Genomic DNA, 71397 nt, shown 5'->3' on the forward strand with positions numbered 1-71397 from the left:
TGCCTGCAGAGATGCACCCACCTGCCTCCCCAAAGCAGGGTTCTCCCAGGGAGTGGCTGTTCCACATGCCCCCAGCCCCTAGAGACAAAACCACACTATCAGGAGATAGACACTGGACTCCACTCTGGTTTCTGCATAGATGAACATGGATGCCCAACCTGACTTTCCCTGTTCCCTCCCTTTCTTTTCCTCTTTCCCCAGATCCTTAATTGGCAGAAGGAGGGGACATAATGAAACATGCCAGATTTTACTTTTTGTCTACCCTAATTTACAGCTGTTTTCTCTGATGGAGTCTTTGGAATGAGGGACAGAAGAGAAAGAAACTAAGGCAGCAGAGAAGAATGTAGCAAACGAGGGTTAAGATAACAGTCAGTTAGTTATGCTCTGAAAGAACTCGAGCCAGCCGCATGCTGGCTCACTTGCTCAGTCTCATTTGCTCCTGAGAGGCGACCCTGGGAGGAAGACCAGGCCCCGGATGTGACTCTGAACACACCGTAGTAGCAGATGAAGGGCTTCCGGGCAGTGCACCAGGCGGCCCCCAGGCTGGGGAGAAAGGTTATTGAATACAGGGTGGCACAGAGGCCCTCCATGAAGGTGGACAGCGAGCCCCACGCCGACGCGCTGAAGGAAGAGCCGCCAGACCATCTCAGGCCACCAAGGCGCACATCGAAGAAGAGGCCGATCCAGGCCTCATGGCTGCTGGTGAGAGAGTAGAGGGCCTTGATGCTGCTCCAGCTGCTCATGCTGTGCAGGTCGGCCAGGTCCGTGTGGTGCCGCCGGCAGTACTCCAGGGCCTCGGACCAGCTCAGCTCCTCCGCCACCCGCCAGAAGGTCTTGCCTTCGCTGGTTAGCTGCAGGGCTGGGGCGGGAGAGTTGTCACCTCAGCACTGGCCCTCCCCTACCCGCGAATCCAGCCGCACCACCGGCGGTCTCCCGGCCTCTCCTTTCCCTTTGCGGCCCCCGCCTCCCGCCCTCCACTCGGCCGCCAGGGCCTTCACACAAGCCTCTCTATTGGCCTGAAAGACTAGCCACCTCCTCATTCCCCCCAACCTGTTCCCTCAATGCCCCCCACCTCCTTGCATTTCTTGTCTTCCACTTCCCACTGCCCCGTCCTGGTAGGCTCCCTTCGCATAAGCAGCCCTGAACATTTGTTAGCACTTAAGAACAGTCGAGAGTGTTCCCCAAGCTCTCACCATGTGCCATTAGCTCACTGAATCCTTTCCAAGAACTCCCTAGGTTAAACATCACTACGACTGTTTCCCAAATTGAAAAACCAAGTCACTGAGAGTTAAGTGACTTAGCCAAGGCCACCCAATGGGAAAAGAGCCAGGGCCCAAGGACCGTGGGTGGGGCTCCCAGGGCAAGGCCCTTTGTCAGAGAGTGGTTTTGCCCTGATGTAGGAGTCACGGGCTTATCATTGGGCTGCACATTAGAATCACCTGGGGAGCTTTTCAAATACACTGATGCCCAGGCCACTGACAGCAAAGATCTGAATGTCTCGCTGGGACCAGCATCAGAATTTCTTTAAAGCCCGTACAGAAAAGGACCTTTTGGCTTGTCTGTCTCCACCAGACAAGGCAACTTGGAAGGGAAGAACCAGCCTTATTCATCATTATGTTCCCAGGGTTACCCAGCACACCAGAGGGACGGGATGTATTGAAAATGAATGAGGAACAAATGAGCACATGGGACATCTCACAGGAACCAAGAACCCCATGTTCCCTTCCTTCCTTCCTGACTTCATCCCCTTGAGGAGGTGCCCGCAAAGGAGGACTGGTTAAGAACTACTCTGCCCAGGGCCTTGGGGTGGGAGACGGGGTGTCCTGGTCCTTGAGGAAACCAGCCACAAGCCAGAGCCCTAAGGGGAGGAAAGTAAGACCGCAAAACCGGGCATACAGAAGGGCAAGGATATATATGCATTTGGGGAGGACACAGGAAAGGCCTGACGAGGCACATGCCGAAAACAGTGACGTCTCTCACACCCACCAGAGGCCAAGAAGATGCTGCCTGTCGCCGAGAGAAGCTGGATGACCCCTGGATGGAGAAAAGGGAATATTAAAAAATCGTTCTTATGAAAGGTGAGTGATTTTGATATTTTTTGTCCTATTCTGTTTAATTTTTTAATTAAATCACTGGCTGTGGCCTATTAAATTGACTTTAGGATCTAAGGGGTCCCAACCCACAGTTTGAAAAACGCTGCTGCCCCAGCTGACCTCCTGGCTTGAAACACATAAGCTGACAACTCCACCCCTGAGATGGGTGTACACGTCCGAATGTCTGTTTCCCACATGCACACAGGTTCACCCCGCTGATCTGGCCTGTCTGGGTTCTCCCAGCCCATCCGTCATGCGGCACCCCTCACCCCAGCACCTCAAGCCCCTCTCAGGAGTTGCTGTCGATGCCTCTCTGTCGCTGACTAGGCAAATCCCATCAGTCCTACAGCCAGCTGGGACCTTCTTGAAATTTCCACTTCTTTCCATGCCCACTGCCACCCTGGCTCAAGCCACCTTCCCCTCCCTGGGACTGCCAGCACAGCGCCCGCCCCGAAGCTTCTGTCCCCAGCACTCACAGCTTGCTCCCCACTCTGCGACCAGAAGGGTCTTTCTGATTGTTTACCTGGTCATTCCCACAGGTTACTGGGGAAGGGGGGGTCGCTCCTTACCGCAGCCCCCAGGCCTGTGGGTCCTGGGCTGCCGTCATAGGAAGGCTCCTCCGGCTCCCCAGCTTGCTCCCGCACCCAGCCAGCTCGTCCACAAGGCTCAGCCCCGCGCCTCAGGGCCTTTCTCTGGCTTTGCTCTTCAAGGTTCCTTCATTCCGCCCTTAGGCTCAGCCCAAACCCCGCTTCCTCAGAGAGATCTTCCCACCCCTAGACTGAAAACTCCCGCACAAGCTTCTCTGCGTGACAGTTGCTCGTCACCCTGATCATCTCCTTTGTTGCTTTAGTTGCATTCAGTGATGATCTTGTTTCCTGACTTTTGGCCCAATGTCTAACCCCCACTGGGCAAGGGCTCCATGAAGTCGGGGCAGTTCCTGACTGGCACCTACTAGCCTGTATGTGTCGATTAGATGCGTAAATGAAGAAATAAATGAGTGAAACTCTACACAGAACCGCAAACTCCAGGCTCTGACCCCTGGACAGTGGGGGTGGGCAGGGGGCGGCTGTGGGGGGTGGGAAGGCTGAGAGGAGACGCAGGCAGGGGAGGGCGAGTTGAGGGGGCTCTCATCATCAAGCTGACTTGCAAATCCAGTCACTTCTTCCCACTTGTCTCACTGCCACCTCTGAGGGAGAGCCACTTTTCCTGCAGGTCCTCACTCTGGATGTGCCTGGGGCCCGGTGCCCTCCTGCCTGGGCGGCGGCCTTACCTGCTGTGCAGAGGGACAGTCGCAGCCCCATGACCGGCATGACTACGATGCAGGACAGGACCGCAGGTGGAAAGGCTCCCCTGCTCTGGAAGAGGTTATGCCTGGTCTGCGGGTCGTTTATTTCTTGATCCCCACTCTCCTCCTCTTTCCTACGCACATGGACAGGTTTGACTGAACAAACACTTACCCGGTGCCTCCCGCAGGCCAGCCACTGTGTGAGGTGCTAGGACGCAGAAGAGCAGAAAAGACGGCTGTGCTCCTGTAAGTGACGGGAGGTGGGTTACCGGGATGAGCAACAGGCGCAGGCTGGGGAGGGGCGAGCCCGCCAGGCTGGCTGCTGGGGGGGGCGAGGAGGAGGATGGCCTGAGAGGTGAGAGCCCTGGGGTCCCCCAGGGCTGAGGGACACGCGGCCCAGCGGAGGGAGGGAAAAGGGAGGCCTGAGGAGGGAAAGCGAGCTGGCATGTGTGGGCCAGGCTCGCTGTGCTCTCTTCCCTGCCCTCCCTCCAACAACCACAGCGCCAGGGAGAGCCTGTCACGATCCTAAAGGTGAGAAAGTTGTGGCTCCCAGAAGGAAATTACTTGCTCAAAACTCCAAGTAGGAAGTAGGGCAGTGATTCAAGCTCGGGTCACTGCAAAGCATGAAGCGGGGAGGTGTGGACTCCCGCATCTAGTCCTACTTCAGTGAGGCCAGAAGTGCCCCCCATCCAGGCTAGGCTCTGGCCCCCCAAGTAAGCACAGGACAGATGCCAAGACACTTTCTCTGGGGGAACCAAGAACAGCTCTCTCTCTCTTTTCCTTCCTCCCTCCCTCCCAACATCCTGTTTATGCCCACAACTCTCTCCATTGCCCTAAGAGCTAAGCTTTTGGAAACGAAAGCCTGGAAGACTTTTTTTTTCTGCCCTCCACCCCTTCACACCCTTCCTGGAGGGAAGGGCAAACAGCCCCTCTGATTGGAAGGGAAAAGGGAAAAGGAAAAAATTGTTCATGCTTCAACAATAATGTCCTGCACAATATTCTCTTGTGCAGCGATGGCCTCAGCTGACTTCTTCCCAGTGGCAGAACGCGTGTGTGCCAGGGCCACTCTCTGGGGATGGAAGAGATCGCGACACTCCTGGCCCAGGAAACACCACCCCCACCAGAACCCTCTCACCCGGCCATTCGCTTAGGTATCCTCGGTCTCATGATGTAAAGGACCTGCTAGGCTTCCCGGGGAGGGGAGAACCCCTGGGGCAGTGCAGTGAGTGTGGGGTCAGGCACAGCCTCCATTCCCCCACCCCCACCCCCCAGGGCCGCTCCTGGCACTGTGGGTTGAAATTCCACATGCATTTCTCTTCTCTCCCAAGACTCCAAGAGCTCCTTGACAGCCAGGACTGCGCCATAGTCACAAAGCCCTCATCCCGTAATGCTGTTGCAGTTTAGTTACTCAGTGTCTGATTTTTTTGTGACCCTATGGACTGTAGCCCACCAGTCTCCTCTGTCCATGGGATTTCCCAGGCAAGAATACTGGAGTGGGTTTCCATTTCCTTCTCCAAGGGATCTTTCTGACCCAGGGAATGAACACACCTCTCCTGCATTGGCAGGCGAATTCTTTACTGCTGAGCCACCAGGGAAGCTCCATCCCATAATAAGTGCAGCAAACCATAGAGGGGGCACTATGGTTTGTATGAGGGAGCGTTGCTATTATTCTTCTCTCAGGAGTCCCTCCTACCTCAGGTTCTGTCTGACCCATGGAGATCTTGAGAACATGAATGAATGAGGAGACTTACACTGGACACAGAGGGCCAGTGATAAGGGGAGAGAGGACAGCTCTGGTTACCTGAGTTGTGTTAGGAACCCCCAGCTGGATAAAAGGGACAGAGAGAAGGAAGCAGCAGGCCTCCCAAGTGACCAGGAACAAACACTTGGTTTGCATGAGCCCTGGGAAGCAAAAGGTTCATGGAAACTTCCTGTAGCGCCTCTTCCATTTGCCAGGTTAGGAATGCATTTCCACCCGGACACGGTACACCCTTAGGGTCTACAGTTGTCACTTTCCCACGGTCGCCATGTATCTCTTCTCCCAGACCAATTAGATCTGTAGCCCGGTAGCATTTTTCCCATACTTCCTTTATTACTTGCACAGGCTCCCTGAGAGCAGACAGGTTTTCTTCTGCAAAGTGAGCTGCTAATGACCGTCTGTCCATGCTCTCTGTTAGAGATATTCACTGTGGCCACAGTACCCAGCCAGTGCAACTCGAGAGGTTTTCTCTGAGCCTTGATTCCTGTGAGATAATAGAAAAATATACATATTGGTCTGTGCCACCCAGTACCTGGTTCATATGTGCTAAGTCACTCAGTCATGTCCAGTTCTTTGAGACCCCGTGGACTATAGTCCAGCAGGCTCCTCTGTCCATGGGATTCTCCAGGCTCTTGCCTGGAGTGGATTGCCATGCCCTTCTCCAGGGGATCTTCCTGACTCAGGGATTGAACCCACGTCTCTCACGTCTCCTGCATTGGCAGGCGGATTCTTTACCTCCAGCGCCACCTGGCACAGAGCTCCTAAAGCCCTGGTTATTTCCTGAGTGACAAAAATGTCTTTATTTTTTCTGATGAAGTGACTCTGGGTGGGCTCCTGGATGGCAACTGGTACCTAGAAAGACTAAGCCATGGTAAGAAGCTTGGAATTTTCAGCCCCAACCCCCTGTCCTTCAGAGTTAGCTCAGGGCTAAGTGATGGAGCCTTCACAGGGACTTCACAGGGACTTCCCTGGCGGTCCAGTGGTTAAGATTCCACACTTCTGCTGCAGGGGGCATGAGTTCGATCCCTGGTGAGGGAACTAAGATTCCACAAGCCATGCAGTATGGCCAAAAAATAGGGAGAAAAAAAAGCCTCCACAGAAATCCCAAAAGTGTGGGGTTCAGGGAGCTTCTAGGTTGGTGAACGCATGGAGGTTTGGGGAGAGTCCTTACCATGCCCCAGGCCTCTCTCCCATCTGGCTGTTCCTGAGTTAAATCCATTGGTGATAAACTGTTAATCTGGTGAGTAAGATGTTTCTTGGAGATCTGAGAGCCGCTCTAGCAAATTAGTTGTACCTGAGCAGAGGGTCGTGGGAACTTTCATCTGCAGTGACTTGGTCCAAAGCAGCTGGACTAGGGACTGGTGGTTGAAGTGGGTGTAGGGGGTGGAGAGCCTTGTAGGACTCAGTCCTGAACCGATGGGATCTGTCTCTAGCTCCAGGTAGTGTCAGACTGAGTTAAATTACAGGACACAGAGAATTGCTTCTTGTGGGTGAAAATTGTCATATGTCTGGGATCAGAAGTTGCGAGGATGGTATGATATGATGTGAGAGTAAAAGAGAAACACAGGAGCAAAGACTGGGGGGGAGGGGTTTCCTAAACAATTCTTATCTGCAAAATGAGGGCCATAATAGCTATTTTTCAATGACATTATGAGGATTAAATGAAATACTCTTTGTAGTAGATATGATACGCTGCACAAATTCCAGTGTGGAAGAAGCATTGCATCATAAAACTTTTAAGCCAACTTAAAAGTTTTAAGGTGCACTTATTTTTTGATTTTATTGTGTGCACGGAATAAGATGCACCTATATGTTTTGTAATGCACCTATTTAAAGTACACAATCTGATCAATTTTGCAGAAGGCATGTACCAGTGGAACCGCCACAGTCAAGTCATAGAACATTTCCAACACCCTAAAATGTTCCCTCCTGCCCTCTTCAGCAGTCCCTCCCCTACTCCAGCTTCAGGCAGCCACTGATTTACTCTCTGTCACTGTAGATTCATTTTCCAGCATCTTGTTTGAATGGAATTTCACACAGTAAAATGTCTTTAAGTTTCACCCATCTTGTCATATGTACAGGAGCTTACTCCTTTTCATCATTAAGGGGTAGTCCCTTGTAGGGAAACGCTACAGCTTGTTTATTCTATTCTCCTGCTGGCGGGTTTGGTGTTGTTTTCCAGTTTGAGGCCATTATGAATGAAGCTGCTATGAACATTCATGAACAAGTCTTTGTGTGGGCATATGTTCTTATTTCTTTTGGGTAAATGCCTAGGGGTGGGATTGTTGGGTCATGTGCTAAGCGTATGCTTATAAGAAATTGCTAACTCTCTTCCAGAGTGGCTTTATCGTTTTCCACTCCCACCAGCAATGTATGATGAGTCTGTGTGGATGTGAACTGTTGGACGATTGTGCCCCATGGGGCTGTTCCTGCTTGAGGGAAAAGTTCTGTTACAGATAGCGTCTCAAAATGCCCACCCAGTTGGGAGACAGTGGGGCTCCTGGAACAGGTCACTGGAGCCTTCCTTTGACACTTTCTTTGATCCCTTGGGGAGAGCCACCCGGGTCCTTTGCTCTTGGGCGCTACCTAGTGGTGGGTAGCACACAGTACTGGGCAGCCAGCCCTGCTTCCTTCATCCTGAAGACAGGTGTTTTAACTTGTACCTCAGGAGGAATGAGAACCCTTGGACTCCACTGTGGCTCAAAATTTGCACTTATGTTCCACCTCTAAGTGCTGTTTTAATAACTGATTTTTAAAAAAATTCTATTCCTTTAAAAGTAAACGTGTTGGCCAGTAAGAATATTAAAAGACATGCAACATCACTAGTTATCGCATGCATGTGCGCTGTCGTGTCTGACTCTCTGCAACCCCATGGACTGTAGCCCGCCAGGCTCCTCTGTCCATGGGATTCTCCAGTCAAGCATACTGGCGTAGGTTGCTGTTTCCTACTCCAGGGGATCTTCCTGACTCGGGGGAAGTGCAAAACCAAACTACAATGAGATGCCACCTCACACCCATTAGGATGGCTGCCATCAAAACAACAGAAAATGACAAGTGTTGGTGAGGACACAGAGATGCGGGAACGCTTGTTAGGGGGAACGTCAAAGTCAGTGCAGCCACTGTGGAAAACCATGTGGAGGTTCCTTAAAAAATTAAAAAAGAATTATCATATGATCCAGAAATTCCACTTCTGGGTATATGCCCCCAAAAATTGAAAACAGGGACTCAAAGAGATATTGGTAAACTCATGTTCATAGCAGCATTATTCACAATAGCTAAAACATGGAAGCATCCCAAGTGTCCATTGAGGATGAAAGGATAAACAAAACATGGTTCGATGGAATATTACTCAGCTTCAAAAAGAAGGAAATTCTGACACATACTGCAATATGAATGAAACTTGAGGATGTTATGCTGAGAAAAATAAGCCAGTCACAAAAGGACAAATATCGTATGATTCCACTTATATGTGTTACTCAGTCAAATTCACAGAAAGAGAAAGTTGAATGTGGTTGCCAGGGGCTAGGGAAGGAGGGAATGGACTGTTGTTCAATATAAAACTGACCAGAACCTTGCATTGCCCTCCCAAGGAAATAAGTCTTTCTGTGTCCCCCATTTCTTGTTTGTAAAAAAAAAAAAAAAAAAAAAAGGCTTTCTTCTCCTAGGCCTTCCCTGAGTTCCAAAGAGTAGACACATTCAGTTACTAACTAGGGAAGTGAGGGAATGCAGAAACAAAGGAAAAGCAGTCAAGCAAGAAGAAGAATATAACAGCTTAAGTAACAGTTTAACCATAAAGCAGAGTCACAGGACCCAAGTGCCTCCTGAAGGGGTATAGATAATAATCGGACACTTATCTTTGAGTTCTGCAAAAACTAAGACCCCTTCCCACCCCTGCCAGATGGGGGATGACAACTGCATGCTGACTGTTAGCACGTGGACCCCAGGTGGGTTGGAACCAGAAGATGATGATTAGAATTCCTGAAACATCACCGTGTCACCACCAACCAATCAGAAGTCCATAAGCTGATTGTATTCCCTGCAGCCCTCACCCCTAAAGTTGCCTTTGAAAACCCATTTTTGGAAGTCATCAGCGTTCAGGTCTTTTCAACATGAGCTGACTATTCTTGCTTGCTCCCCTGCAATAACACTGTACTTTCCTTCACCATAATCCGGTATCAGTTGATTGGCTTTGCTATGTGGGGCGAGCAGACCCCGGTTTCACTTGGTGACAAATGGGTGCAGAGTTTTCATTTTACAAGGTGAGAATAGTTGTGGGGATGGATGGTGATGACGGCTGACAGCACAGTGAATACATTTAGCACCGCTGACCCGCACATTTAAAAATGGTTGCAGGGACTTCCCTGGCAGTCCAGTGGTAATGACTCTGCCCTTTCAATGCAGGGGGCACAGGTTCGATCCCTAGTTGGGGAACTAAGATCCCACATGCTGCACAGCATGGTGAGAAAAAAGATAAAATAGTAAACTTTATGTGTATTTTATTACAATTAAAATTTGGAGAAAAGTAAATGTTTCCTGAGTTGATACTATTTACCTAATTTGACTATTTTTCTTTTCATTAACTTATGTGCATTATCTCCAATTTATAATTTCTTTCCCAAGTTACTGAATTCTTTTTGTTTCATATAACTCTGTGTGTGTGTGTATATATGTGAACTTCTTGGTTTGTTCTATTTTACATAATTTTCTTCAGCAATTATTTCATCCTTTTAGTACTTTCAATAACTTAATAGATTCATTATTAATTTCCTTTTAATATCTTTTAAGTATTTCCTTTTAACTATGCTGTTGGGGGGGTTGCATTTCCAAGGGGAAGGAGTTAGTGGAGTGCATACCACACGTTGTTGAATCCTCAGTCGTGTCCGACTCTTTGCGACCCCATGAACTGTAGCCCCCCAGGCTCCTCTGTCCATGGGATTTCCCAGGCAAGAATACTGGAGTGGGTTGCCATTCCCTTCTCCAGGGGATCTTTCTGACCCGGGGATCGAACCTGCATCTCCTGCATTGGCAGGCGGGTTCTTTCCCACTGAGGTGGCCTGGGAAGGAGGATAAACCTGCTGGCTGTGTAGCCAGGCTGCCTGGCTTCATTTCACAGCTCTTCCACCCAGCTCTGCAACTGCTTCCTCATCTGAAAAATGGAAAGAACAATGGTGCCTGCCTCTTAGGCTCATTGTGTGGATTAAATAAACACATTCAAAATGCTTGGTTAAGACACTAGCTATTTTATTCCTGTGATTTCCCATATCCCTGTAGGTGAGCCTTTGACTCTAGTTTAACCTGTAAGGAAAGAAGGCTGGCAGGATCACTAGGAAATCGCTGAACCAGAGAATCCAGGCCCACTAGCCCAAAGACCCTCTTAAGGGAAACCAAAAGTCCTTCCTTAGCAATGGGCCAGCCAGGGACTTTATACCTGCGTTATCCCTCTAGCAAACCATGCCTACAGTCCCACTAATCTGCGCACCTGTTTGGCATTAATGAAGTAGAGGAACAGGCTGAGAGATTCCGGAGCCTGGAGAGGCTGGGGCAGGGGCTTGGAGCAGAGAATGAGCTCAGAAGTGGGCTGAGACAGTCAAGGGCTGCTCAAGGGAATCTGAAAAATAGAGCGTTCCCTCCTGGAAGAACAGGGGACCAGGAGGGTATGGACAAGTACCCTCCTACCAGATGGGTGTCAGGGGACAAAACACCCTGAGTGAGCAGAGAAGGAGGTGTGGGCCCCCTACCCTTGCCCCACCCTTCTGCATTGTCTGATTCATACAGCTGAGAAGAGAGAGAAAGAAACATCTTCCTGGAAGACCACTCCCTTAAACTGCCAGCCACAGCAGTGGGGTGGGAGGAAGCTCTCCAACAAGGACAAAGGAGGAAGGAGGGATCTGGTACCAAGGAGCCAGGGGCCAAGGCCCCAGTGGGCAGGGCCTGAGACCAAGCCAGAGGTCAGTTATTACCACGAGATCAGGCCACATCTGACACGACTCAAGGAATGGAGCTGTGCTCCAGAAGATGAGGAGATGGGTCAAGAAGACTGCAGAGACAGGTAATATGATGTTTACTCTTATGTCAACTTGGCTAGGTCACAGGGTGCTCACGGACCGTTGACACCTCTTTAAAAAAAAATTTCTTTTTGGTTGTATTGGGCCTTGACTGCTGCTCATGGCTTTCTCTAGTTGTGGTGAGCAGGGGCTAACCTCTAGGTGTGGTGTTGGGCTTCTTGTGTTGGCTTCCCTTGCTGGAGGGCACAGGCTCTAGGAACAGGGCCTTCAGTCGTTACAGCACCCGGGCTTGGTAGTCATGGCACTTGGGCTCTAGTGGAATCTTTCCGGACCAGGGATCGAACCCATGTCCCCTGCATTGGCAAGAGGATTCTTATCCAGTACACCACCAGGGAAGTCCTATAGTTGACCCTTGAACAATGTGGGGGATAGGGGAGCCAACCCGCTGGACAGTCAAAAACCTGTGTATTGCTTTCTAGTCAGCCCTGTTATATACAGTTCTGCACCTGGAGATTCAGCCAACTTCAGACCGCATAACACTGCAGTATTGACTACTGAAAAACATCCTCATGTACGTGGACCCGTGTAGTTCAAGCCCATGTTCAAGGGCCGGCTGAATTCGGTTAAGCATTATTCTGGGTGTGTGTGTGAGGGTGTTTTGGGTGGGTTAACACTTGGATCGGTAGACTGAGTAAAGCATACCGCCCTCCCTAATGCGGGGGGCCCTATCCAATCTGTGGGAGGCCCAGGCAGAACAAAAGACTGAGTAAGGAATAGCCCTTCCTCAGCCTGTTTTATAGCCAGGACCTCAGTCTCCTGTACTCAGAAGGGAACTTCCCCCATTGGCTCTCCTGGGTCTCCAGATGGCAGATCATGGGGCTTCTCAGCCTCTGTAATTACGTGAGCCAATTCCTTAAGATAAATGTCTCGATAGATAGATGACAGATAGATATATAAATAGATGTCCTATTGATTCTGTTTCTCTGGAGAACCCTGACTAATCCAAGTAACCAAGTGGAAGGCATATTAGAAGGCCCGCAGAACATCGGGGGTTGGGGGCGGGGGCCTGGCAGGGAGCAGCAGGTCGGAGGCCAGGTGAGGTTCCTGAGTGAGGTCAGCAAGACGAATCTTGACACCAGGTCGGCCCTGCAAAGTCCCCTTTGTGTGGACGTGGGGCTTGCGGTTTTCCAGTTCTCTGAGAGCTGAGGGAGTCCAGGCACAAAACCAGAAGGTTGCTCCATTTGTGAACATCCCATTATTTCCCGAGGCAGGCGCCCACAGGACCCGAGAATGGGCATGTGTTATGACACTGGGACGTGGTGAAGCACCAGCCTGACACACAGGCAGCTCAGAGGACACCTTCTTGCTCTGTGTTGTTAGAGGATGTGTAGATTTAACTCCAGTTCCAGCTGCTGTGCTGAGTGACAAGGCCAGGTAAAGGTGAACGTGGGCCGGATGGAGCAGAGAAGGCTGGTACGGTACCCAGCACACCTGCTGGGACAGGCTAGCACCTCTTTCTGCCAGAAGGAAGACCCATTCGCCCTTCTGGAGACACTAAACACTCGCCATACAGGGCCCAGCATGGAGGAGACAGCCCCACTTAGCTGGGGGAGTGTCACCTTCAGAGATCAAGAAGGGTATTGGCGACGGGGGAGTCTGGTATGTAGGAGGTAACGTGGCTCTCCGCACCTCCCACCCCAGGTTTAGAGAAGAAATTCTCTATAAAGTCAAGGGCAGTGGGACGCTCACTAGGCCAGGAATGGGATCCAGAAGAACGTGAGAGAGAGCCAGCTCTGAGAACTGGGCCAAGGCTCTCCCGGGCTCTCAGCACCCTGACCTTACTCACTATATTGCAAGTGTGATTCTAATGATGCCCTGTCAGCCCATCAGTGATGAGGCCCTAGACGCCAGGGCCGCGTCCGGTATCCTTGTGCTCCTAGTGCCTAGCAGAGAGCTCGGCACACAGGCGGGGTCAGTGTTGAATGAGCAGGGCGGGGCGCTTGCTGTGGAGGCCCCTACCTAGTGACCCAGAGCTCCTTGCTGAGGCCCAGGCCTGGCCCTGAGCCTGGATAAAGGCGGCCTGCCAGTGAGGTGTGTGGCTGAGACAGGCAGGGCCCCGCGATTCACAGTTCTCTGCGTGGGTCGCCATTGTCACAGGTGTCAGAGAGGTGGGGGCACAAGAAGAGGGCTTTGTTTTAATCAAGAATCAGATAGAAAGAAATTAATGCTTATGTTTAGGGCGTTCAGCAAATGACCATGGGCTGCTTCAGTGTTGGAATCCCTCCAAGTTGTCTTGCCCAGGGAGCGACTTTCATGCCAGTTTTGCCACCCAGAAAGCAGTTTCGCTTGCGCCTCCTTTTTCAACTTCAAGTGGGAGCTCGGGGCCCAGAGAATTCCTCTCAAAGTGTTTGTCTGTCACGTGACCCAGGAACACCCTAGAGCCATGTAGAGAGGAGCAGGCGGAGCGGAACCAGGGTGCTGCCAGTGGCCCCGAGGAAGAAGGCTGGGATGGGGCCAGGGTGAGCTTGTGGATTCAGCCTTCTGAGCAGGGGAACAGTCCCGCTGGAGAAACTGCTTTCTGCAGAACCGACATACAGGGTGACAAGCCGTCAGATTCTTGTGAGGAAAAGACATCTCAGGTGTCTTGGTGCAAAAAAAAAAAAAAAAAGTCTCTGCATGTTTGCCTACAAAGAACAGGCCAAGTGAAGTCACTCTTTGTGAAAAATGATGAGGGGGGCCTTCCCTGGTGGTCCAGTAGTTAGGGCTCTGCCTTCCAGTTCAGGGGGCGCAGGTTCAATCCCTGGTTGGGGAGCTAAGATCCTACACGCCTTGCAGCCAGAAAAACAAAACATAAAACAGAGGCAATACTGTAACAAATTCAATAGAGACTTTAAAAATGGTCCACATCAAAAAAATCTTTAAACAATAAAAAAACCAAAGTCAAAGGGACACTAGCCAAGCAAGGAGGCCGCTAGGAGCTGCATTTGGCATGAGTAGGAGGAGCCACTGATGGTTGGTGGCTCTTTATCTCAGACAGTAGGCCACTCTGTCACGGTCGACTGTGGGGATAGTAACAGGTCCCCTGGGTCCTGGGAGGCCCTGGCAAAGGCGTCCTTGTCATGGTGAACACACAGGAGAAAAAAGCCTGCGATCTTCACACAAAACCTTTGCTCTGAGTTTTCACTTATCATCAGCTGTATTGCAGTAGCTGGAGATTTACCATTGATTGTTGAGAACATCATGCTTTGTTCCTGAAACAGAGGTACTAGAATTTCACATGATAGAAATTCCATAGAAACAATATAATAGAATTTGATTCTAGCTGAGGTCTGATACATTGTTCACAGGAAGGATCAGAAATTGCATAGTAACCAATGTGTCAATGGGAAAGGATGTCTGAACCCTGCCCAGGGTAGAGGCAAGGTGTATATAAATCAGCTACAGGGGACAATACAGTAACCAATGGTATAAAATTTCTGTGAGAGGTCCCCTGAAGCTAGGAGGACACCCCCCCACACACACAAGAGGCGGGCAGTACTAGACACTGTCGTATGGGGCAGGGTGTTCCAGGAGGTGGTCATCTACGTCACGTGCAAGGGTGACTAGAGACCACAGTTGTCAGGATTCTGGGCTCCTTTGTGAATCAAAGGGCTGTGGAACACGGGGACCCCTGTGGTCAAATGGGCCCCTCAGCACGGATGACGTTCTCTGCACCTTCTCTGGCTGGGCCCAGGCTTCATCACAGGCCAGACTCTGGAGCTTTGGAATCACAAGAGGTCAAATACAGAGGCCTAAAGCCATTTCTAACCCCTCTCTTCCCACTGCCCCTACCCTGTACACTACATGATGGTCATGAAACTGAAAAACCAGGACATTTGTAAAGAAAAGAGAATCTAAATGTCATGGACCTGGGGAAAGGAAACATGTGGCTGCTTCTTTCTCTGTTGAGAATCTCCCCTTTCACCAAACTCCACTGGAACATCAGAGGGTTGTATATGCTTCTTGCCCTGGACCAGTGGATTATTGCCATGAAGGGGGTTTAGGAAAAGTCTGTCTGACATTCTTCAGGTAAGAATGGCCTATGGCCTGCCTGGAACAAAGTTATACCACAGTAATACCCACATTGCAAGGCTGCTTCCAATTAGGGCCTCAAGCAGTTGCAAAATCTTAGAGAAGAAAATAACAGACTCATTTATTTAGGTGTATTAAACATATCCCCAGCCCTTCCAGGACATATTGATGACAAGAGTGATGTATTTGAGGGCATGAACAGCAAGTACTGTATGAAGGCAAAATGTGGGTCTGTGGTCAAATTTCTGTCCAAATCATGATGATGATATTGGTGATGATGATGGTGTGTGTGTGTGTGTCTGTGTGTCTGTGTCTGTGTAAATTTTCTACTTTATAAAGCAGTTTCACAACAAGACCTTGATTTCTTTTACACCCAATTTCCTGATATATGGGTCAATGAGCTTTTCTAGAAGGAGGCTCATTTAACAAGTGCTCCCCCAAACAAAGGACATTTCTCTTCAGGTCCGGGAGGAACTCAATCCCCAACAAAGAGGAGATGGTGCCCATTTTCACTAGGCTGGTGAACACTGGGAAGGAGTCAGTCATTTTCACTGCAGTTCCCTGCTAAACCCTGTGGGATCTTTGGAAACCTGTGGAGAAAGGGCCCTCCTGCCATGCGGTCAGCAGATTTGGAAGGACTGAGCACAGTGGTCAAAGGACCTTAGCATTCCAACCCCTCATTTGGAACGAGGCGGAAAGGAGCCTGGGAAACTCCCCACCACTTGCTGCCCCACCCTTGCCCTCCCCAGCTGAATAGTGACAGAGATTCTCCTTTGGTTGTGATGGGCTGAGATCAAGGTCTTTCCCGAGGATGGAAGCTGCAAAATAAGTCCCAGAGCTCAGGGCCTCTGGGAAGGACAGGCACAGGCCCAGGAAATGGCCAGGTGAGTGCAGTCAGTCGTGTCTGGGATGCGGGCACATACTTGACACACAATTTGCATCATTTCCTGTACTGTCTGTCCTAGGAATCTCCAAGTTGGCCCTCCCTTTCTGGAGCAACTAGTATTTGAAATGAGAGGGAGGAAGGAATACCCAAGGATAAGAGGGAAGAAAGACTAGGTTTCCTAACCCGGATATGAAATAATTTTAGGTCTCGGGAGGCCATGTTGTTTAGACTTTTTTGGTGGTTTTTTTTTTTTAATTGGAGTATAATCACTTTACAATGTTGTGTTAGTTTCTGTCATACAACAATGTGAATCAGCTATAAGTATACATATATCCCCTGCTTCTAGGACCTTCCACCGCCCCCCAACCATCCCATCCCTCTAGGTCATCGCAGAGCACCGAGTTGAGCTCCCTGTGCTATCCCTACTAGCTGTCTATTTTACACACAGTAGTATATGGATGTCAATCCTAATCTCCTAATTCATCCCACCCTCCTTTTCCCACCATGTCCACTTGTCTTTTAAACACAAATCACAGTTACCCTCAGAACGGCCTCAGTAACCTTCCTTGCCCATCATCCAGGATTCTCACCATTCACAGTCTACTTCTTGTTTTTTGCCCTGACTCTCTTCCAGGAGGGTAGAAAAACGAGGAGGAAGAATGGAGTTGGGTGGAAGAGGGGAGAGGGGCAGGGCCAGCTGTAAAGTCAGGCCAGGGCATCAGAGATCATCCTGCCGAGACTGGCTCCAAGAGCCCCGGGTTAGCACAGCATGGACACCCTGAACTGCAGAAACTTCAGGGCACCTCAACCCAAAATAGCTTCAGGCTCAAGGAAGGGCCAGGAGAGGAAGTGAGTGGTCTCTGAGGAGAAGCTCATTGTTGAGGGCAGACGCCTCCTCCTGGTCTTGGGGGTGGGGGGACGTCCTGCTGGGGTGCGGCCAACAATTTTTCCTTCTCTAGGGTGTGCCTTGTGCTTGGGCCATACAGGCTGTGGTCCTTCAGGTGGACTCTGCAGGGGGTCCCCCTCCGCCTTGCCGGAGGGAAACTTCACGGCTTTGGAACCTGGCCTGAAGTCTCCTTCTCAGTGGCCAGGACACCCCAGGCCCGTAGCTGCAGTGACACTCTGGGCCGGTGTGTAGGTCCTGGGCATTGTGACCTCAGCTGTCGCACCCACAGAGAGGTGGTGGTCCTGCCTGACCTCGGCCTGTAAGCTGCCTCGGACAGTGGCCTGGTCACGGGGGCCCGTCGAGGGGAGGTTGGCAAGTGGAAGAACACTCTGGCCTCCTCCATCATGTCGGCCAAGAGGGCGGAACTGAAGAAGACAAGCCTGGTAAAGGGGAAACGTTGAGTGCCCACTGGGTAGAGGCGGGGGTGGGGGTACAGAGAGCCCCCAACACACCCTCGGCTTTTCCTTCTCCCTCTGAGCACGAGGTAGCTAGCTACCTCAGCCTGGAAGGAGGGTGGGGAATGGACCCCGGGCCTTGAGGTGGCAAGAACTTCCCGCTAGGACAAGGAGCACTGAAATGGCCCACCCCAACTCCAGCCAGGCCTACCTCTGACCTGCATGTTTAAGGGATAGAAGAAGCTCGTTAAGTAAAGGTAATTATCACCCACAATTTAAAGATTAAGAAATAAAGGCTCCAAGAGACTAAGTAACTTGCCTAAGTTGACACAACCAGTGAGGTGGATGGCTGAGACTAGGATTCCAGTCTGTCTGTCTACCTCCAAAGTCAGTGCTCCTGAAAAACTACTTAGCCAGCTTCCTTCAGTTATCTCAAAGTGCTCTTCCCAGTGCCCCCACCCCTGCCCCCCAGCAAGAAGAGGGCAGCCTGTTGAACAGGCAGGTTTTAACATGACAAAATGTGAGTTGTCTTGGCTCAGGAGCTGGGGGTGTGTGGGCCTGATCTTGAGTGCAGTTGGACGGGCAGGGTTGAGTCGGAGGAGGGTCCTCCCCAATTTTTCCCAGTCCTCCCCAAGCTTCCCTAGTCCTCCTCAAGCCTGATACCTGGCAGCCTGAATCCCACCTTCCCTCCCTGCAGAGCAAGAACTACAAGGCAGTTTGCCTGGAGTTGAAGCCGGAGCCAATCAAAGTAAGAAGCTTTTTTGATGCCCTCCCAGCAGCCAGGCCTGAGACCCCTGGGGAGGTGACTTGGAGTCAGGGGTCATTCGCCGATCCTGGTGGCCAAGACTTGTCCCAGGTGCTGGCAGATACACGAGAGAGAGAGAGAGAGAGAGAGAGAGAGAGAGAGAGAGAGAGGGAGCACTCTGCGCTCATAGAACAAAGCAGACACATAAATAAAAGAGGAAAAATTCAGTAGTGTTACCTACGATACAGGGGATTGAAATAGGAAGCTGAAACTGGGTGGCTACTGTGTGTCTAAGGGGGCTGTCAGAAAGGCCTTCCTCAGCCTGGAGAGGACAAGGCTCCGGCCGCTGGAGGGCCAAGGATGAGCAGCAGGCCTGGAGGAAGCCACATGCCCAGAGGCCCTGGGGCGGGAATGAGCATGACTGCTGCGGGCATGGAAAGCTGAGGCCCAGCGGACCAGGAAGGGAGTGGAATGAGATGGGCTCAGACAAAGGAGAAGGACTGAGGGAACTCTGCTGCTGGTGGGGCCAGGCCACCAGCTCTCACCTCTGCCCAGGCCCGAAGCGAGGAGCTGAACCTAGCGGGGGATCTCCCTTGCCTCTTCTGCCCACACTGGCAATTTCCAATATTCCGTGTTTCTGTTTTCAACCAACAGACATATGACTACAAAGGAGCTAAACAAGAAGGGCCATTTACCAAACCAGGAGGGACAAAGCAGCTAAAGGTAGTGTGGGGACGCTGGAGGCAGCGGGTTGGACCAATGCAGTGAACAGGTGGAGCCGACAGAACAACGTATGGGGCAGATAAACTGCTGGCACCTACAGCCCCGCTCTGGCCCCTGACTTCACTCCTGCTTCTACTTTAAAATTATTTCTGGCTTAGAGAAAATTTTCCCCAAAAATGGTACAGTGAGTTCTAGTGTACTCTTCCCCCAGATTTCCAAATGTTGGCATTTTATCATGTTATTTTCTCTTTTTATCATATTCATATATGTGTGTGTATATATATATATATATGAACCATTTGGAAGCATGTGGTTCTCCCAAATTTCAGTATACATTTCCTCAAAACAAGATCACTCTCACAGCCATAGTACAATCATCCAAACATAAAAGTCAGGAGATTCACGTTGATACCGTTCTCATCTACAGGTCTTAATCTAATTTCCCCAGTTACTCTGCCAATGCCTTTCATAACAAAAGTGGAGATACATTTTTTGGTTTGGGATCCAATTCAGAATCACACCTGGCTCCCAGTTTCCATGTCTTTTTTCATCCGGAACAGTTCTTCGACCTTGTATTCTGGGACACTGTCAGTTTTGAGGATTACAAATCATTTATTTTGTAGAATGACCTCAGTCCAAGTTGTCTGATGCCTCCTTGCCATTAGACTTAGACTGTGCGATTTCGGTGGTCACTCCACAGCAGGGAGTGTGTGACCTTTCCAAAGTGCATCAACATCCGGAGGTACAGTGCGTCCCACTGTACTATTTTCTTAACAGCATCCTTTCCTTCCTCCCTGCTGGGAATGATCTTCTGCTCCTCTTTTGGCCATGCCCCAGGATCTTTCCTTTCCTTCTTTTGACTGTCTCCCTTCCATCCAAGACATTTCTTTACTCCTTCTCTATTTTATTTCCTCAGAATGAACTCAGGGAAGTGAGGGAAGAGCTGAAGGAAAAAATGGAGGAGATAAAACAGGTAACAGGATGAGACCTCTCATGGAGTAAAAGGGTGGTTTCCAGGAAAATGCAACACTTAACTTTGAATAGTGAAGGAATTCGGAAATTGCATTAAAGAGCAATCCAACTAACTGAGCCCAAACTCCCTAGAGTGCTTGTGTCAGGCAGCTTAGGTTATTTGTCTCTTACATGTCTGAGGCTTAAATCCAATTTTTGAATGATAAGGGCTCTCTAAGGTGTCTCATTGATTAGGATGGGGAGATACAATCTTAGTAACAGAGTGAGAGGGGCTGACTTGGAATTTGGAGGCAGTCAGGGACCAATTTCTCCTCCCCTGAGCAAGCTGCAGAGTGAGAACTCTTGTTTCTCTGATGAAATCACCTATAGCATATTTGTGAACAAAACACTCAAGCAATTGTAATTGAAGCTGTGGTTTGAGTTCCACGTGGCAGCCTTACAATGGCCAGATCCAAGTTATGCTCAGGCTGCTGCTAGTGGTGACTTGGTGGTACATGCATTTACCCTTCACAGACTCGGGAAGAAGTGGCTTTAATAAGTCATTATTAGAACATTCCTTAAACTTTATCAGCTCATTCCAGAGGAGCAGATACAGCACTTACCTTAAAACTCTCGAAAGACAACTCCACAATCAGTAATGTGCTGTGTGCCTTTCTTCCTCACTAGATAAAGGATGTAATGGACAAGGATTTTGATAAACTCCAGGAATTTGTGGAGATTATGAAGGTAAGTACTTATTGAATGCCCTCCATGGGCCAGTACCGTACCAGGAATCATGGAAGGAGAAGCCAGAGCCTGCTCTGAAAGTGCTTACAATCTAGTAAGAGACTCAACCTCTATTGCATAAATAACAGTTAAGTACCAGAATCCGCTTGCTAATGCTGGAGCCAAGGAGATGCAGGTTTGATCCCTGAGTCAGGAAGATCTCCTGGAGGAGGAAATGGCAACCCACTCCAGTATTCTTGCCAGGATAATCTCATGGACAGAGGAGCCTGGCGGGCTACAGTCTGGGGGGATCTCAAAGAGTCAGATGCAACTGAGCATACAGGAGCCATGCAAGTACAAAGTGGAATGATGACCGGTTGTCAGGTAACTAGGAGTTTAAAGACATGAGAAGCGGATGTGGGCTGGGGTAACCAGAAAGTCATTTTAGAGAAAGTGAGTCTTTTCCTTTTCCAGTATTTATTTGACTGCATCGGGTCTTTTTTGCGGCACACAGTATCTCTTTAGTTGCGGCACGTGAACTCATAGTTGGGGCATGTGGGATCCAGTGCTCTGACCATGGATTGAACCTGGGCCCCTGCATTGGGGGCGCAGTGTATTAGCCATTGGTTCACCAGGGAAGTGCCCTAGGGAAAGTGAGTCTAAAAGTTTGAAAGTTGAATGCAAATCTATCCAAGAGTCCAATAAGGTTATTTTTGAATTCAGTAATTACTGAAAAGATTATCTAGTTTCTAGAATAGCAGTTTTCAAACTTTGAGTTTCAGAATCAGTGGGAGCACTAATATTAAGAAACAGAACTCAGGTCCTTGCACCCTGGGGTTTTATTCATGTTCCCCAAGAGAACAACCAATGTATAAATAGGAAGGCACTGGCACCCCACTCCAGTACTCTCGCCTGGAAAATCCCAAGGACGGAGGAGCCTGGTGGGCTGCGGTCCGTGGGGTCACTAAGAGTCGGACACGACTGAACGACTTCACTTTCACTTTTCACTTTCACGCATTGGAGAAGGAAATGGCAACTCACTCCAGTGTTCTTGCCTGGAGAATCCCAGAGACGGGGGAGCCTGGTGGGCTGCCGTCTATGGGGTCGCACAGAGTCGGACACGACTGAAGTGACTTAGCAGCAGCAGCAGCATTTACCTATAAATTTTTCAAGAGTTGTAAAGAGGCATTACCCTTACCAGACATTAAAATTCATAACAAAGTCACAGTAATCAAATGAAGGTGGTACAGCCCAAGGATAAACAGACAAATGAAATAAAGCAGCATAGATAACCCTGTAACAGCCTCTCTGACAGGGATCACTTCTGTGGATTAAGTCCATGTACCCAGGCCCTGGGCCAGATGAACTGAATGAAAACCTCCAAGCTGGGGCACCATTGCTCAAAATGCTCTTACATGATTAAGCTGGTTGCTTCTGATGAGAACCAGGTCCTTAGCACTTCAGCTGTAGTTGTTAACATTGGCCACACGTTGGAATCACCTGTACTGTGGTTTTGAGTTGCCTCTCTTTACCGCTGGCTGCACCCCATAGCAGTTAAATCAGAGGTCTGGGCATTGGTAATTTTTAAAGATCCTCAGTTGATTCAATTGTATGCTCACAATTGGGCAACCACAGCTATATAAAATTTAAAATACAATAAAGATGATTTTTAAAATTATCAGGGAGAAGGACAAGATTATTAATATTAAGAATATTTAAATGATGAAATATTCAACTATAAGAAATAATGAAGTAATGTCATTTGCAATAACATGGATGGACCTAGAAATTGTCATACTTAGCGAAGTAAGAGAGAGAAAAACAAATATCATATTACTTATACATGGAATCTTAAAAAATGTGACAAATGAACTTTCTTACAAAACAAAAACACAGCCACAGATGAAGAAAATAAACATGATTACTGGGGGGAGGGGTAAGTTGGGAGACTGGGGTTGACATATACATACTACAATATATAAATGGATAACAATAAGAAACTATTGTATAGCACAGGGAACTCTTCTCAATGTAATGACCTACATGGGAAAAGAATTTTAAAAAGTGTGGATATATGTTTATCTGAGTCACTTTGCTGTATTGCAGAAACTTGAATACAACATTGTAAATCAACTATACTCCAATAAAAATTAAACAAAAAGAAGAATATTGCCTGATTATATAAGAGGAAAACTTAACTCAGTTAACACTATAAACTGAAATAGTCTATAACGTGAATTAAAAAAAAAAAAGAAATTGTATGTATTTTACTGGATGGTCTAAATATAATTACAATGAAAGAAATCATAAAAGAAATACTGACATGTTAACAATACAAGAAACTTAAAAATCATAATAGAAAAGCACCATACACATAATTAGAAAGTAAACAACAGTTCGAAGGAAATAATTTTCCACAAATATGATTGACAGACAAAAGGTTTTTATCTATAACATATAAAACTCACACAAATCATTAACAGTCAAATAGGAAAATGGGCAAAGGGTGTATGTGAACAATCCACAGATTAGAATATTACTAAAAAGCAATAAATACAAAGTTTTACCTAATGAATAAACAAACACAAATGAAAACAACTTAGGTAATTGCCACATTCAAATAAACCAAGTTTTAATCTATGACAATTACAAATCAAGATAGGAATGCTCTTTACAGCTGATCAGAGTACAAGTTTGTTCAAAACTGAAAAGGAATTTAGACAATAGGTATCAGAAATATCAAAACCCCATGACTTATCAACTCCTTGACTTCTCAGAATTTAACCTATGAGAATAATCAGAAATGCTTTCATGGGTACATATAAAAAGATGTTCATCACAGGATTATTTATAACAGCAAAAAATGGTCAACAACCACAATTTTCAATAGTAGAGGAATAGTCAAATAAAATGTGATGTATCTATTAACACATAATGAAAATTAACTATAGGAGACAGTGTTTAGAAAGAATGTTTATAATGAGAATTTAAAAAAGCAAGATGCAAGCAATAATGTACAGGCTGATCACAACTAGGTGAAAAAAAAATAGGTAAGTAATTATATAGAAAAAAGACTGGAAAGAAATATACCAAAAGGGTTAATTGCTCTTATCACTAGATGATGAGATTAATTTTCCCTTTTATATTCCTCTGTATTGTCCAATTTTTCTGCAAAGGGTTGTGCTATTTCTGTATTAAAATGCAAACACAGTAAGTGTTTTGTTAGTGGGTAGGGCTGGGTATCACAAGGCACAAAGGAGGCTATTTCGGGCACGGGAGCAGCTTGCACACAGCATGGAAGCAGGAGGAATGCGAAGCTTATCACGGTCAGTGGGGAGATCAGTCATAGAAGTGGGATCATTGGGGGAAACTGTGAGAAATAAAACGGAGTGGGCACAAAGGCGATGGATAATGAAGGCTTTTGAAAGACGGGCAGACAGGTTGGGACTTGGTTGTGTAAGCGGTAAGAGGCCTCTGGAGATTCTTAATCAAAGAACACGCTAGCAACAGCACTTCAGAAAGCTGAGTTGGCAGCTGCTTGCAAGGTGGCTGGGGCAGGGTGGGGGCGGGGGCGCTGGGGAGCGGGTGGGGGTCGTCTGGAGCCAGAATATCAAACAGGAAGCCGCATCCCCGCTCAAGGTGAAGAAGGCTGGACCCAGTGTAGGAACAGAAGGAAAAGGGTCAATCAGAACGATACAGTGAAGGGAAAATAGCATGCTTGATGACTGATTCAGTAGGGAGAGTATAGGAGAGGCAAGCGTCCATGATGACACCAGTTTTAATCTGGACGGCGAGAAGAAAGAGATGAGTGACAAGGACAGTAGGGAAACAGCAAATTTAGAAGAGAACACGATGGAGATCAGTTTGAAGTGATGGTGAGACTTCTAAGAAAGCGGAATGTATTGACTCATGTTTTGGACCCAGGGGAGATTTTTAAATATATTTATTTACTTGACTGTGCCAGGTCTTATTTGTGGCACACGTCTTAGCTGTAGCATGTGGGATCTAGTTCCCCGACCAGGGAGGGAACCTGGGCCTCCTGCATCGGGAGCTCAAAATCTAAGCCACTGCATCACCAAGGAAGTCCTTGGACCCAGGGGGAATTTTGACTTCAAGGATATTTTGACTTTACTTATGAATACAAGTATCTTATTCAAAATTTATACAAACATTTAAGTGCTTTTCAAAAAGATCTTTTTTGGGAAATCATTTCCATCCTGACAGTAATTCCTTGATTAATTTTCTACCCCAGATCAGTAAACTCTTCCCAAATCTTTCATTTTTTTATTATTAAAATGATTCTCCTGGAAGCAAATTATTTTTTATTTATATTTTGTGATATTCAATCCAACCCTGTTTTTGTCCTCAACAGATACTATCAGTAATAACTTAGAGTTTCTTGTGACCATCTTAGGGTTTCTTTGTGACCACTATTTCTCTCCAATTTTTCCAGGTCAAATTTTATAGCTCTAAACTTTACCGAGAAGACTTTATTATTATTTCAATTCTTAACAATACATGTGAGGAGCCATTTGCACTATTATCTATTTTGTGTTGACCATTTCTGCCAGGAATTGAGTAAGAGATGGAACAAACACAGATATACAGGATCTGTGTACATGGCAGGGGTCAAACCATTGGAGTCAGAAGTGTCTTTAGGGTCATAAGATTTGTTTTCTTGGTTCCATGATTTTATAGGCATTGAACCAAGGCAGATAGGGTTTCAAGTGTAAGATCAGGTAAAACAGATCCTGGCCTCTGACTCACCTGGAGACTTTGAACCAGCCCCTAAGGATTCTGGCTGTGCTTCAGCTTCATCGTGGAGTGGGGAAGGAGACAAGGAGGGGTGGGCAGCGTGTGTCATGGACATTCTGTGAGCTACCTCCCCCAGGGCCAGTGAGGATTCTTGAAGTAATATGCAGAGGTGGCCTCGCAGTGGTTCGCAGAGTGAAACAAGAAAAAGGGATTTCAGAAGCCCTTCATGATGATGATTCTAGCTTTAATTCTCTCTTGGAAGGAAATGCAAAAGGATATGGATGAGAAGATGGATGTTTTAATAAATATACAGAAGAACAGCAAGGTGTAAGTACGACCTGCCCCCATCTCTCCTCATCCCTAAAGAGTCTCCTTCCTTTTCTTTGCCAAATGTCCTTGAACTTCAGAGGACTCTCAGAGCCTTCAAGGAGCTATCTTAGTTTCTCGTGCCCCAGTGGCTTGGAGTCAAGACCCTCTATGGCCACCCATGCTACTGGTGAGTTCCTTTCATGTTGAAAATTATTTCCCCAATTCTGCCCCTTCCTGACTCCCCAGTCCCTTTAGGAGAGGACTGAAGATGCAGCAAGAACTCAGGCTGATAGGAAAGACAGACACAGACCTACAGCTCCAGCCCAGGAAAATGGATGGAGCTGGTGGAGCACCGCTCTCTCTTCACAAAAAGATGGCGGCACTGCAACAACCAAAAGACCCAATGGATTCCCTTCACCAATGCGACTCCTGCTTTGTAAGTGAAGCCCTCCCCACCCTGCCCCAGTGTTACACCCCTGGTCTCCTGTTCCCCTCTACATCCCCTGGGCTCGCTCTCTCCCCGGGTTCCACTCCTCTCCCAGCCTTGGGATGCCTCCCTAGTCTTGAATCTACTCTGGGGTCTTGCCCTCTAGGACTGGGGAGATTCTGAAACCATGACTAAGTAGGACTCAACCCTGGATGTGCCCGCTCCCAAGTGCAACTATATTGTTCTATCCTCTCCTATAGCAAGACCCGATGAGGTGCCCAGCAGCCTGGCCATCTTGGACCAGGGAAAAATGATCTTTCTTGTGCCGTTTCTGTCCTCCACAGGAGAAATGTTTGTTGTGTACCCCACAGAACAACTACGATCGGGGGTAGGTAGATCCCTGCAAGCCCCTTGTCTCAATCGGGTGCCCAGTCATCCCAAAGGCAGTGCTCCAGGGCGCATTCCCATCAACCCCAGCCTGTGCAGGCTCTGCCCCCACCGCATCCGCCCAGCCTTAGAGGGCGTGGCACTTCGAGGCAGGAGGACTTGCTTAGCCCAGCCTGGGGGCTGCCCAGAGGCCTCTGTGAAGGGCAGGGTGCCTTGCCAGCTGCCCAGCTGACCTCGCTTCAGGCTCCTGACTTTCTCCCCCTATAACAGGAAACTTCCAAACCACGCCTGGGCATCCTTTTCACCCTTGGCGTCTGGACCTGCTTTCTGATTTATCTGTACTTCAACTCCTGTGTGACCGAGGACATAGTTCCAACTTAATGCTGCCTCAGGACCCATCAGCGGCTTGGGTTCAGCCTCTCCCCACTCCTTGAAAGGCTTGCTGCCTTCTCACATACCACCCTGCCCCTGGCTCCTTCCACCCCGAGAGTAAAATCTTCCTTTAAAGCCAAAGCAGGAGTCAAAATATTGAATATCAGTCTTAAACTTGAGTGTGGAAGGAGTATCACTTTTTTAGATCAAAATCAGTGTTTCAGACTCCAGCCTCTCTTCTTGCTTCCTGAAGGTTCAGTGGGAAATCCTTAGGGTCATCCTTAGAGTCTCCACTGCCTCCCTCCACTTTACCTGGTTCTACAGATGTCCCAGGTCAAAGGGAAGGCCCTGAAGATGTCAGATGCCATTCTGTATGATCCCAGAAGTGTGTGTGTGTGTGTGTGTGTGTGTGCGTGTGCGTGTGTGTTGGGCAATGGGAGGAACTCCTGAGCCCCGGATCTAGCGTGCACTGCCTCCGTCTGTGGTCTCATTACCAAGCAGGACTTGAAGATCCACTGTTCATGGGAACTTGCTCCCTTTTGGCGCTCTGAGGATCCACCCTTATTTTCTGGCATGTTTCCTCATCCCCACCCCACCTGAAGGAGACCTTGCCCTTCAGAGGCCTTTAAAGGTGGGGGCGAGCCATTGACCTCCCACTGCCCCATGCTGTGTCCTGCCCGAAGTCTCTCCACCAAGATAAGGGGAAGCCTGGCTGCTGCCTTGATATGAGAACAAAGAAAGATACAGGGAAAATAGGACTTCAACAAACTATCCTGCCATGAGTGAAATTCTTTGGATTCAGTTCAATGAAGGATGCATTAATGGGTTCCACGTTTTGTTTCACACCAGCTTTCTCTTCTTTCATCTCTCTGCTAAGCTGGCTGCTTCAGCTTTTGTAGTTTAGTTGCTAAGTTGTGTCCGACTCCTGTGACCCTATGGACTGTAGCCTGCCAGGCTCCTCTGTCCACAGGATTCTCCAGGCAAGAACACTGGAGTGGGTTGCCATCTGGCCTAGAAAATGACTGATCAAGTTCCTAATGGCTGCATAGTTCTGAGCAGTGCCTTGGGTGCTTCAGATTTACATAGAAAAAAATACCCCTCCCCCAAACACATAGACTTTGCCCTCAAGGAGCTTATAGTTTTAAAGAAGAGATGGTAAACAGAGGTATTAAAAATATGGACTATATAAATAAGTCCAATAATAGTACAACTGTGATGAAACAAATAGATTACAAAAGGGAGAAAGGTGGGTATCACCCTCTGTTCGTTTCCTATTGCTGCTGGAACAGATGATGCATTTAATGGCTTAAGACAACACAAAATTTGTCCAAAATCAGTCCCACTGGGCTACAGTCAAGGCGTTGGCAGGCCTACATTCCTTCTGCAACTCAGAAGAATCTGGTTCCTTGCCTTTTTCAGATTCTAGAGGCTGCGTGTCTTCCCTGGCTCACGGCCCCCTTCCGTCTTCAAAGCCAGCAGCGGCCAGTCCAGTCTCTCTCTCTCTGCATCACTCTGATTCTTTTATTTAAAAATTAATCTATTTTTAATGGAAACATAATTGCTTTATAGTATTATGTTGGTTTCTGCCAAATATCAGCATGAATCAGCCATGGGTATACCTATGTCCATTCCCTCTTGAGCCTTCCTCCTAACTCCTGCCCCATCCTGCCTCTCTAGGTTGTTACAGAGCCCTGGTCTGAGTCCCCTGAGTCATGCAGCAAATTCCCATTGGCTATGTATGTTACATATGGCAGTGTATATGTTTTCACGCCACTCTCTCCTTACATCCCACTCTCTCCATACATCCCAACCTTTCCTCCTCCCCCTCCCTGTGCCCATAAGTCTGTCCTCTGTGTCTGCATCTCCACTGTTGCCCTGCAAATAAGTTCATCAGTACCATTTTTCTAGATTCCATATATATATATATGCATTAATATACAATATTTGTTTTTCTTTTTCTGACTTACTTTACTCTGTATAATAGGCTCTAGGTTCATCCACCTCATTAGAACTGACTCAAGTGCATTCCTTTTTATGACTGAATAGTACTCCATTGAATATATGTACCACAGCTTCCTTATCCATTCATCTGTTGATGGACATCTAGGTTGCTTTTGTATCCTAGCTATAGTAAATAGTGCTCAGGATCACTCTGATTCTTCTTCTGCCCCCTTCTTCCACTTGGAAGGACCCCTATGATTACATTGAGCCCTCCTAAATAATCCAGCTACTCTCCTTAGTTTAAGGTTAGCTGATGATCAACCTTACTTCCCCTTTGCTGTATAACATAACATATTCACAAGTTCTGGAGATTAGAACATCTTTGGGGACTGATTTTTGCCACCAAACAGGACCCCCCCACCCCAGACCCCACCCCTTGACTCCCAAACCTCCAAACACTTGGGAACATTGTATGGCTCAGTTCTGGTTTGGTATAGACCCACAAATTCGATACTCTTTCAAGAGGAACATAGTTCCTCTCCCCTTAAGTGAGGGAGTGTCTGGCTTCTAATGAATCAAATATGATGGAAGTGATGGTGTGTCACTTCTAAGACGAAGGCATAAAGGACGTGTGGCTTCCATCTTGCTCTCTTTCACACACTAATTCTGGGTGAAGCTCACTGCCGTGGGGTGTGGACCCAAGCAGGCCTATGGTGAGTGGCATGTGGCAAGGAGCCGAGGCCTTCTGCCAACACTGGTGTGAGTAGCCCTCTTCCAGCCCCTGCTGAGCCTTGAGAGGACCACAGCCCTGGCCATCGCTTGACTGCCGCACCTCATGAGGAGACAATGAGCCAGAACCCAGAAGAGCTTCTCCTAACTACCTGACCTACAGACACTGTGAAATAATAAATGCTTGTGGCTTTAAGTTGCTAGGTTTTGAGGCAATTTGTTATACAGTGAGAGAGAACCCATGTGCCAGTCTGAAGAACTGAAACAAGGTCATCAGGGAAACAGCTGCCAGGATCAGCTGGAGTGCTGAGTCTTCTTTGCGCAAATGGCCGTTCAGTGCTAGCCAAGCCCCGAGGACTGGTGGCGTGGTCTCTGCAGTGCCTGTCCCTTGACCCTTTCCAAGCTCCCCTGTGTCCCAGTTTCACGTCATCCAGCTCACAGGCAGCAGAAGGCCAACACTGTGTGTTGGGGGACAGGTCTGCCTGGCTGTCAAACAGCTGTCGTGTCTGCCCTTGGGAACAGGCCTTCAGGGAGCCACAGCCTGTCATTCCTGCCGATGCTTCCCGTGGGCCAGCTATGCTGGTGAGCTTGTGCTCTTTCTGTTGGTTTCAAGGTCACCTCATCTGGAAGGGAATAATGCTTAACCTATCTCTTCTCTGAAAAGATGTGACTCCTCTTCTGAGAACAGAGCCTCTTGTGGGGAGGGCGCGTTTCCCCGACCTGGGCCACCACTTCTGCTTTGTGCTGCTGCTGCTAAGTCGCTTCAGTCGTGTCTGACTCTGTGCAACCCCATAGATGGCAGCCCACCAGGCTCCCCCGTCCCTGGGATTCTCCAGGCAAGAATACTGGAGTGGGTTGCCATTTTCTTCTCCAATTCATGAAAGTGAAAAGTGAAAGGGAAGTCACTCAGATGTGTCCGACTCCTCGCGACCCCATGGACTGCACCAGGCTCCTCCATCCATGGGATTTTCCAGGCAAGAGTACTGGAGTGGGGTGCCATTGCCTTCTCCGCTGCTTTGTGCTTCAGGACCCAATTGATCAGAACAAGGTGGACAGCAGACTCAACTTGCCCAATTGATTCCTGTCTCTGGGAATTTGAAATTGGAATTTGGGGAGACTCAGTTAGCCCCCAGAACTAGTCTTGTAATTAGGAGCTGGGGAGGCATCTGCCACTATTAAAAAATGAACCGTTTTGCAGAGAGAGAAGACTGAACACAGAGGAGCTGAGAAAAGGGGAGACTCGTGCAGTTCCGGAGAGGGAACAGCAAGTACCACCGCCTGGCCTCAGCCTTGCTGGCCTGGTGCTGGCCCCTGGCTTGGCTTCTTGAGAGTCCCCAGACCCTTGGACCACAGCGCCCATTTCTGTTTAAGCAAAGTGGCTTTTTGTCACCACCCAATAAGCCTGAGCTAAGGCCCCACGGTTAGAAGGAATCTCAGAGAGTGGTCAGATCTTTTCAGTTTACAGTGAGGCTTCTGAGGCCAGGGAGGTGCAGAGAAGTGCCCTCGGCCACACAGCCCATGTGTAGCAAAGCCAAGATCAGATCCCAGGTTTTCTGACTTCTGGGCTAGTGCTCTGTAACTCTCTCTGGCTGGTTGCGTTTCCAAGGGCAAGGAGATAAGATCAAAGGAGGAACAGATCTCAGGGTCAGCTGGCTCTGGACATAAATCAATGGTGTGGCTGCAGGTAAGTCACATCACCTCTCAGACTCTGTTTTCATCTGGAATGTGAACCTAACCACATCTAATTCAAAGGGGTATAATGAGAGCTAGGGCTTCCACGGTAGTTCAGCTGGTAAAGAATCTGCCTGCAATGCAGGAGACCCCAGTTCCATTGCTGGGTTGGAAAGATCTGCTGGAGAAGGAATAGGCTACCTATTCTAGTATTCTTGGGCTTCCCTGGTGACTCAGCTGGTAAAGAATCTGCCTGCAATATGGTAGACCTGGGTTTGATTCCTGGGTTGGGAAGATCCCCTGGGGAAGGGAAAGGCTACCCTCTCCAGTATTCTGGCCTGGAGAATTCCATGAACTATATAGTCCATGAAGTCGCAGAGAGTCAGACACAACTGAGAGACTTTCACTTCACTTTCAGTGAGAGCTAAGTGAGAGTATATGTGGAGGAGTTCAACTCTCAAGCCCAGACTTCTCTGACAACAACGATGACGAAGTCAGAATTGCCTTTCCCCGATTAAAAAGTTTCAGTTCTCCATCGCACTTTCCCAACACCTGGACTGACTCCAGTCAGAGTGAGGTCTGCAATTAAATGAGATTTCATCTACTTCGTATTAAAAAAATAAGTGTTTGGAGAGGAAGTATATATTAGGAAATGAATCAATAAGAAATTATTGGATGATATGGGGATTGAGACTGTTCTAGAGGACAGAGTGGTCCCTTGTAAAGCAGTATCCTTCCTTCCTAATCTCGGTGTCTGATTTCCAGCAGAGTGAAGGGCAAGCGGCTCACCCCAGCCCACCCACAGCTAACAGGTGCTGCAGCCCCAGGTCCTGACTCAAGGCGTCGCCAGAGAAACAGCCGGGCAGGCGGGGCTGGGCCCAGAAGGAGGCCAGACTGTGTCATCCTTTCCCATCACTGCCCTGGGCCCTGGTGTGACCCGCACTCACAGCCTGCCTTCTCCCTGGTCACAGGTTGCCGCCAGCCCCAGAAGGGGGGTGAGGGTGGGTTCAGGCATCCAGCACCGTGGTCAGGAGCCCCTACTCTCCCAGGAGCAACAGGTCTGAGCATACGCATTTCCATGGCAATGAACTTCCCACCCACCTTCCTAAGTGTTCCTGTCTGGTTTCAGGGGTCCCTAGAGCCTCCCTGCACCCTCTTCAGTATTTGAAAGGTGACTTCCCCTCTGATACGTGTGACCAAGGTGACTCTGGTACTTCCCTCTATATTAGAAAAAACAAACAAACAAACAAAACAAAAAAACAAAAAAACACAACCAAATACAATCCAGACCTTACTCAGAGATTGAACAATGGATCTGAAAGCCTGACCCTAATTCCAATCCTAGAGGACCCAGAAGATGAAGGATGGGCCTTCAGCAGGTGGTGAAGCAAAATGGTGCAAAGTTCCCCACCTGACACTTTAACACCAATATCAGCTTTTAAATGTGACCAAGAAACGTTCATTTTGTTTTTTATGGGTGATGTGTCTGTGGGGAGATGAGCAACTCCAGGATGAGTCTAATTCACACAAATATTTCTGAGAGCAACTTGGTGATATGTATCAGATACTTTAAAAGATAGGGAAAAAATTACAGATGGCTGCCAGGATTTAGCTACAAGGATACTCATCATGGAGTCATTTATGACATGTATATATTTAAAAATCAGAAACAACATAAATGGACACCAGTTGGTTAAATAAATCGTGGTACATGCATAAAATGAATGCTCTGCTGACATTAAGAATAATATGTTGTTGAAATATATTTAAGGCCATTGATAGTATTGGTGTATTACATAGTATTAGAACATCATCCCGTTTTTTTGGTAAAAAATTTATGTGTGTGTGTATGTGTATGCACATAGAGCCTGCATGAACTGAAGAAACTTAGAAAGAAATATACAAGAATAGAAGAATAGCAGTGGTTTTCTCTGAGCAGTAAGATTATGACAGTTTCTGATGTCATTCTTTGTGTTTATCTATAATCTCTAATGTTTCTACAAGGCGCATGCATTATCTGTATAATAAAACTAACAGCTTTTCTTTCTTTTTTTTTTTTTTAAGGAAGAGAAAGATGGCCCAGGAAGGACCCTTACGAATAGAGACAAAGTCAGGTGAGATCTCCCCACATCCTTTCTGATGAGAAGCACCTTGGATCTTTCTGTTTCCTGGGAGTGGCCAGTGAATTGTGCCCTAGCCAAGCATTCACGCAGAGGAAGGGGGCAAATGGACCCCACTCAAAGGACAGTTCCAAAGGAAAAGAGGAGGGACTTCCCTGGTGCTCCAGTGTCTAAGACTGTACTCCCAGTGCAGGGGGCTGGGGTTTGACCCCTGGTCAGGTAACTAGATCCCACATGCTGCAACTAGGAGCTCTCATGCCACAACTGAAGATCCTGCATTCCACGACTAAGACTCAGTGCAGCCAAAAAAAAGGGAGGGGGGATAATAGGGAGCAAGATGAATGTGGGTAGATGTTTACAGCCGTGAATACATACCCTCCCACCACTGCTCCCAGGGGTCTCTGCACCCCACCCTCCTCTTTCACCTGAGCCATCACAGTGCTCTGGGAGTAGAGGAGGATTTCCCACAGTCCATCCCCAACAAGCCAAACTTGTCCTTTTAGAATGTCAGTTAGATCGTGCTGCTCTTATGCTCAGAACTTCCAGCGTTTGCCCTTTTCTCTCAGAGAACAATCCGAAGTTGATGCTGGCAATGCCCTCAAGGATGGACCCTGCTCCTCCCCACTCATCCCTTACCTGTTTTTCTCCCCTACCACCTCTGGGCTCGTCTTTCTTCTTCACACACACCGTGTACACTCTTTCCTCAGGGCCTTTGCACTCACAAATGGTCCCTCCCATTTCTTCAGCTAGCCACGTGGTCATCCACTCAAACTTACATTTTCTTTTTTTCATTTTAAAATAGTCTTTATTACTTTAAATTAAAAGTATTTGCATACACTGAATTTTGGAGATGTACAGTTCTGAGTTTTAACATATATTGGCTTGGCCAGAAAGTTCATTTGGATTTTCCCCATCTTACAGAAAATCCAAATGAACTTTTTTTAAAAAATTGGAGTATAATTGCTTTACAGTGTTGTCTTATATACATATGTCCCTTCCCTCTTGAGCCTCCCTCCCGCTCCCCGCCCAGGTCATCTCTGAGCAACAGCTGAGCTCCCTGAGTTATACAGCAGCTTCCCGCTAGTGATCTGTTTTACACACGGTAGTGTATATATGTCAGCGTCAGCTTCCCAGTGACACTTTCCCAGTCTGCACAAACAACAGTATGCTCACCCTCTGCATTCCTTATCCTCCTCACTCTCCTTTGTTTGCCCTGCAGCTCACTCAGCACCAGCTCTCATCCTATCCATTTCACTTGTCTGTGGTCTGTCTTCTGCTCAAATGTAAGTTCCTTGAGAGCAGAGATTGTGTTTCTGTCACTGCTCAGTGTGGGGCCCATGGCAGTGCCAAGGGCACAGCAGGCAGTTGACAGACACTTGCCGGATGGACACATGAGTATAAAGACATTTGCCATGTGCTGGACACTACCGGCTCTGCACTAAGAACTTCACCTGCATTGTTTCATTTTATTCTTACAACAACCCCATGAAGTCATTCTGTCTTTCTTTCTATGAGGTCACATAAACGGTCATCTTCCCTATTTTGTGCAGGATGAAGCAGACTCAGAGAGAGAAGGTAATGACCATAATCTGTCCAAGGTCACAGCATAAGTGGCAGAGGTGAGGTCAGAATTCTGCCTGAGCATTCTGATGTCAGGATCTATTTCCTCGACACTCTTGCTTTCCCTGTGTGGTCCCTAGACCAGCAGCATCAGCATAAGCTAAGAGCTTGTTTGGAATGCAGAGTCTCAGGCTATATGGCAGACCTACAAAATCAGGACCTGCATTTTAGCACGACTTCCCAGGTGACTCCAGTGTGCTCTAGTGTGAGAAGCCGTGCTGTGCCATCAGCTGTATAGAAAACAGGGGGCTTCACTGAGCAAGGGGCTGCCACAGTCTGGGTTAGTTTGGCCTTGGGATCTCTCCCTCTGCCCGCTACCTTCCTACCCAGGAGCTCTTTAGTGTCCACCTGGCTTTGCAGGGAGCCACGATTCATGATGAGTACAGAAAGCTCAGCGCCAGCCCCTGTCCAGGGGCCAGTCCTGCTGTGGGCAACTTTGGTTCTCCCTCTTGGAGAAAGTCCTCTCAGCTCACTCAGACAAAACCACATGCGTGCCTCTTAAAAGCAAATGAGAGAGCCTGCTACTATCAGAGATACAGCACTGAGCCTGGAGCAGAAGGTGTTTCCACCTGACACTTAGGCACTGGGGCCAGGGAGGTTGTTAAAACCAAAACCTGCTTTCAATTAAATTATTAATGTCTGGAGCCCACCCTGACACTCATTTTTATCACCAAGGGCCACTTTCAGTCTTGACATTCATGAAGAATGAGCCAGTCATAAAACCAGAAATCCTCATTTCCAGTCTTGCCCAAGCCCAATAAAAACAAAAGTAAACATTATTAAATATAAACCCAGATATGCAAAAACCGCCTATGAAAATACACCAGCAGAGGGCGCTGTGACCCCATCAGTCCCTGCCCACTGACCCCATTCCAGAAGCAAAAGCTGCAAAGATGCAAGAAAATAAATCACATAAGATTAGGGGTCTGGATCCTGGGTCCCACCCTGGCTTCACCTTTGGAATCTTGTGGGAGCCCAGGGCAACAGAAACCTCTGATCTGTGCCTGCAGGAAAGTCAGTGGTCACTCAAATAGGGATGGGTTCCAAAAGTCCACCTCCAGATCTGGCATTAGCAACTCAAAATCAAGTTACTTTCATTCATGCTTTTATTCCCTTAACCAGCACTTGCTGAGCACCTGTGATGAGCCAGGCACAGGGCTAGACCATGCATTTTCCCCATCAAGTGATGCTATAACAACAGCTAGATCCTGAGGCTAAAGCCTTTTAAGTCTTTAATAGAGAGGAAATAGAGCTAATAAGGTTATTTTCTGTTCCAGGGGCAGAGGAAAGGAATAGGGGAAGGGCAGTGTGGAGGAGAGGAGAGTAAGCATGGGAAGAGAAGAAGAGAGACAAGTAGGAGCAAGAGGACCCTGGGGAAGAGGAAGGGAAGTTGGCTTCCAGCCCCTGCCTGGTGCATATAAAATATAACCTTAAGGAGTTAGTCTCTGGCTTCCTCCCATTTTCCTTTCTAGACCTTGACTTGGGAATCTCTCTAGAGCCTTGGACTGCCCAGGGATCCTGCAGCATGCCCCAACCTGCCCTGCCCACCACGGTCACCATGATCCAGGGTTTTCTACCCTCCACTCCCAATCCACACCCCCAGGCTTGCAGCTGCCCTTGTCAGCTCCGAGTTGGCAGCTGAGTCATCCATTAAACTAACACACACTGACAGGCAGCAGGTTGGTCCTCCCAGGGACATTGTGCGTCTTTTCAAGAAGACCCAACCAAATCCACCTCTAGGTGGTAGATTCCCAGACAGTGGGCTGAAAGGACATGACAACTTCAGGCTGTTCGTGTCAACTTCAGGCTGTTCGTGTCAGGGGTGGTATTCTGAAAACAAAGCCAGAACACCTGTTGGGGGAGGGCGGGGTGGTCTCACACAATCTCTTAGAGGAGCCGGCAGGAGGGACTGCTGGTGAGGGTGCTGGTATGGAAAAGTCATTGGCAAGTCAAGGATTTGCAGGTCAGTGATCCATCGCTGAGCAGTTTTGAGTTTTGTGACTGTGACGTGTGTGTGTGTGTGTGTGTGTGCTGGGATGAGACTAGAGAGAGAAGGTCTGCAGGGCTGGATGCAGGAGAACCACTGAGGCAAGAGCAGGGTCCTCCCAGAGCTGGGGCCTCTCTGTGGTTGACGGCAGGCTCGGCCTCTGCAAGGGCCACCTCCCAGGAGCACCTCCCAGTGGAGCACACTCTGAAGATCCTGATGGCAGAACAGGAGGCTGCATTGCCCGCTGCCCCTTCTCAATTCCCTGCTTGTGGGAGACCTGCTCAGATAGTCCTGCCTCTCTGGAAGCCTGGGTTTTCCCAAAGGGCCTGCTGGTGGGAGGTAAGTGGACACACAAGGGGCGGGAGGGACGGTGACAGGACCATGGCCAAGAGAGACTCCCCCACGGCAGCCACTGGCCCTGCAGCAGGCGTCACCAGGGTGCTTGGTGCAGAAGCTGTCCTTCGGGATGAATCTTGGGCATTGGGCACATTGCTTCCGTGCTTCAGCTGCCCACCCCCAATCCCATGGCCTCCCGGAGGATCCCAAGTCAGGCTTGCTGTTGCTCTGGAAGGGTCTGCTGGCTGAACAGGAAGTGAAGCACTGTGGGAGGAAGCCTGTTTGCTCACCAGGCCTGGGTACAACAGGAAAAAGTGGTATGTGTCCACAGAAGGACTTAAAGCTGATGTAAAGCCCTGCCTGGTTTGCTATGCCTTTGATAAGGCTGCTCTCACCACAGGGCACATTCCCCCGGTTTTACCTCTCAAAGCCCCAGCCATTGGTGGTGACAGAGGTCAAATTAGAGGTTCAAGGGAGGGTTCTAGAGTGCTGATAATATCCTATTCTTGACCTGGGTGGTGGTGATACGGGTGTGTGCTATGTATAAACATTTATTCATCAAACCGCAGATGCTAGATGGTGCAGCTGCTTTGGAAAACAGTTTGTCATTTCCTCAAAAACTTAACATGGAGTTACCACTATGACCCAGCAATTCCACTGCTAGGTATATTCCCTGAAGAATTGAAAATACATGCTATACACACACACAAAACGTGTGCATGAATATTTATAGCAGCATTATTCATAATAGCAAATGTTCATCAGCTGGTGATGAACAACAAAATGCGATCTGTCCATACCACGGAATATTACTCACCCATAAAAAGCAGTGATGTACTGATACGTGCTATGATATGAGTGGACCTTGAAAGCATTCTGCTCAGTGAAAGAAGCCAGTCACAAAGGACGACATATAGTGTGATTTTATTTATGGTAAAAGTCCAGAATAGGCAAATCCACAGAGACAGAAAATAGATTGGTGGTTGCTAGGGGCTGAGAGAGGGGGGAAGTGGGGAATGAGTGCTAAGGGATACGGGATTTCTTTTGGGGGGTGATGGGAATGTTCTGGAATTACACAATGGCAATAATTACACATCTCTATGACTATATGAAAGACGGTTCAAGTATACACTTTAAAAGGGTGAACTTTATAGTGTGTGAATTGTATCTCAAAAACTGGATCTTGTTCTCCTTGATCTACGAATGTTACACCTTAATTTCTTTAAAAGTTGAAAAGTGAAGATGCCACTACTCTGTTGCTATGTTCCTGGCTCTCAAGAAAAGTCGCTGCCAAAATGCCGCCTCCTCTATGACAGCTCCTCATCCCTGCTCTGAGCTCCTTCAGCGCTTAGTCCTGACGCCCCACTAGCTGCTTACTACTTGGAGAGCCTGGCCATTCAGAGTGCAGCTGAGGACCAGCACGCCTGCATCTCTTGGAGGCTTTTTACACATGCAGCATTTCAGGCCCCTCAGGCCCGCTACATCAGACTCTGCCTTTCAAAAAGATTGCCAGGGAAGTCACATGCACATTAATGTTTGAGGAACACTGCTCTGGCCGGCTTCCCCCAACCTCCTCCTCCTCCATCCACTGCCTACACCTGAAGGTTCTTTTTGTCTCTCCCCACCTGGTGCTCATCAACATTTGTGGATTCAGTGCTAGTGGGCTCAGAACTAAAGTCGATACCTACTCTAAGACCAGGATAGAGAAACTGAAATCTGGGGACACTTTGGTCAGATAAAAAGAGTACCTAAACTCTGCACATCCAAAGCGAGGTCTCCAAATACCGCTTCCCACTGAAAGGCACCAGGACCTTGGGAGAGATGGCTGATTCTAAGTCTAAGCAGAAAACATACAAGATAAGGCTTGTTTAAAATGTACAGGTCTTCTCTGTGTGGTGCTGTGCTCAGCCGTGTCTGACTCTTTGCGACCCCACGGACAGTAGCCCACTAGGCTCCTCGGTCCATGGGATTTTCCAGGCAAGAATACTGGAGTGGGTTGTCATTTCCTCCTCCAGGGGGTCTTCCTGACCTAGGGATCAAACCTGCGTCTACATGTGTCTCCTGCATTGCAGGCAGGTTCTTTTCCACTAAGCCACCAGGGAGTATAGTGTTCCCTAGTCATGCCTAAAATATTCAGGAATCAAGTGGAAGAGACTGGCACTGGTCAAAACGGGAAGCATCAGTCAGAATATTAATGGCAATGAATTGAAACACACGTTTGAAAATCCATGAATTCATAGTAATGCTAAAAACTAGACTCTGTTCACTGTTGGAGGATGGTAGGAAAGCAATTCATTGTTTTGAAATGGTATATGGAGGAGAGCAGACAATTGTCTTAGGTGTGAGACAGTAGAGAAATAGTATCTGATTCTATCATTCTTCCTTTATTTATAAGCTAGAATGCTTCCATGAAGGAGAAGACGATAGAATCAGATATCACTATTTTGAAACATCTTTCAAAAGATTCAGGCATTGACCATCTGCAGCATCTAATATGGAAAGAGACAGACATCACATGCCTCCTGTTGGAAGACTATCCACCACTGAAACCAAACCTGAAAAGTATTAAGCTCTAGATTACCGATTTACAGGGAAAATGCGGACAGATCCTGTATAGGTTAGCAGCAAATTCTAGGTTGTGGTTAAATCTGCAGAATAAAGAACCCAGTGTCTTCAACAAACAAATTACAAGAAAAAAAACCAAAAAAGATTTAAGCAGTTGAAAGTCAAAGCAACTAGTTTCAACAGATGAACCTCATTTGAACCCTGATTCAAACTGTTTTCCTAAAAATTTATTTATGACAATTTTTAGACAATTGGGAAATTTTTAAAAGATATTTGTTTTATATCAGAGCACAGTTGATTACAGGTGTACAGCAAAGTGATTTGTGATTCAGTTATACCCATAGAAGTAGCCTTTTTTTTTTCAAATTCTGTTCCCACTTAGGTTATTATAGAATCTTAAGCCAAGTTTCCTGTGCTATATAATAGGTCCTTGTTGGTTATCCATTTTAAATATACTAATGTGTACCTGTCAATCCCAAACTCCCAATCTATCTGTCCTCTCTCCTCATTTTTCCCTCTGGTAACTGTAAGTTCCTGTCTGTGAGTGTTTCTGTTTTGTAAATAAGTTCATTTCTATCATTTAAAAAATATTTTGTATATTAGCAGTATCATATTTAAGAAACAAGTGGAAAATTTGAACACTAGGAATTACTGGCTATGATACAAAAAGAGTTCTTTTTTGATTTACGATAACTTTTACAGATGAAATAGTATGATATCTTGGATTTGCTTCAAAATAATAGAAGATGGGCTAAATGGAAGAGTGTGGGAAATGGAACCAGTTTGGTTATTGTTGGGGTTGGCAGATTGATGGGTGTGTGGTAGTTCATGATACTAATCTACCTACTTTGGTGTATGTTCAAAGGTCTCTAAAATTAAAAAAAAACAAAAACAAACAAAAGATTTATAACAGTGTTATGTAAGAAAAACAAACATATAAACAAAACAAAACAGTTTAGGTAAAGGATCCATAGCTAAGAACAATAAGCTCACCTTTCTTGTTTCCTTCTCAACATACTCATAACTAGATTTTCTATAACATAGTAATTTGCCTTCATAGGTGTTCTACAGGATGAGACACTCAAATCACCATCCAAAAATGAAGCAGAAATTTAAGCCTTATGAAAACCCAAGGAGAAAGAATTGGATACAGAAATAATTATGGGTGAGGCATGAGAGTAGCTGAACTGGCATCAGAGGCCCACCAGCTGCAGGGAGGACCAAGCTGCAGAGGTGCTTATGACCGCACTGGGGGTGGAAGTGGTGTGTCTGTGGGTTTCAGCCCTGCCTGCATGGGCGAGTCACCTGGAAGGCTCTGGAAACACAGGGATGCCCAGGATTCTACCCTAGCCCCATTAAATCTCTGCAGGAGGCCTGCGGTTTCAGTGATTGCCAAGCCCTGACCCAGCCCCCCCGCCCAGGTGACTGATCCTGACACACAGCCAGAGAGAGAGAGGACTGTAGCCAGTTTACTCATATTTAAATAGCTGGGTAAACCTGCTGGGAAATGCTGGTGGCAGCCACTGCCAGATAAATGACAAAGTGAGTTGGTAAGTGAAACACTGGGCGTCAACATCATTCTGTTTGCTGTGAGTCACCTGAGGCCGTTTGGAGCCACTGTGTCCAACCTGAGTTGCTTCTCTCTGGGTCTTAGGTGTGGCTGAGATCCAAGGAGGCCACAGGTTGGCTCCTGTTGGCAACACGTATGTAGCAAGAGCCTAGGATCAACAGCTAGCCAGCAGAAGTTGTGGTCAGGATCAAGTTGGGGGAGGAAAGTTTGGGGGTCCACAAAGGTGGCCTCCTGATGCATGCTGGACTGTGAGTCAACCCCAGGAACACCCAGTGGCTGAGCGGGCAGTGCCAAGCCCAGACTCCATCTCCATGGCAACAAAATCCCTTCCGCAGGATCTAGGGCTGGTGCTGAATGGCGACTTTCATCAGGGCCACCGTAGAAAGTTAAACTGGCTAACTGACAGGGAACCAAGAGTTTAAAGTCAGTGTGTCAGAAGCCACGGCCCCCTGGCAATTGAGGCAGGCAGTTTCTAAGCAATTATGGTTCATTATGGGCTTCCCTGGCGACTCAGCCAGTAAAGAATCTGCCTGCAATGCAGAGTGCCTGGGTTTGATCCCTGGGTTGAGAAGGTCCCCTGGAGAAGGGAATGGCAACCCACTCCAGTATTCTTGCCTGGAGAATTCCATGGACAGAGGAGCCTGGTAGGCTATAGTCCATGGGGTTGCAAAGTCAGACAGGACTGAGTGACTAACACCTTCAAGGGAAAATGTGATTTGAGTTTCCAAAATTCCATTCCCAGGTATTCACTGTGGTGCAGACCAAGGTCCTCTCACCACAGCCTCCCCACCGGATAGAGGTGGCTGGACATCTCCCCAGCCTGTGTGGGTGCTGCCTAGCCTCCCTCTGATCCAGCAGGAGCCTGTCACTCTCAGCCCAGAGGGGCACCCCACTCCCACACAGGGACCATGACTCAGCCGACCTCCTACCACACCCTCATTCTGCTCTGGGTGTGACCCACCCTTTGACCTTCCCTTTGCCTCAGCCCCACCCACGTGTACCTGCTCTGACTGCTGGCCAGCTCAGCATTGCTCATGGCCCCTAGCCCTGAAATCCTTCTGGTTTGGTCTCTCCCAAGAACATCCCTTCTCAGGCAGTCCTATTCGTTATGTCCTGGCCTTCCTGGGCCCTTCCCCTCTCTGGCCCTGGCCTTAGGGGTCCTGGCATCTCTCACCTGCTGCCAGGTAACAAGAAGGCAGGAATCTGGATCGCATCACTGGACAATGATAAGTTTAAGACTTTTCAATTCAGTTGCTCAGTCGTGTCTGACTCTTTGCGACCCCATGAATCGCAGTACGCCAGGCCTCCCTGTCCATCACCAATTCCCGGAGTTCACTCAAACTCACGTGCATTGGGTCAGTGATGCCATCCAGTCATCTCATCCTGTGTCATCCCCTTCTCCTCCTGCCCCCAATCCCTCCCAGCATCAGGGTCTTTTCCAATCAAGTCAACTCTTCGCATGAGGTGGCCAAAGTACTAGAGTTTCAGCTTCAGCATCAGTCCTTCCAATGAACACACAGGACTGATCTCCTTTAGGATGGACTGGTTGGATCTCCTTGCAGTCCAAGGGACTCTCAAGAGTCTTCTCCAACACCACAGTTCAAAAGCATCAATTCTTCAGTGTTCAGCTTTCTTCACAGTCCAACTCTCACATCCATACATGACCACTGGAAAAACCATAGCCTTGACTAGACGGACCTTTGTTGGCAAAGTAATGTCTCTGCTTTTTATTATGCTATCTAGGTTGGTCATAACTTTCCTTCCAAGGAGTAAGCGTCTTTTAATTTCATGGCTGCAGTCACCATCTGCAGTGATTTTGAAGCCCAAAAATATAAAGCCTGACACTGTTTCCACTGTTTCCCCGTCTATATCCCATGAAGTGACGGGACCAGATGCCATGATCTTCGTTTTCTGAATGTTGAGCTTTAAGCCAATTTTTTCCCTCTCCTCTTTCACTTTCATCAAGAGGCTCTTTAGTTCCTCTTCACTTTCTGCCATAAGGGTGGTGTCATCTGCATATCTGAGGTTATTGATATTTCTCCCGGCAATCTTGATTCCAGCTTGTGCTTCTTTCAGCCCAGCGTTTCTCATGATGTACTCTGCATAGAAGTTAAATAAGCAGGGTGACAATATACAGCCTTGACGTGCTCCTTTTCCTATTTGGAACCAGTCTGTTGTTCCATGTCCTTAAGGAGCATCAAACTTTGGTGCAGCAGGGTCCACGTGGGGCTGGAGGAAGGCAGTGTGAGATGTAGGTGTGAGGGCGAGATCTGTGGCCTCTGGAATCAGGACAGTTCCCTGGGGGATGTGGGACTTGAAGCAGGTACGGAGGACAGGCTGTGTGTGAGTCTGGGGGTGAGAAGTGGAGGGATTGGGCAGCAGGAACAAGTCACCTCCCTTACTCTAGCTGGCAAGCCCCAACCTGTCCTGGCCTTCCGCCACCTCTCACCCCTCATCGGCTACCACTTCCCATCCTCTCTTGGCTCAGAATGTCCCTGTCCCATCTTCACCCTGTCCCCTCTGCCTAGAATAATGCCGGCATGCAGGAGGTGGATCAGGGTTGTTGTTCTAGGGTGCTGAGCGGAAGTTCCTCTGAGGAGGTGACTTGTGGGTACCCTTGACCTATTGGAGAAAGCCATGCAGATACATGCATGTGTACACGCATGTCTTCACCATGTCTTGATTTCCTACAAATGGTGCTCCATGAGGCTCCCAGCCCCCTGCGGAGAGGTACCCAGGGCTTTAAGGCAGCCCCAGGTGTGGGCATGCAGACCTGGTCGGCTGGGGGAGTCCGGCTCAGGCTGCCAGGAACCACTTTCCTATTCCCACCTCAGACAGAGGGCAATGTCAAAGGCTGGTGGGCAGAGGCCAAGCCCCCAGCATTCACGTGTTCTATTATCACCCGGCCGGAAGCAGCATCCTCAGGGCAAGAAGGTGAACGGCAGAACACGCCCCCCTTCTCCGAAGCCCCCCTCGCTTCCCCTCGCCCAGCTTTTCTGCGAGAAGCACTGAGACCCATAAGAGAGCTACCCCGGCTCCAGGACGGAGTGCACTTTCCTGGGCAGCTTCCTTCCCATGTCAGGGACTGAAGTTTAAAGGACAAGGGAGGTCAGGGAATAAATGACTGTGACTAAGGCAGGGACCTCAAGGTTCCCTTTGCATAGACTGGTAATAGGCCTCTCGCTTCTGCCACGGGCTGTGATACAGTCCACCCGCCCAGAACATGACACTGGGAGAAATTTCAAGCGCCACTGAAATTAGTAGATGTTACTGTCTTCATGCACACTGTTTAGCTAAAAGCGGATTCGTTCCCGGCAAGGGAATGATAGCAACCTGACCCCGCGCATCACTCGGCGCCAAGCACTGTCTCGGTGTCCAGCCCCAGCGGAGGGAGGGAGCCGGGCTCGCAGGGTGCAGTTCCCGCCAGGCCCACTGGGTGGCGCAGGCACCGCACTCCGTAGGGAGCTGACCACCAGAGGCCGGGGGGCTGACTTCGAAGGAAAGGGTCCCCAGAGGAGGAGGGCCCCTCCATCTGTCACAGAGGACCCTGGCCTCGCAGCTCCGACCTGGGAGATCCGCTGCAACCTCATCCAAGCTCGGTTCCGACAGAGGGCTTCCCTTTGCTTTCCAGAAACTTCTCTCCTGGGGATTCTCATCTCACAGAGCAGGCTCCAAGGCAAGGGCTTGGCCACAGATGTGCTGGAGCCCAGGAAAGAAAGTGGGGGTGGAGGGGGTGCAGGGAGGAGGGGAGCTCTTACAAAGTGAAATAAGGCCCAATGGTCGATGCCAGACCTGGGGTCAGCCTTCTTGGTTTGGTAGTAAACCAACCTGCCGCATCCTGATCTCCTGCAGATATTGGGGGGTTGGGGGGAATAGGGGAATGAGATGCTGTCCTGGGAGATGGGAATGGAGAGGGGAGATGGAGGCAGAGAAGCGGAGAGTAGCCAGACTAGACACCTTGTCAAGTAGGGCCCAGGCCAGCTAGAATGAGGGGTGTGGGGGGGTCCTCCTGAGTACAGTTGTTTGGCATTTTCTTCCAAGGTTCTCAGATGCTTGTGGAAACCTGCTGTCTCCCCTTCTTCTGACTTGATCCTTCTTCTGCCTCTGGGCAATGCCCCATTTGCCCAGTTCGAATCTGCCTTTTGTTTGTGAGAAGAAAAAGAGATGAGCACTGGAGCTTTCTGGGGAGAGTGGAGCCGGGAGAGCCAAGAAGTGGAGCTGGAACAGGTACCTGGGGATTGATGCACGCCTTGAGTGTAGGTCTTAGGGCCCTAACCCACCTTCTGCTTCTTTGGCACATCCGCACCACCCCTGGGATGTTTCTCCACATGTAGCAGGGCCTTCCTTCAAGTTCATTGTCCAACTACGTCCGAGAGAGCTGAAGAGCAACGTCAGGATAACGTGCCTCTGAGCTATTTGTATAAAATGCAGATTCCACCTTCTTGTTTCTAAAGATTCTAATTCGAGAAGATGAGGATGGGGCCCAGGAATCTGCATTTTAACAGACACTGGAAGAGAATCCCAGGCATGGTGGCTAGGTTCCACTTGGAGCAATACCAGCGGAAGCTTTGGGGCACTACGTTTCACTGAGAGAAGCCTGCAGCCAGCAGCTCCTCCTTCCTTTCTGAGCATCTCCTCTGGCTTGGTGTGACTTCAGGGTCAGCAACTCTAGAGCATTTCTTCCCCTGCGCTCAGCCTCTTCAGCTTTCCCAGGCCTGGTTTTACTTATTTTTCTTTCTCCCGACCTCACTGGAACATTGAGCTCCATTCTTTTAGTAGGTAAGCTCTTTATTAACATCAGCCTAGAATTTTGGGAAGCCTCAAACAGTTGTGCAGCATTGGATAAATCCTGTAAGAAATGAAATTATCATTTGCCAGCCATTATTATGGAACCTGCATTCTGCAACCATGTAATTTTCTTTTCTTAAATGATTCTGATTTGAGTCTAAAACACCTCCCTTCCCTTCCCACCCCCATTCCTCTGAGCTGAACCTCCCGAACTCTAGATGGTTGCACTGTCAATCACAATTTCTTTCATTCTTTTTATTCTTCATGGAATGAGAGAGGCACAAACAATGTTTTTAAATAAAATTTAAGAAAATGTCTACATGTCCTTATCTCCTGGAAGAACTTTAAGTAACTACATTTCCCTGGGGTTTACTTTCCTGCCTGGCTCAACCTGCTATCATAAAAATAGAAAGTTGGCAGACAAATACACAGAGTCCACAGAGTTGGGTATTTCCTTATTGCATTTTTAAGAGCAGTATTTTGTAATTGCTGTGATAATACAAGGGATGATATTTCTGAGAGTAAGCCCAGAGCACATTCCCTGCTGGTGTCTGCCCTCTAATAACCCCATGCGATGATGGCGACGCAGTACCAGTAGGGGATCATCACAGAACATTAATAAGGAGGAAGCTGAGAGCTGGCGCCAGGAGCGCTGCAGAGACAGAAAGCAGTAACTAGGCCAGGCAGGCCCGTCATTTTTGCACTTTGAGCAAGAAGTGAGAAATGGAAAACATTTTCTCTACCTTCCCAGCACTGATGTCTTTGAGCTGTGGTGCTGGTGAAGAGTCCTGTGGACTGCAAGGAGATCAAACCAGTCAATCCTAGGAATTCAACCTTGAGTATTCATTGGAAGAGTGGGCTGAGGTGGAAGCTCCAATACTCTGGCCATGTGATACAAACAGCTTACTCACTGGAAAAGACCCTGATGCTGGGAAAGATGGAAGGCAGGAGAAGAGGGTGACAGAGGATGAGATGGTTGGATGGCATCATCAACTTAATGGACATGAGTTTGAACAAACTCTGGAAGATAGTGAAGGACAGGGAACCCTGGCGTGCTGCAGTTCATGGGGTTGCAAAGAGTCGGACACGACTGAGCAACTGAACAACAACACCACCTTCCCAGCAAATATGGTGCCTGGCTCAGAATTTCCTCTGACTTTGTGTCCCCAAGACACTGGCTGCCCAATTACATGGAGCCAGATCCAAAGAGAAACTGTTCAAGAGAGTTCAGGAGAATGACTGTTCCCTCAGTTCTGTGAGGACACATGGGTTCTGGCTGAGATGAGAGCTTTGAGAGGGTCATAACTGAGCTCCAGATGCATCTAGAACCCTCTCAAAATATCACTTTTCTAAAATGTTTTGTCACTTTCTAAAAATTATATTTTCAAGTTAGATTCCACAATGTGTTTTCCACTATTTATTGGGTCTTTAAGAAAGAGATAATGCATTTCCTTGCTGGGCAGAAGGGTGCTAGACTTGCAGGAATCTTCTGGGTTGTAGCTACAGAAACATCAGTTCAGCTTATTTGCTAACCAGGGACAACTTGCTCTGCAGCAGCCATGGAGGCCCCAGGGACCCCATGGGCTGTGCAGGGCCTCTAGCCCAGGACTAGAACGGGAGCACACCCGGGTCCTCCAGGGAGCCGCTGGGCTGCAGGTCACTGACTGCAAGATTTGTTTGACCATGCAAGTGCCTGGGCTGTGTTTCCACTTCTCACATTTGCTTATTCTCCCTGAGAGGGGTCCATGTCATTGTCTGTTTACAGAGCAGGAAAGCAAGGCTGAGGGAGGGTAACAGCTGGCCGAGTCACAATCCCCCATGAATGTGCTGCCGCCTACCTGGGCATCCTCGGTGCCTAGAACACCCAGGGTATATGCAGTGAAGGACAGAAGAGGGGCTCAGGGATCAAGCCCAGCTGCTGTGATTCACAAACCAGAGTCTTTCCACCTCATCAAAATGCCAGGAAAATGATCTTTGGCTTTTCCACTGAAGACCCAAGGAATCCACGTCCCCGCCTTTTCTGCTCTGATTCTGGAGCTGCGAAAGCCAGTCACCATTTCCTGCCTTAAAACCAAAGAATAAATTTTACAGTTATAAATATGAACATCACAAAGGACACGCTCTGGCTCATGGGGAGAATAAGGTGCTACAGAGCCTTGAGATGTATTTCATAAGTCACCACCAGGCCATCTCAAAATGGCATTTGGGAGACAGAGAAAATGAAAGTGTTCCCACTCTGGTTTGTTACTTGTAACACCAAGCAGAGGACTGGGGGATGATCCTGGGCCAAATTTGGAGGGCTGGGAGGAACGCGCCTATGTCATGTAGACATAATCCAGACAAGCTCGTTTCAGACAGAACATTTTGCCTCTGGAAATCCTGAAACCTTCCTAGCCCTTGAATGTGGTAGAGTTCATCTGAACATTTTAGAAGCCATTTAAGCACACGCGGAGGCGAGGAGTGGGAGTGGTGGTCTTAAGGAGTGGTCTCTTGAGCTTCCCTGGTGGCTCAGACGGTAAAGAATCTGCCTGCAATGCGGAAGACCTGGGTTCAATCCCTGGGTTAGGGAGATATCCTGGAGAAGGAAATGGCCACCCACCCCAGTAGTCTTGCCTGGTAAATCCCATGGACAGAGGAGGCTGGCGGGCTACAGTCCATCCGGTCACAAAAGAGTAAGACACAACTTAGAGACGAAACAGCAACAAACCCCATTTTGAGGGCCAAAAATGAGATGGGCAGGAAACCGAGGTCTTGCCAGAGTGGTTTTACAGACAGAAACGCAAAGAGAAAAAATGTCCCGAGAGAATACATGATATGACTGATGGTGACACGAAGTGAAAAGGCCGTCATAAATTCTTATAAAAAATATAGCGGACAGATGGTCCCTAGATGCTTGAGATCGTGTTCAGGTCTTACCTCTTCCAGGGAGGTGCTTGTGGCAACACCAGCATCTAAGATCTTCCCCTTCTTTAACCTCATCTGAAGTTTTATAACAAGCAGAATACACCACAGTATTAAATATATATATATATATATATATAGCCTTATCTGGAGTTGACTGGACTCCTTTCTCTAGTATCCGCTTTGGGGTGGAAACCACTTCCTCAATGAGACGAATGATGCCTCGTTAGCACTGCCTTTCGATCCAGGCAAGAGGAAGCCTGTTCCTGGTGCAGCACTTTCATGGGTTAAGTCCATATTCTGACTTCTGGAATATTCCCCAGGTGCTCAGGGCCACATAGGCCCCTCTTCACATCTGTCTCTCCTGGACAGACAACACTGCTAGTCCCTGAATGGCCAAGGGGGAGCTATTTGTAGTGAGCCTGCTTGCACACAGAGCTGGAAGTCCACCAGCCCCATGTGAGAGCTTTCATGGTGCCAGAGCCTGCTGGGAAGAAACGGGGGTTGGACTGTGGGCTGGGCTCTGGGACCATCTCCCTGCACCACCGCTTTCTAGTACAGAATTCTGAGGATGCCAGAAATTCTCCATGTGAACTGGACTTTCCAGCCTCATGTTGCTCTGAGGAACTTAAGGCAATGATATAGGGGCACTTCACAGATATAGAGGTTGCCTGGCTGGCAGTGGGAGGGGTGAGGAGAGGTCTCTGGTAACAAGGCTGGAGGCTTGCCTGGATGTCTTCTTCTAGGCTCCTCGCCTGCTCGAGGCAGCCCAGGCATGTCTTAGCTAACTCAGTTCCTGAAAGTTCTGTTTAATTTTCGTCTTGCTATTGCTATCACGTCTCTGGAACTAAGAAATGAGTCACCAAAATAATGAAATGCCTGGCTAAGCTTGAACACACCACCAGGGGACTTTCTAAATAAATAGGTTATGAAAAAGTGGAAACTGCAGGTCCCCATAATGAATTCAAAGACTCTGTTCCAAGACGGAAATAATGTTAAATAAGGGAGTTTAAAGCAAAGAAGGTAATTAGGAGAGAATGGCGGCTGACATTGAACTGAGACTGTACCAGGGCTCCATCTCAAAAACAAATGGGCCTCATTTGTAGCAGCAGTTCTGTGTGTTGCTCTGTTGATTTAAAACACAGCATAACTTCTCTCTTTTGTGGGCCACTCACCTAAAATGTGGGTAACTGGACTTGGTCGGGCTAGACCGACATTTTCTTCTACTACACTTAAAAGATTTACTAAGAAAATTCAATGGACAACTAGGCATTCAAGGAGAAATTTAGGTTTAATTAAGAAAGCAGCTCTTTAAAGGACTTTAGCAGAATAATTGTTGGTATGCAAATGGTACTATGAACTACAAATGAGTCATCCACTCTTTGAAGGAGGCTGAACGGGATCTCTTCTTGGAAGGACTTGGGACAGTTTTGTTGAACAATAGCAAGTTCCATGTCATTCTCATCAAGCAATAATGACAGTCCTCTTCAGCCTAAGGACAATCAGGTAATATCTTTTAGGTGATTACTACAAAATAGGCCTTTGGTTGAATGCTTTCCAAGCAGTTGGCCCTCACAACAAGCCTATGAAATGTTGGTTACTAGTATTATGGCCATTTGGCAGATGAGGAGACTGAGGCTTTGGGAGGCCACGGGCCATGCCCAAGTTAGCCACCTAAATACTAGGTTTCTAAAGATGGGTACAGTCAACTCTCTGCCTTTAGGAAGTTTACTGTCTAGCTTTTTTTTTTTTAAAGATTTATGTATTTGTTTTAGTTTTTGGCTGTACTGGCCTTCATTGCTGCTCATGGGGTTTTCTCTAGTTGCGACGAGTGGGGGCTGCGCTTCTTCGTGGTGCAAGGGCTTCTCATTGTGGTGCTTGTTTTGTTGAGCACAGGCTCTAGGGCACATGCGCTCAGTAGTTGAGACTCCCAGGCCCAGAGCACAGGCTCAGTAGTTGTGGCTCATGGGCTTAATTGCTCCACAGCCTGTGGGACCTTCCTGGACTAGGGATCGAACCCCTGTTTCCTGCATTGGCAGGCAGATTCTTAACCACTGGACCACCAGCGAAGCTCTGTGTGTGCACACATGCTCAGTTGCTTAGTCTTTTCCAATCTTGGAAGCCCTGGTATTTTTAAAATGTTGTAAATTTTCTAATCTTAATAAGCTCAGACCAGCTTTGTCTTCCAACTGATTTGAATTGTGTACGTCTCACTAAAGTAAGTAAAACAATATGAGATATTTTTCTAACCAATTAACTATTGTCATGGATTATAAGAGAAGTGAAGGGAAACCTGAGTGATGAAATATCCAGTCTGCACTTGGGAAGCAACTGCCTGAAAAATATTCTCATTTCTAGATTGGCACGTGGTATGTATTATGCCTGAACAGAGACAAAAACAGTGCTGATTTTGTAACAAAACCTCAGGGAAGCTATTAACAAGTTGGCATTTCTAATTCATGTGGAAATGTTCATTTTATTTATCAGAGAACTGCAGCAGTGGTGTTCATTTAATTAAGAATCTGGTGCCGTGGAAGGGCAATTTTGTGAAGTGTAATGTTGCAAACAAACATGAATTCACATTCAGTCATGAGTTTAAGGGTCAGCTCATTTTCCTGTGACCCACTCATTTTACACAGTTTGAGAGTTGCTTAACAAAAAAATAATATCATTATGTTGTATCATTTTATAAGATTTTTTTAAAGGCAAATCCATCTAACTAGTAACTTATTAGGCTCCGAAAGAGCCAGAAAAAACCATGCTTCCAACTTTTGACAACAGCCTAAGGAAACTATCTCTGTTTATTAGAAAGCAGGTGAACAGCTAGCTGCTTTCTCAACTGTAAATAAAGCGTTGGCGTATTCTAATCTATGTGATAGGCATTATAAAATCAAGAAGTGAGAAGGCAGGTTTGAATGAAGAGTCTGAGAAAAGCAGAGGATGGGAATCAGATGGAGACTGGAAGGGGACAAAAAGACTGGAAACGGTGGCAGGGGAGAGCACCCCCTCTCCGCGTCTAACACCCGCACCTTCTCCAAGAAACGCTGCTCACCTGTCATAGCTGTAGGCCATCTCCATGTAGGCCACAATAGGAACCTCCAGGATCCAGGTGCCTGCCAGTGGGTGTGCCACTCCCACAGCCCAGCCTCCCTAGGCCGCCCCACCCCCAGGTCTGCATCCACTGTTTACTGTTGAGCACTGGCTAAGCACCAGGTGCTGGGGTGTGTCACACCTACGAACAAGGAGAACGGGTCCCTGGGCTCTAAAGCCAATGTTCTGGTCAGAGGAGACAGTCGTAAACAAGTAGATAAGTAATTGTGAAAGATGGAGGTGACTATTTGTGCTGTGATGAAAATAAAGCAAGGTAAAGGGGTTGAGTGTGATGGAGGGACATAGCGGATGCAGAAAGGCCTCTCTGAGGTCGTGGCATCTTAGCAGGGAAGAAGCCAGCCATGGGGGGCTCCAGAGGGGGTGGGGTGGGGGGAGCATCCCAGAGGGAGCAGGTGCCAGGGCCCTAGGGCAGGAAGGAGTTTGTTTTATCTGAGGACGAGTAAGAAGGTACCAATGTAGCTGAACCATAGGAAGGGAGAAAATAGGAGATGAGGTGGGAAATCACAGAGGCCAAATCCTGTGGTCATCTAGGCCAGGGCTAAACTCTGGGATTCTCTTCTAAGTGGAATGGGAAATGACTGAAAGATCTCTAGTAGGGAAGTGATGATGGATTTCCATTTTTCTAATGTTGCTTGTTGGAGCTTGGGTCATAGGAAGATGAGAGTAAGGAGGTGCGTAAAGAGAGTGACCAGTCACAGCATCCATCTTCTCCCCTAGAGGTGAGTGCAGGAGTGGGTCTGTGACCCTGCTGGGGCCTGGAGGCCTGTCCATGGGATGTTTCTGTGGAAGTGAGTATGGCAGATTCTCTCTCCTGTCTTTGGTGTTGAGCCACAACTTCCACCCTTTGGAGAAGCCAGAGAAAGTGACAAAGGGCTAAGAGAAGGATGGGAATACCTGCCTTCTCTGGGGTCCCAGCGCTGCCTGACCTCCTCCAGCTCTTCCTCTGATTCCCAAACTTTTAGCTGAAGGAGTTCTAAGAAAGATATGGAGGTTAGAGATGGAAAGCAGATGGCCAGGGAGGAGTGGAGGAAAACAGAGAGGGAGACTGACCTTGGCCTTGAATGTGGGTGGGATCCAAGAAGAGGGAAGCAGAGATGCATGAGCTTTGGCTCAAAGATCTCAAGCAGAGAGGACTCTCTGACCCTGGCAAGAGGACAACTGCGTGTTTTCTGTCCAGACATCCAAGTTACTCATTTCCCCAGGTGATACTGCAGCGGGGGGACCTATGAGCAGTCCTGCAGCTAACAGCTCACAATTCTGAGTTAAAAAAACCCAGGATGGTATTTAAACCAAGAAGCAAGGATGCAAGGGCAGTGCCTCAGTATGTATAGCATAGGGGGCAAGCATAATTAATTCACAAGGATTTCCTTTAAAATATAGAGAGGGGACTTCCCTGGCGGTCCAGGGGTTAAGACTCTGAGTTCCCCCTGCAGGGGGTACAGGGTCAATCCCTCACTGAGGAACTAAGATCCCATATGGCACTCGACATGGCCAAAAAATAAATAAAAATTTTAAAAATATATGTATATATAATGAAAAAAGATCCTGACATTTTCCTATACATTCTAATGGAAATTAACAAAGATAAGCAAAACTGTCACAAATATCATTATTATTCTGTGTGACATCCTATTATTTTTATTGTTCAGTTCAGTTCAGTCGCTCAGTCATGTCTGACTCTTTGCGACCCCATGAATCGCAGCACACCAGGCCTCCCTGTCCAGCACCAACTCTCTGAGTTCACCCAAACTCATGTCCATCGAGTTGGTGATGCCATCCATCCATCTCATCCTCTGTCGTCCCCTTCTCCTCCTGACCCCAATCCTTCCCAGCATCAGTCTTTTCCAGGGAGTCAACTCTTCGCATGAGGTGGCCAAACTCTTTGAGTTTCAGCTTAGCATCAGTCCTTTCAAAGAACACCCAGGACTGATCGCCTTTCGGATGGACTGGTTGGATCTCCTTGCAGTCCAAGGGACTCTCAAGAGTCTTCTCCAACACCACAGTTCAAAAGCATCAATTCTTCAGCACTCAGCTTTCTTCACAGTCCAACTCTCACATCCATACATGACCACTGGAAAAACCATAGCCTTGACTAGACGGACCTTTGTTGGCAAAGTAATGTCTCTGCTTTTCAATATGCTATCTAGGTTGGTCATAACTTTCCTTCCAGGGAGTAAGCATCTTTTAATTTCATGGCTGCAGTCACCATCTGCAGTGATTTTGGAGCCCAGAAAAATAAAGTCTGACACTGTTTCCACTGTTTTCCCATCTATATCCCATGAAGTGATGGGACCAGATGCCATGATCTTCGTTTTCTGAATGTTGAGCTTTAAGCCAACTTTTTCCCTCTCCTCTTTCACTTTCATCAAGAGGCTTTTTAGTTCTTCTTCACTTTCTGCCATAAGGGTGGTGTCATCTGTATATCTGAGATGATTGATATTTCTCCCAGAAATCTTGATTCCAGCTTGTGCTTCTTCCAGCCCAGCGTTTCTCATGATGGACTCTGCATATAAGTTAAATAAGCAGGGTGACCATATACAGCCTTGATGTACTCCTTTTCCTATTTGGAACCAGTCTGTTGTTCCATGTCTAGTTCTAACTGTTGCTTCCTGACCTGCATACAGGTTTCTCAAGAGGCAGGTCAGGTGGTCTGGTATCCCTGTCTCTTTCAGAATTTTCCACAGTTTATTGTGATCCACACAGTCAAAGGCTTTGGCATAGTCAATAGAGCAGAAATAGATGTTTTTCTGGAACTCTCTTCCTTTTTCCATGATCCAGCGGATGTTGGCAATTTGATCTCTGGTTCCTCTGCCTTTTCTAAAACCAGCTTGAATACCTGGAAGTTCACAGTTCACGTATTGCTGAAGCCTGGCTTGGAGAATTTTGAGCATTACTTTATTAGCATGTGAGATGAGTACAATTGTGCAGTAGTCTGAGCATTCTTTGGCATTGCCTTTCTTTGGGATTGGAATAAAACTGACCTTTTCCAGTCCTGTGGCCACTGCTGAGTTTTCCACATTTGCTGGCATATTGAGTGCAGCACTTTCACAGCATCATCTTTCAGGATTTGAAATAGCTCCACTGGAATTCCATCACCTCCACTAGCTTTGTTTGTAGTGATGCTTTCTAAGGTCCACTTGACTTCACATTCCAGGATGTCTGGCTCTAGATGAGTGATCACACCATCGTGATTATCTTGGTCATGAAAATCTGTTTTGTACAGTTCTTCTGTGTAGTGAATGCTAAGTATTTATTTACCAAGATTTTTGTAGCTTCTCTATCGTTTTGACCCCCAGCTCTCAGTTTTTCTGGTAAGGTTTAAGTTCCTCAATCACCAGTTGTCAGGCCTACCACAGAAGTCGCAGCCTAACCACATGCAGAGGGTGGAGGTTAAATTTGAAATGACTAAGGTCATGGCACCTACTTTGGGAAGAGCTGATGAACCTAAAATGGGAGGTTGGGTGTGAGAGCAGGGGGACCTTCATCTTAAAGCAGGAGGTCTGGTGTCCCTTCATGGGTGCTGCTGCCATTCAGGCTGTCCTCACATTCTCTAACCGGGCATCACTGCCCATCCCATGCCCTGTGGCACTACAGTCACCCTTTGGTGGAGTGGGAGAAATGCTCTCCCCAAAGGGCCTCTAAAAAATGCTGCTGCTGAGACTGCCCTGGTGGTCCACTGGTTAAGATTCTGTGCTGCCAATGCTGGGGACTCAGGTTTGATCCCTGGTCAGGGAACTAAGATCCCACATGCCTTGCGTCGAGGCCAAAAGATGAAAAAAAAAATAAAAGTGCTGTTGCTGCTGTGTGTGTGTGTCTGTGTGTTAGAGTTTAGTGCAGTGGCTCTCCCAGCTTCTACTTACAGCTCCCTTTCTCCCTAGGTCCATCGGTTAGGACCAGACATTGCTTTGGTGTGAAGCACCAGCCTTTCCTCAGCCTTCCCTGAAGCTTGTATTCCTTATGTAGTCAAGGTTGTCTTGCCTTCTTTCTTTTCTTTTTTTTTTTTCAGTTCTACCTGTTTATTGCTATCAACCCATCTCCCTTCAGCCCCCCTCATGCAAGTATGCTCAGTCATGTGACCCCCGTGGACTGCAGCCCACCAGGCTCCTCTGTCCATGGAATCTTCCAGGCAAGAGTACTGGAGTGGGTTGCCATTTCCTCCTCCATTGCCTCCTTTCTTGAGATGAGTTCTTTCCCAGGACGGCAGCACCTTGATCCCTCCGGTAAAGAGACTGTGGGTGGGCCAATCCCAGCAGTTCACCTGGCATTTCTAGACACACCCACCCCCATCCCATCCCTACGACGGTATCCATACCTAGGGCGTGAGATGAGAAAATCTGTGTTTAAATAAGATTTGACTGACAGCCAAGGACAGGATGACTTTGCCTGCTGCAGAATCTTCTGGAGCACTTGTTAAGAATACAGACTGCCGGGCCCTACCTGGCAAAGTGTCATTCAGTAGGTCAGGGCAGGGCCTGAGAATCTGCCCTAAACTCCTGCATGTGTCCTAGCCTCATCTCCACCTTCCTGAATCTGATGCACTCACGGTGGGACCCGGATGAAAGGAAAGCAAAGCTGGAGGTCAGAAGGTCAGTGTGGAGCTTGCACTGTGCATGAGAGATGCCTGAGACCATAAGGCAAAGGCAGCCACAGAGACAGGAAGGGAAGGAGACGGGCTTCAGGGGCAGAGTGGGTTTTGACTAAAGGCAGAGGAAAGGAAGACGGGTGGGAAGCGGTCTGTCATCCCTGGTCCGTGTCCAGGCCAGCGCCCACCTCTCCAGCAGTGCGTGCAGCTCTGACACGTGTAGGGAGGGGCCTGGGCCGCCCAGCTCCCTCCTCCTGGCTCCAGCTGGCCCTACTCCCCTGACAGCAGCTCTCTCTGGGACCAGCCAGGGCCACTCCCTGGAACACTCAGGTTACAGCTGCACCCTGGCCTCAAACACGGCCTCTCCATGGCCCTGCCTGATAAAGTTACCAAATGTGAAGTGTGACAGATTCCTGGAAGGGGACAGCAAGTGGAAACCAGGACTGATCCCAAAGGCTTGTCTTTTACTTCCCAACCCCACCTAGTGAGAACAACTGCACCTGACGTCTCCAGAACCCGCTTCTTCTGGGGGATTTAAAAATGCCTTGACTCCATGAGCTTTGTGATCCTGGGCCTTTTTTTTTTTTCATGTATGTAGCGGATTGTCACATATATGTGGAAAGGTTTTTTTTTTGGCTGTGCCAGGTCTTCGTCGCTGCATGCAAGCTTTCTCTAGTTGCTCCAGTGGGGTGTGTGTGGGGGGTAGAGGCGGTTTACGCTTCATTGCGGTGTGTAGGCTTCTCATTGTGGCGTTGTGGTGGCTTCCCTTGTTGTGCAGCACAGGCTGTAGGTGCAGAGGCTTTAGCAGTTGCAGCGCGTGGGCCTGCTAGTTGTGGCTCAGGGTCTCTAGAGCATGGGCTCGGCAGTTGTGACACTCGGGCATAAGCTATTTATCTTCTTTGTTGTGTTGTTGTGTTAGTCACTCAGACATGTTTGACTCTGTGCAACCTCATGGACTGTAGCCAGCCAGACTCTTCTTGTCCATGGATTTCTCCAGGCATCATGCAAAAGCTCAGTGTTCCCTCAGGGTTACTAGGAGCAGCTGCTGAAGCTAGAGGACCGGGGGATGTGGAAGGAAGTGCGTGGGGGGTGTGTGAGGGGCAGGGTAGCGGGGTGAGGGGCCAAGTAAACCTGGGAGACACGTGAACTGAGTTTGTTTCAGTGATAAACAAGGAGTTAGGGATTTTCTTTTTTAAAAAAGGCAGTCTTCTGCTTTGTTTGCCTTTCCACTGAAATTCTGGCCCTGCTGGACCTCCAAATGCCATTAACATTTACTCCTTCCTTGAGACTGACATCTGCCTTTAGTAACATGCGGCCGTGGAAAGGGAAGTCCTGGAGAAGTCGTGGTGGAAAGTATTCAAATGTCCTCACTTCCTGAACTACCCCACCTCACATCTCTCCCATGCCCTGCCACTCACCATGTGACCTTGTGAAAGCTGCTTTACCTCTCTGAGCTGGTGTGACAGTTTCCTGAGGGTCAGTGGGAACGCACACCGCATAAGCTCATTTAGAGAAGTCAGTGACATAACGGATGCATAAGCTCTTTTAATAGGGCTTCCCTGGTGTTTCAGTGGTGAAGAACCTGCCTGGAAAGGCAGGACATGCAGGTTCAATCCCTGGCCCGGGAAGATCCCCTGGAGGAGGAAATGGCAACCCACTCCAGTATTCTTGCCTGGAGAATCCCATGGCCAGAGGAGTTAGGCAGGCTACAGTCCATGGGATTGCAGTCAGACGTGACTGTGCGGCTGAGCAGGCAAACACTTTTAATACACTTGTGTGCTCTCCAAGGTGAAGGGCTCTTGTTAGTACTCCTCTCTTTTCCTTCAGCCCTACCCACCATCCTTCTTGAGATACTCTGGCTTCTTTCTCAAGCCTTTCTGGACTTGGTTCCAGCTGTGTTTCTAGCAAGCATCTCTTTGATTCTGGCCCCAACCCCATATGCTTCTTCAAGCTCACCTATCTCTTGAAATAACCTCGTCTTGACACTCTGTCATGGGGAATTCTGACCATCATATCAGGGATCCTATAATAGTTTGCTAGGGCAATGATTTCACAATTTCACAATAAAAGGAGCTTTCTTCTGAAACAATGAGTAAGCTCTGCACAAGCACCAACACGTCAGGAGCCATAACAACTCATGTGGGAAAAGCTGGTCTGACTATATCCTGGAGTCTCTATATTCAAGCTAAAAAGAAATGCAAGTTAACTTGTTTGTTTCACTGCTAAGCCTTTTTTTCCCTCAACACCCTTTCCTACGCATTGTCTCATTTTAGCCTCCCAATGACCCCTGTGAGGTAGGAAGGGCATCCCCATTTTTACAGTGGAGGAAGCAGGGGATAAGAAAAAACCCTGAGTGATTTTTCCCAGGGCCCCAGGCAGCCAGTCTGAGGTCAGATCAAATGAGAAGCTGTGTTGTCTAGTTCCGAGTATTTTCTATTGAATGTTGCTGCCATCACTTTCACTTGTCCCTATTCTCTTTACTCTTGATTTTCCCAGGAACTTCGATCTCTAGGGAAAGTGTCCAGGCTTCTAGCAAGTGGTTATATTCTTGGTAGCATGATTTTTTGCCCCACAAAGAAAGTCAGTTGCAGAACCACGCATCCAGTCGGGATCAACCCAAGACCACACGGCCAAACTCCTGCTTTGAACTCAAGGGAGACCTGAACCATTGTTTTCTCACTGGTTGAGGGAGCCCTGGGGTGCTGTGACCTGCTTCAGAGCTGAAGAATGGCCCGAGTTTTCCCTCAACTCAACCTCATGTTTGGGGCTCCTGAGCCTAACTCTCTACCTCCATCCCCAGAGGCTTGATGGGGCAGACTGGGGACCTGCAGACCTTTTATGGTGCTGAATGTTGTTGTGTTGGTGTCTCTTTTTCTTCAGGGGGCCGGTGCACGGTGCTGGGGTTCTGAGAGGGGATCTGGGGGATGGGAGTGGAGTGAGCATGAGAGGGAGAGGCAGAAACAGAGGTTGGGAGAGGAACTTCAGAGAGAGGGCAGGGATGCTAAAGGGGATGGAAGGCGACTGCGTGAAGTTTGTGTGCCCTTCTCTATTTCCCCATGAAGGCTTAAGCAGATCCTTGTTACTAGTTGGTGCTTTTGGAGTTAATACAGGAGGGTGTGTGTGTGGCAGAAGTGGGATGGGACTGCTTGGGCATGAGAATGTCAGCAGCACATGGGTACTTGCCATCTACCTCCACAAGGGTTAAAGCATGTGCTGTTGCAGCCGCTGACCTTCAACACTCCTTGAAAGGAGCTCAAGGTGGAGAGCAGAATTGAGGCTTGGTGCTCAGAGGGAAACCTGTCAGGACAGGCCTTCAGATAGTTAGAGATTTTTCAGGAGTTGATTTAATGAGCCCAATTCCTGTATCTCCTTATATCTAGAAAAGCACTAAAATCCTTCGTGGTGCTGACTGTTCTTCATGACTAGCAAAAGCTTTATGAGACCAGCAGAAACCTTCTGGAAAAATGTGTGCTTGATTGCATGTACTCCCCCTTCACAAAAATCACTTATATATACTGGCCTTCCCCCTGCTTCTTTGGGACAGTTTCTCAGAGCTCCAGAGGTACTCTCTCCTGGGATGCAGTCCTCATTTTGCCCTGAATAAAACTTAACTCACAACTTTCATTTGTGCATTTTTTAAGTCAACAAGGGGAAGCAGAGCAGTCCAGTTGTGCCTGGTCACATGCAGGTTACACTTGGAGTTTCATCATAGAAGGTCTGGGGCTGGCTTAGCTCATCAGGGCATCGGTTTCCAAATCTGAAGATAAGTGTTTATCAGGAATTTTTCCTTTACACCTATTCCAAATCATTGCTCCTTTAACTCAAATTCTAATCCATTTCTTCTGGTTTAGCTCAAACTGAATCCTTGCCAATGTCCCAAACTTTGGCTTACAATACCCAGAACTGTAGGGAAAAGGGTAGCTGGGAAAGAAAGAAGGCTCTGATCAGAATCAATGGAAACTGTGGGCTAAGCTGCTGTAGAAAATGAAAGACACTACTACAGAGGTAGGATTGTAGCCACAGGAAGGAGCTGTTATTATTCTGCAGGAAAGATAGTGAATAATTCCCACGCGGTGAAACAAATTATTAGGAAATTCAGAAATACTTGGCCCTTCCCGTGGTGTGTGTGATCAGTCGCTCAGTTGTGTCCGACTCTTTTGCAACCCCATGAACTGTAGCCCACCAGGCTCCTCTGTCTATGAGATTTTCCAGGCAAGAATACTGGAGTGGGTTGCTATTTCCTCCTGCAGGGGATCTTACTGACCCAGGGATCGAACCCACAACACCTGCATTGGCCTGTGAATTCTTTACCACTGAGCCACCTGGGGAGCCCCTTCCAGGGGTTTACATTCTAATTTAATGGGCACCAATCTAAAGCAGCGAAGACACTAACCACAATGTGGAAAAATGGCCCTCATTATTAGCCCAAGTGTGTCTACAATTTGTCAAGCACTATCTGATGTCGTTAGTGTAGCATAGCGTGCATGCTCAGTCATGCCCAACTCTTGCAACACCGTGGACTATAGCCCGCCAGGCTCTTCTGTCCTTGGGATTTCCCCGGAAAGAATACTGGAGTGAGTTACCATTTCCTCCTCCAGGGGATCTTCCCACGGGTAAATCCATCTTCTGTCTCTCTGTGTGATGGCCAGAGATAGCCCATGTTTAACTTGCTCCATAATGAGGATCTTCTTTGTTTGTTAACACAGTTCCACCTTGTTGGACTATGGGTGTTTTGTGTAGAAACCCACCAAGTGCTTGTTTCAGTCCATGAAGCTGCTATAACAAAGTACCACAGACTGGGTGGCATATAAACAACAGAAGTGTATTTCTCATAGTTTTGGAGGCTGGAAGCCTCAGATCAGGGAGCCAGCATGGTCAGATTAAGGACCCTCCTCTGGGTCAGATTTCTCATTGTATCCTCACATGGCAGAAGGGGCTTAGTTATCTCTCTGGGGCCTCTCTTATTAAAAGAGCGCTAATCCCATTATGAGGACTCTGACTTCCTGACCTAGTCACCTCCCGAAGGCCCCACCTTTTAATATTATTTTGGGTTTCAGGATTTAACATGAATTTCACGGGACTCAAACATTGAGACTACAGCAGTGCTACAATTTGCAAACCTAACTAGTGTTTGCCACTATGCAGGGCCTCACCTATAGAGATAACTAGAGATTTTGGTGTGCATTTTTAAAAACTAAAGATGCAAATACTTATCCATATTCACATATATAACCATGTAGTATATTAACATATCAAAGACAGGGAATGTAACCAGATCTTAAATGACTATATCTATTTTTAAGGACCATTGTTTTTTATCAGCCATTTATATTCCAGGGCACATTTTACTTCTCATTTTACTTGACACATGAGAAAATTGTTGCAAGCTAGTTGAGCTGTAAGGTGAACTTGACTATGATAATGGGACACAGCTCAGCAAAGACAGCAAGGTCAGTTGACCGGTGTTCTGTTCTCTGCATGCTGTATCTACTGACCTAATTCAGGATCAGCTCTTTGTTCTCCAGAGAATTATAACATTAGCACCAGGGTGGCCCAGGAATGTCTTTTGTACAGTTAACCAGTAAAGATACCAACAGATGTATGTGGAATGAATGGATTCAAAGAAACTGATTAATATTTGTAATTAATCCCAGATAGCCAACTTTGCTTTGAACTATCAGCTTAAACTCCTCTTTCTAAAGGGGTCTAGAAATTCTTGGGTGGGTGGGAAAAATACCTTGTATAGAAAATGTCTGTTTAAATCTCCAAATCAGAAGAGGCTCGGTATGCTATAGTAAAAAACAGCCTTCACATCTTAGGATTTGTGTAACAAAATTTTGTTGCTCAGACCATATCTGAGGTCTGAACATTTATCCAGAGCAACTGTCCTCCCATGCTGACTCTGAGTTCCATTCAGTCTGAAGGCGCTCCCTTATCAACATACATTTCCCTGATAACCACAGCAGAGAGAAAACAAGGAAGAGCAAATAAATGCTTCCACCTGGAGGTGACATGTGTCAAATTTAATTTGCAAAAGCAAGTCCCATGGCCATACTGAACTCTGAGCAGGCAGGTAAATCAGATATTGGCTCCTGTTATAAACACAATACTGCAAACTTATGCTTTCAACAACACTTTATAATTTTGTGGAATTCTGTGAGTTGAATGGGCAGCTTCTATGCTGGCTTTTCCTGAGCTTACTTACACAGCTATGCTTGGTTGGATTGACTGGGCTGAAAAATTTTAGATGTCCTCATTCACATTTCTGGAAGTTGGTGCTGGCTGTGGGCTAGGGTGCCTCAGTTCTTCATGTGACTTCTCCTCCTCCAGTAGACTCAGCTGACTTCCTGACATGATTGTCTCAGGACAGTGGTCCATGATGAAAAAGGCAAAAACTTCAAGCTCTCTTGAATGTAGGCTCCAGAACTTGCATAACCCTTCTGCCACATTCTGTTGGTCAAATGACCAACAGAACAAGGCCAGCCCAGATGGGGAAACAGTCTGTTGATGGAAACAGCTTCACATATTGTCGCCATGTGTTTTAATCTATTACAGCAGGGTACATGAACAGCTGATTCTTGTTACTTATGGTAGTTATGTTCTATAAAGTCATTGCAAATAGAAAATAGTGAACCATTGCTCCTTTGGGAAATACAAGTTGAGTTCCTATGAGCCTCTGGATACAATAGTGTTATCAACTGATCAATAATAATGTTGTTTTATGTGTGTAACTATTTAAAGACATCTTACTTAAAATACAGGGCTTTGTAGATGGCTCAGATGGCAAAGAATCTGCCTGCAATGCGGGAGTACGGGGTTCGATCTCTGCATTGGGAAGATCCCCTGGAGAAAGGAATGGCTACGAATTCCAGTATTCTTGCTTGGAAAATGCCACAGACAAAGGAGCCTGGTGGGCTACGGTTCATGGGGGTTACAAAAATTGGATATGACTGAGTGACTAGCACTTTTACTACTTAAAATACATTGTTGACTCATTAACATTGAACTCATGGCCAATAGCATTGTAACTCATGCCCGAATGGTGCTCATCTAATACAATGTATTTCCTGCATAAGGCATGTCACAGACACTATTCCTTAGAATGCTAGATAGCACTTCAGCATTACACTTGGGGATCATTTAAACAGTGAAATCACCACCAACAAAAAAAGCACAAAAATGTGAAAAAAAAATCACTAAACAAAACCCCCAAAGGATATAAGAAAAAAGACTTGTTTTGCCTCAGCTGGGAACCTGTGTGTCAGACAACTCAAATGTGCTAACACTCTGTACGCATCCATGAATGAGCATGAAAGCAACATGAGTATTGATCTGGGGATTATAAATAAATTTTAGTAAGTAGGTGAATTTGCAAATACAGAACTCACAAAGAATGAGGATTAACTATACATAGAAGAGGGAAATCAGAATGGAAACAGTGGTGATTCTGCTATACTCATGGGAAAACAGGAAAGAAATGAACATGGATGGAGTTCCATGTGCTTGCCTTTCATATTTACCATGTCATTTAATATATATTATATAACATAATAAATATTTTAATATATTGCTAATTCAGTTTCCTAGTTGTTTTTTTTTTTTTCTTTCTTTCTTGTGATGTCTTTGTCTGGTTTTGTAATCAAGGTACAACTGTCCTCATAGAAAGTTAGGAAACGTTCCTGCCTCTTCTATATTTTGGAAGAGTTTGTGAAAGACTGGTATTGATTTTCCTATAAACTTTTGGTAGAATTCACCAGTAAAGCCCTGTAGTTCAGGGCATTTTGTTTTGGTGAGAAAATTGTATATAAATCATTGCTCCCATTTTATATAAGATGAACGAACTGAGGTTCAGAGAGGGGAATGTGTCTCAAATCATTCAGCTGGGGAGCAATTAAAGTGGAATCTCAACCAGGTCTGTCGTAATTCTGAGCGCTGTGGTTTCAGATTAGCATTATTTCATGTGGCTTCAATAGGTAAAATGAAAGAACTCTGGATGAGAGTTTCAGGGAGAAGTGAAAGGTGTGAAAGTTGCCAGCTCTCAAAGGTGACTTGAGTAGTTTTGACATTATCTTTCCCTTTCATCAAGGTTATCTAATTTGTTAGAATACAACTATTCATTAGTATTCCCTTATTATTTAATTTCTCTAAGGTCAGTGTAATCCTTGTCATTTCTCATTTTAATAATTTGAGCCTTCTCTCTTATTTCCTGGTCAGTGTAGCTAATGGTTTGTTGATTTTCTAATCTTTTTTAAAAAATTGGCCTTTGTTTTGTTGACGTTTTCTATTTTTTCCCTTCTTTGTACCTTATTTTTACTTTCATCTTCATTGTTTTCTTCTGCGTGTTTTGAGTTTTGTTTGCTCTTCTTTTTCAGTTTCTTAAGGTGGAAGGTTATATATTGATATGAGATCTTTCTTCTTTTAAAATAGTAACAGTTACAAATTTCCTTCTAAGCGTGTTTTTGGCTTAGAAGCCATGTTTTGGCTTAAGCATGTTTTAAGCCCATAAGACTTAGTATGTTGTGTTTTCATTTACGGGGGCTTCCCTGGTAGCTCAGCTGGTAAAGAATCCACTGGCAATGCAGGAGACATTCACATGTCTTTATTCTAATCTTCCTTTCTTTCTTTTTACCCATTGGTTATTTAGAAATAGGTTGTGTAATTTCTACATGTTTGTGAATTTCCCAAATTCTCTTCTGTTATTGGTATACAGTTTGTGTTGAAGAATGTACTTTGTATGATTTTAATATTATTCATGATTTAATATTATGTTTGTAGCCAAGCATAGGGCTATTCTAGAGAAAGGTCCATATGCACTTTCGAAGAATGTGTATTTTGCTATTGTATGGAATATTCTGTCAGGTCTAGTTGGTTTATAGTGCTGTTCAGGTCTTCTGTTTTTTTGTTGATCTTCTGTCTCATTTTTAGATTTATTATTGAAAGCAAGGTTTTGAAGTTTCCAACTGTTATTGCTGAATTAGTATTTCTCCTTTCAATTCTGTTATTTTTGCTTCATGTCCTTTGGGACTTTGATAAGTACATATGTTTGTAATTGTTTTGACTCTTTTGATAGATTGGCCCTTTTATTATAAAATTTTCTTCTTTTTCTCTAGCAACAATTTGGTCATATGTTAGTATCAGTTCTCAGTTCAGTCGCTTAGTCATGTCTGACTCTTTGCGACCCCATGAATCACAGCACGCCAGGCCTCCCTGTCCATCACCAACTCCCGGAGTTCACTCAGATTCACGTCCATCGAGTCAGTGATGCCATCCAGCCATCTCATCCTCGGTCATCCCCTTCTCCTCCTGCCCCCAATCCCTCCCAGCATCAGAGTCTTTTCCAATGAGTCAACTCTTCGCATGAGGTGGCCAAAGTACTACTGGAGCTTCAGCTTTAGCATTATTCCTTCCAAAGAAGTCCCAGGGCTGATCTCCTTCAGAATGGACTGGTTGGATCTCCTTGCAGTCCAAGGGACTCTCAAGAGTCTTCTCCAACATCACAGTTCAAAAGTATCAATTCTTCGGTGCTCAGCCTTCTTCACAGTCCAACTCTCACATCCATACATGACCGCAGGAAAAACCATAGCCTTGACTAGACAGACCTCAGTCGGCAAAGTAATGTCTCTGCTTTTGAATATGCTATCTAGGTTGGTCATAACTTTTCTTCCAAGGAGTAAGCATCTTTTAATTTCATGGCTCCAGTCACCATCTGCAGTGATTTTGGAGCCCCCAAAAATAAAGTCTGACACTGTTTCCACTGTTTTCCCATCTATTTCCCATGAAGTGATGGGACCAGATGCCATGATCTTCATTTTCTGAATGTTGAGCTTTAAGCCAACTTTTTCACTCTCCTCTTTCACGTTCATCAAGAGGCTTTCCAGTTCCTCTTCACTTTCTGCCATAAGGGTGGTGTCATCTGCATATCTGAGGTTACTGATATTTCTTCCAGCAATCTTGATTCCAGCTTGTGTTTCTTCCAGTCTAGCGTTTCTCATGATGTACTCTGCATATAAGTTAAATAAGCAGGGTGACAATATACAGCCTTGACGTACTTCTTTTCCTATTTGGCACCAGTCTGTTGTTCCATGTCCGGTTTTAACTGTTGCTTCCTGACCTGCATACAGATTTCTCAAGACGCAAGTCAGGTGGTCTGGTATTCCCATCTCTTTCAGAATTTTCCACAGTTTATTGTGATCCACACAGTCAAAGGCTTTGGCATAATCAATAAAGCAGAAATAGATGTTTTTCTGGAACTCTCTTGCTCTTTCTATGATCCAGTGATGTTGGCAGTTTGATCTCTGGACATGTAATTAATTTGTGTAATGTTTTATCTGTCTCTTTTGGTGACTGTTTACATGGTATATTCTTTCCATTGTTTTACTTTCAATTTATTTGTATCTAAAACATATCTCTTATAGAAAGCATATAGTTGTATTGTATTGGTTTATTTTTATCCATTCTGCCAATATCTGCCTTTTAATTGGAGTAAGAGTTAATTTTACTGAAAACTTTTTGTATATGATAGGTTGATTCCCTCTTGCTATTTTCAAGTTTCTCTTTTAGCCTTGGCTTTTGACAGTTTGATTTTGATGTGTCCAGATGTGGATCTTTCGAGTTTATACTACCTGGAGTTTGCTGAGTATCCTGAATGGTAGATTGATGTTTTCCATCAAATTTGGGACTTTTTAAGCCATTATTTCTTCAAATGTTCTTTTGCCTTTTTTCCTTTCCTTTTGAAACTCCAATTATGCATATGTTGGTACACTTAATGCTGTCCCAAATCTTTGACGTTCTGTCCATTTTCCTTCTTCCTTTTCTCTTTATGTTCCTAAGACTGGATACTTGCAATTGACCCATCTTTCAAGTTTGCTAACTCTTTCTTCTACCAGCTCCCATCTTCTTTTGAGCTCCCCTAGTGATTTTTCCATTTCAACATCAGAGTTTCTATTTGGTTCTTTATATGTGTATATGTATATGTGACATTTCTATCTTTCTATTAATATTCTCTGGTGATATATAATTCTTATACTTTATTTCTTTAGACATGATTTATTTTAGTTCTTTGAATAAATTTAGAACAGCTGACTTAAGGTCTTCATCTAGTAAATCTAATGTCTGGACTTCTTCAGGGACAGTTTCTATTGATTGCTTTTTTCCAGTGTATAGGCTGTGTTTTCTTGCTTACCAGCTTGTCTGGTAATACTTTTAAACCTTAAATATTTTAAATATGATGTGACAACTTTGGAAATCATATTTTCTACCCTTCCCAGGTTTGTTTTGCTGTTGTTATTTATTTAGTGTTTTTTTTTTTTTTTAACTAAATCTGTTTTCTGTGTTAGGTTGACCGCTGAAGTCTCTGTTTAATTATCTTAGTGGTCAGCTAACGATTGCACAGAGATTTCTTTAAATACCTAGAACTAATAAGTCTCCTAGTCTTTGCTGAGGAGAGTGTTGAAGCACATTTTCAATTCTTAGCCAGGCAGTTGACAACTCTGTCTTAACCTTTATTTCCTCCCTTTTCAGAGCTTCAGGGTGAGAATTTAGGCCTTTCTCAGGTATTTTCTGAATATGTGCACAGCCCTACAAATGAGTACGTCCTTGTAGATTCCCAAGAAAGTGTCAGGGTTTTTCAAAGTTCCTATAAACATTTCATTCCACAGTTTTTCCTTTTGAACTTTTTGGTTAGCTTATTGTTTGCCCCAACTGTTACCTACCACTTTAGGCAGCTATAAAATCAAATAATTGCCTTGAAATTTTTGTCAACAGAAATACCAGAGTAAAAGGCCTGCCATGTGAGTGAGCTCCAACATAGGTCAAATAAAGATACCAGTGGGGTCTTTCACAAGATCACCAGACAAGTAAAATAAAAACCATTCTCTGGGAATGAGGTTTTTAAAGGTGCTTCAATCCTGTTTTGCCCCCTCCGGTGGCTGGAAGGTTTCTAATTTTCAGCACGATTGGAAGCTTTTATTTTCAAGGTCACCATAGAGCTGGAAAAGGGTCATATTAAAATGCCACAAAGCTTGCTGTTCTTACTGAGATCTAGTGGTTCTTCTTGAACATATACCTACGAATTGAATAAATAGGCTAACCAAAAAGTCTTTTGCTAATTTTCAGAGTTTTCAAAAAAGTTGATTCTGATCATTTTGGCAAGTTTTCTCATTGCTTTAATGGAGGAAAGAACTTCTGAAGGTCCTTTTTCATTCATGTCCCTTGGTAGCTATTTTGATCTTTATTCTAGCAGTTAGGATTAGGTTCAGATAACATGTGACAAAAAACATGAGTTAACAGTGATTTAAATACACAAGTTGTATTTGCTCACATTAGAATTTAAATGAAAGTTCAAACTATTCAGAGAGAGCAACTTCTTTCAGCTTTCAGCTCTGCCAGCCCTTAGAGTATGGCTGTTGCTGTCATGGTCTAAGATAGCTGCTTAGCTCCTGCCATCATATCTGCGTTCCAGGAGACAAGATGAAAGAAGAGATGAAGATGAGCACACACCCTTCCTTTAAGTGTACTTCCCAGAAATTGCACATGATATTTTAGAATACCTAGCTACCTGGGAGGTTGAAAAATGTGGCGTTTATTTAGAAGGCCATGGGCACAGCTAAAAGCCAAGAATGTATTTTTAAGGAAGGAGAGAAACTAGCTGTGACATGTATTTGACAGGTGAAGAAACTAAGGTTTAAATATGTTTAGTAATTTATTCAAGGACACTCAGGCAGTATGTAGTGGCACTAGGATTCAAATCACATGGTCTGATCCAAAAGCCTGTACTTTTATATATATTTATAGAGCACATTTTATTTTATATAATCAAATCCCATTGGTAAAATAACAATGTATTGCTGTTCTTTTCTGGGTGGAAATACACAAAGTTCACAAAATTTATCTCCCCTCAGGGCATATTATACTCTTTTTTTGTTTTGTTTAAAAAAATTTTTTTAAACTTTGTTTTGTATTGGATCATAGTTGATTAGCAATGTGGGGTTAGTTTCAGGTGTACAGCAAAGTGATTCAGTTATACATATACATGTATCTATTCTTTCAACAATTCTTTTTCCATTAAGGTTGTTACATAATATTGAGCAGAGTTCCCTGTTCTATACAGTAGGTCCTTGTTGGTTATCCACTTTAAATATAGCAGCGTGTGCATGTCAGTCCCAAATTCCCTAACTCTGCCTTACCCCCTCCATCCCCTTCTGGTAATCATAAGTTCATTGTCTAAGTATGTGAGTCTGTTTCTGTTTTATAACTAAGTTTATTTTTTTAAGATTTCAGATATAAGCAACATCAAATGATATTTATCTTTCTCTGTCTGACTTATTTCACTCAATATGACAATTTGTAGGTTCATCCATGTTGCTACAAATAGCATTATTTCATCTTTTTCAATATTGGAGTAATATTCCATTGAATATATGTAACACATCTTCCTAAAGCCTGTACCTTTAAGTATTTTGCTATATAGATTCAGAGAAGTTAAATAAGTTGATGAGGTCACCCAGTTGGCAAATGCCGTTCTGTCTGCCTCCAAAGTTCATCTTTTTTCCATATTTACCCCGAGCTGTCTGTTTTACTCTGGTGGGCCATCAAGAGAGTGGAAAATATAGATCTCACTGTTCAAGCTGAAAATGCCTGATAGAGGTTCATTAAGGTACCTAAATAAAGGACATCAACCGTCTTTTAAACACAGAACAACAATGAGCGCCTGAAGGACAGCAAATGAAGCAAGGTGACAGATAGTCAGAACTAGAGCTATTAAGAAACAAATGCTGCAGAACATGCTTTTTCTGAAGCGGGATTAAGGAACCAGTAAAGTATAGGCTGTGAATTGTTATTTAGAAATCAGTATTGAAGTTTGCAATTTTGAACAGAATGCTAAGTAAGTGGCCTGTTTTGTTTTTCTCACTAATCTCCTGGACTCCTACCCCCACTCCAGTCAGTCATTAAGTTATTATCAGCCTCTTCCACTCACATCTGGCTCTGAGATGGGGTGAGGCCTTAAGGTTTTAAGGTTCCACTGAGCCCACACACGGTCTCTGGGAACAGACTTCCAGTTCCTGCATTGACTTATCCATTTCTTTTCATTCTTGGTCAATTCTTTTTCTTCACCATAGATTATCCAAAAGCTGAGTGAATTGAGGTCTGAATAAAGAAGGTCATATAATTGCAAACTCAGGGCAAATTTTCAATTCAACCCAAGCACCTTCTCACATTGCTCACAGAGAATACACTCCTGGAGAGGGCATCAGTGGAATTGCAGTTTGATGACCAAACAGAAGCACAATCGAAGCTGCGGTGACTCATGCATAGCCACCCAAGATCACCCACGTTCTCTGTGGTTTGAATCCATCACACACACATGATTGGGTTTCAGCAGCTTGTGGATTCGTTCTGCCTTCTGGATGGCATCACTGACTCAATGGACATGAGTGTGAGCAAACTCCAGAAGATGGTGAAGGACAGGGAAGCCTGGGATGCTGCAGTCCATGGGGTCGCAAAGAGTCAGAAATAATTGAGCAACTGAACAACAACAAGGATGTTTGAGTTACTGAAGTTAAAAAAAAACTCACGGCTGGAAATTGGGCCCCCATTGGGAGCTGCTATGTGTTCCCTTCCTGGGCCTCAGGAAGCTTCCTCA

The 71397-nt window shown here is 46.6% G+C and overlaps 1 protein-coding gene across 3 annotated transcripts; it reads left to right on the top strand.

Annotated features, from left to right (window-relative positions):
• Positions 17311-37840, top strand: TEX35 (testis expressed 35). Of its 3 annotated transcripts, none has more exons than XM_005690917.2 (9): positions 17311-17428; positions 18138-18188; positions 18840-18908; positions 19825-19881; positions 20547-20606; positions 25603-25667; positions 25896-26085; positions 26421-26464; positions 26734-27060. In XM_005690917.2, the coding sequence occupies exons 1-9, from the start codon at positions 17390-17392 to the stop codon at positions 26792-26794; spliced, it is 636 nt and encodes a 211-aa protein (XP_005690974.1). In that variant the 5' UTR covers positions 17311-17389; the 3' UTR covers positions 26795-27060. The 3 variants fall into 3 exon arrangements, with proteins under 3 accessions (XP_005690974.1, XP_017916134.1, XP_017916133.1); XM_018060645.1 differs by lacking the exon at positions 26734-27060 and adding an exon at positions 27441-27752 and having other exon boundaries at positions 17390-17428; XM_018060644.1 differs by lacking the exons at positions 17311-17428; positions 18138-18188; positions 18840-18908; ... (1 more) ...; positions 20547-20606; positions 26734-27060 and adding exons at positions 23929-24048; positions 33241-33290; positions 37055-37840.

This window comes from Capra hircus, chromosome 16 (genome assembly GCF_001704415.2).
Source record: "Capra hircus breed San Clemente chromosome 16, ASM170441v1, whole genome shotgun sequence".
Taxonomy (NCBI): domain Eukaryota; kingdom Metazoa; phylum Chordata; class Mammalia; order Artiodactyla; family Bovidae; genus Capra; species Capra hircus.

Coding starts and splice junctions, on each gene's coding strand:
- TEX35 (XM_018060644.1), top strand. CDS start 25,606: ATGCAAAAGGATATGGATGAGAAGATGGATGTTTTAATAAATATACAG. Junction 25,668..25,895: donor ATACAGAAGAACAGCAAGGT/GTAAGTACGACC, acceptor CTGACTCCCCAG/TCCCTTTAGGAGAGGACTGA. Junction 33,291..37,054: donor ACGAATAGAGACAAAGTCAG/GTGAGATCTCCC, acceptor GGTTGACGGCAG/GCTCGGCCTCTGCAAGGGCC.